Genomic DNA, 72,089 nt, shown 5'->3' on the forward strand with positions numbered 1-72,089 from the left:
TTAACCCGTTTATGGTTAGCTTCTCCATACTGCTCTGCTAAATGGAACCAGAAGTTACCAGCGTGGACAAACAACACTGAAACACTACTGTAAAAGCCAAAAGCTCTGCTCTGTGCTTTAAAAACGTTCCTCTCCCAGCACTCAGGTTACAGCATCGCCACAGCAAAGGCCGAGAGTATGAGCAGGACAACCTAAAAACCGCCTTGGACCGGGCTGCCGGCTGTGTCTGAGAGCACCCGGCGGCAGGGGATGGCTTCGGCTGTGCCTGGGGCCAGGCTTAGCCATGGCAGAGCTCCCGGGGTGAAATGAAAACACACTCCCTCAGGCTTTTTGTTTCGGTAAGGAGAGCACCTTAGAAAGCTGACACTGATTTTGTCGCCTGGAGTTCCCCTTTTGAGCTGCTAGCACTGGGAAAAATCCAGCTCAAGAAACACAGGTTGCTTTGCAGAAGGGGTTGCTGCCCGGCAGTGCATGCTGGAGGACGCCTTGGGGACAGGGGTGGCAGCAGGACCTTCTGCAGCAGTTACTGCCACAGCTCATATCCAACCCCTCATGAAATTAAAAGCAGGAAGATGCAAGAATGGGCTGCAATGTACACAACTGCAATTTTTGTAGCAAACGGGCGTTTTCCAAGCTCCCTGTGCTAATGGTGATTCTTGAACAAGGGAGTATCTTCTATCTAGAGGGCAGGCTTTGGCTGTGGTCTGGGTATAGCTGGGATTAAAGGAAAAAGCCTTGGCATTTTGGAGGCAGGTCAACTGCAATATGCAGTACCCGGGGCTCATAAGCAACAGGGCTTTGATCTAGAAAGGCATATTTTAGGGTAACATAACCTGACTCTATTTCCACATGAAAAACAAAATGAGGTCTCTTTAATGGAAGAAACTGTAGCTTGCCTCAGACTTCTTCATTTTCAGCTAAATGAGGGGCACACACAATTTGAAAGTCCAAAGTAAGTAAAAATTCATAGTTACTGAAAGCTTTGAAATCCTCCTCTCATGTCTTTGTAGAGGTAGGGAACATTTCCTGTCACCTACATGTAGACAGCCTTTCTGTAGGGGAAAAAATGAAAGAAGCAAGAAAAATAAATCCTCTGTTGGAGCCTGCGTACAAAAGAGTTTGTGCCGTCAGTTTAAATGTTTGTTTCTGTTTATGTAAGTAAAAGGAGAACAGTGACAAGCTCTTTAAAGTGTGAGTATTGTACACTCCTGGGATGCAGTAAAGACCTATCGAAGCTGTAAGGTTTTCTCAAAGTTCAGTCTTATTCCATAAAGACCAAGGATGGCATTCTGGTCCCTGAGGTGGGAGAACTGTGATAATCTATTACATTTTATGCTTTTGAAAAGAAAATAATGAATCAATTCCATCACACCTTTGGGTCAGTGTGGCAGCCAGTCAATGGTAATGGTTCAGTTCCCTTGCAGTTATGTGCCCTGGCACATTATAGTCACTGGATTTCAAAGTTGTTTTTCTAGATTTTGATCAGTATAAGAAATGAATCAGGATTATTAAATCTAATACCAATTTATCTGTAACTCCTCATTAAGTGTCATACGTATGTTCTGGTTTTATGCTTAAAGATCTTTATAGATAATTTGATCCTTGCCTTAGCAATTATGAGCTGTGAAAGTCTTCTTTTAAATTCAACACATGTAGACATTAAATGACCAGCATTCTCATCACATACATCTACCCATTACAGTCCCTGTTTATCAGATGAGGCAGTGGCAATCGACGTGGCCAGATGCACAGGTGAACTTCAGTAGCTCAGAGAGAGCCTGGTGGTTACTGAACTCACCAGGGCGACTTAGATTTCAGCCTTATTCCAAAAAACTACTTAGTACTCTGTGTTTAGAAGACTAGTGTCAAAAGGAGAAAATAAATATACTGCAGTTCTAATAGGAGAGCTGAGTTCAATCTCACCATGCCCAATTTAAAGGTTTGCAACAGCTAAGTATTGGCAGGATGAATGTAAGATGCCACTCATTTCTCACTCGTTTGTGTAGGAATAGCTTTACTCTGAGCACCTCTAGAAACTGGAAGCCAGATAGGGGTAATGCCTTATCTAAGGTATAGATTTACAGTTGTTATTATTAAGCTACTCAGCACTGCTGAGTGCTGGGCAATTTTGCCTCCAGCAGAAAAGGGGCAGCTAGGATTTTTTTCTGGAAGATATTTAGAATTAAGAAACTTAAACCAACTGTTAATATACAAAGAAGCAGAATGCTCATTTTTGCAAATGCTCGCTTCAGCTTCCCATCTTGCAGAAGTACGTGCAGCAATGTTAATGCACGTGGACCCAGAAGTGTTCCCTGCTCAGCCTCAAAAATGAGGCTACTCGTGTCTAAGCAATTAGCCGTATTCCTGCAGAACATACTGTGAGGCGCCCGGAGTCGCTGTGCCAGACTCTGTCCTGGGGGAAGGAGACAAAACGTAATGGGAGCGAGCTAGAAAGGGCCATGCTGCCACACGTTTCCTCTTTTTTTAGATGTCTCTTTTTGGGACCTTTATACCTAAAATCTTGCTGCTTTCACATCCCCCCTAATACACATCACAGTGCAAATCAATGGCCATGAGGCAGGCTGGATAGGGGAAACATGGAAATATGACACAATTCTTCTTCAGGTAGGGCCATTGACTGCCAGAAGAGATAGTCAAAGAGAAGATGGCTTTCTACTTTGTGACGTCACCCAGTCAAGCCTGGAGGTCTTTCTGGAAGACTCGCATTGGCTTTGGCATCACTCATGTGACTCTAGAGTGAGTCAGTTTAGAAACCTAAATTTGCAGAAAGCTGACCTACAAGGGAGAGCAAAGAGGTTGCGCTCTGCTTCAGTCCCTCAAGTGAGGGCTTCCTGCAGGGTCAGATGTATGCCAGAGCCGGTGCGTGGGAAGGAGCAGGACTACACCTCCAAGCGAGGCAGCAGAGGAGCGATATGCGTGTGACTACTGCCCGACCACAGCGACTGGACCAGCTCAGCTAGGCTGTGAAAGCATAGTTTCAGTGACCGTGACCACTTATTCCAACGTGAGAGTGATTATGGCATTTCAATCCAAGTTGTGAGTCGTATTTGCAATTTGGTTTTGAAATTTCAACCTCCGGGGACCTAAACTGAACATATGCCAAAGGAGTATCTTGAAACTCCTAACAGAGCAAGACTCCTAGCTCTTGAAGCACTATTCCAGTTAAATTTGCTGGAAATACTGACCTGAGTCCCACTTTTCACAAAGTTCAGACACACCCAGAGCCGACGTTTACCTTCATGATCATCTCAACTGCAAAGATTCTAAAAAAAGCAAGGAAGTTGTTCCATGCAACTTTCTCTCAGGCAATAGAGCAAATATAAGAAATTCCCAGATATAAGAACTCGCCAGCCCTAACTGCTGCTTTCTATTCTCCGTCTGCACTTTACTGCTCTTACTGTTCTGTTTATAGGGCTGTGCAATAAACCACATTAGTGAAATGATGCCATTTATAAAGGAGCAAACAAGCAACTGCTGTGTTGAAGGATAAGGGAAAGTGGGGCTCTCTTAAGGAAACAATTTGATCAACAAAGGAACAGAACAGAACAGAACAACCACGGCAACGAAACCAACTTCTGTGGATGCTTAAAAAAAAATCTAAGTCAGATTATTTCATAGGACATTCTGTCAGTGTAGCCCTGGAACATGCCACAGATGAAGGGACAGTAAAACGTTATTTGGGGATAGAAGTGAGTGTGGGAAGAAAGTGAGAACTGAAGGACAGCGGAAACACTTTTGCTACTCAAGAAACAGCAATGTGGAATGGGAACCTGATGTAAAAGATCAGAAATAGGTTAGAAACTCAGTAATCAGTAAAGTCCTGATTAAATCACTCCTTCAGACTCTAACATTACGGCACACATTCATATTTGATTTTAAGAGTCCTTGTCTCATAAATCCTAATCCAAGTGATGATCACGTAGACAAAGGTATCTCTGCAGTAGATTTAATCCAATGAAAGAGCAGAGGAAATAAATACATTCAGTGTTTTACCAAAATTCTGCACATGGTTGGTATAAGTCTCCTTTCCCAGGCATAGGTCAAGTTGAAAATAATGATGTTCTGTAAGAAATTTAATTTTTACTCTTCAGATTTTACCCATCTGATATGTTTGTAAAAGACTGTCACACTGTTATTTGATTTTTATTAGTTTATTGCTTTCTGTAATTTGTAGCATTTTTTAATTCATAGGATCATAGAACAGTTCAGGTTGGAAGGGATCTTAAAGATCATCTAGTTCCAGCCCCTCTGCCATGGGCAGGGACACCTTCCACTAGACCAGGTTGCTCAAAGCCCCATCCAGCCTGGCCTTGAACACTTCCAGGGATGGGGCATCCACAACTTCTCTGGGCAACCTGTTCCAGTGTCTCACCACCCTCCGTGAAGAATTTCTTCCTTATATCTAATCTAAATCTACCCTCTTTCAGTTTAAAGCCATTACCCCTTGTCCTATCACTAAATGCCCTTGTAAGAAGTCCCTTTCCAGCTCTCTTGTAGGCCCCCTTCAGGTACTGGGAGGCTGCTGTAAGGTCTTCCTGGAGCCTTCTTTTCCCCGGGCTGAACAACCCCACTCTCTCAGCCTGACTTCATAGAAGAGGTGCTGCAGCCCTCTGATCATCTTTGTGGCCCTCCTCTGCACTTGCTCCAACAGGTCAATGTCCTTTTTACGTTGGGGGCCCCAGAGCTGAATGTAGTACTCCAGGTGGGGTCTCATCAGAGTGGAGTACAAGGGCAGTCACCTACCTTGACCTGCTGGCTACACTTCTTCTGATGCAGCCCAGGGTACAGTTGACTTTCCGGGTTTCAAGCACACATTGCCGGGTCGTGTTGATCTTCTCAACAACCAACACCCCCAAGTCCTTCTCCTCAGGGCTGCTCTCAATGCATTCTCCGCCCAGCCTGTATTTGTGCTTGGGATTGCCCAGACCCATGTGCAGGACCTTGCACCTGACCTTGTTGAACTTCATGAGGTTTGCACAGGCCCGCCTCTCAAGCTTGTCAAGGTCCCTCTAGATGGTATCCCTTCCCTCCAGCACGTCAACTGCACCACACAGCTTGGTGATGCTGGCAAACTTGCTGTTGGTGCACTCAATCCCACTGTCTGTTGTCGCTGACAAAGATGTTAAATAGTGCTTGTCCCAATACCAACACCTGAGGAACACCACTCATCACGGGTCTCCACTTGAGCATTGAGCCATTGACCACAACTCTTTGAGTCTGACTATCCGTCCAATTCCTTATCCACCAGGTGGTCCATCTGTCAAATCCATGTCTCTCCAATTTAAAGATGAGGATGTTGTGTGGGACAATGTCAATGAACCTTGTTCATCCATGCAGGTCTTCTGGCATTTTTGCCTGTCTCTTTGTTGGGATGCATTGCTCCTGAGCTTGGAAGAGGTGATCCTTGAATATTTATCAGCTTTCTTGGGCCCCTCTTCCCTCCAGTGCTTTATCCCATGGCAGTCTACCAAGCAGATTCCTGAAGAGGGCAAAGGCTGCTCTCTTGAAGTCCAGGGTAGGGAGCTTGCTGTTTGCCCTCCTCGCTGCCCTGTGGATCTTGAACTCCACCATTTCATGGTCACTGCAGCCAAGGCTGCCCTTGAGCTTCACATTCCCCACCAGTCCCTCCTTGTTGCTGAGAACAAGGTCCAGCACGGCACCTCTTCTCATTGGCTCCTCTATCACTTGGAGAAGGACGTTATCATCAACGCATTCCAGGAATCTCCTGGATTGCTTATGCCCTGCAGTGTTGTCCCTCCAACAGATATCGGGGTGTTTGAAGTCCCTCATGAAGACCAGGGCTTGTGAATGTGAGGGTGCTCCTATCTGTCTATAGAGGGCCTCATCCACTCGGTCTTCCTGGTTGGGTGGCCTGTAGCAGATCCCCACTATAATGTCACCTGTCCCTTCCCTCCCTTTAATCCTGACCCGTAAGCTCTCGGTTGGCTCCTCATCCATCCCCAGGCAGAGCTCCATGCACTCCAGCTGTTATTGACATAGAGGGCAACACCACCTCCTCACCTCCCCTGCCTGTCCTTGCTAAAGAGGAAGGATCCTTCCATTCAAATGATCCAGTCATAGGAGCCATCCCACCACGTCTCCGTGATGCCAGTAAGATCAATTAATGAGAAACATGTCCCTGTGATTTTCCCATTTGTTCTCTTACATCAGTGTGTGAGAGAGAACCCAGGTACAATTATGTTATTATTTCAAGTGGCAGAAACGGATCAACCTCAGAAAGTTATTGTTTTTTCAAATAACAGTATGCCAGCAACTGGTACATAACACATGTATGGCTTTTCCAATAATAATGTTACTGATCTGCCTGCATTTCCAAGGGAAGGCAGTGATACAATCAGCATGCTTCGGATGGCTCTATACCAGGAAGGAGAGAACAAACCATTGATCATGTAGGAAATCACAGACCCAGCCACTGCACTTATTGGCATCCACAGGAGTCAGCTTGCAACAGAAAGATCCAGAACTACTTTCATCACATCTGATCTCAAAAAAGCAGGCACCAACCAGCGCCACGATGCTGGTTGGCACCACACTTCAACAACATCAAGCCTCATATCTGCCACTTGACCTGCTGCAGCGGCATGAAACATTTTGGGACTCAGTTAAGAGATGTGTGGCTTGCTGATGAAGGTCATCGCCAGTACCCTGACCTTCACAGCAGATGCCACGAAGATGACTGTGGCCACCATAGCTCCCTGAAATGACAGAGCTGCACCACTACACGTTCAGGGGTTAAATCCTCCTAACAGATTGCTAGAGCATGTTTTTCATTTGGCCTTAATTATGCCGGATGGCCACTGTAATCATAGTCGCTACTTACACATTTCCTGGCATCTGCTCAAATCCATCTTTCTGCTACCTTCCTAGAAGCATTTAAAGGTTTTTAATTTCTTGGTAGTGGGGTGCTCTGCTGGTATATTCAATAACAATGGCTGTATCAGATTGCTGCCCATACTATTTTTGATACTAGTATTCCTGAAGCATCTCTTACTCTCTGTATCTTTTACCCTCCCATCCCCAAAAGTCAGCATACTTCCAGAAGTACAACTCTACTGTAACACTCCTTTGAAAAGCATAATAATGAACAAAATACTCCTGTATTCGCTGTTTTCCAGACATGCTCTTTAGTGTTCAAGAGGAGGATGAGGTTTACATTCATCCTTGTCCCTTTTCTTTTGCTAGAAAAGCAATATAATCATTATAAAACCCAAGTCCCATTACACTTGGAAATATTAAATCCATCCAATAAATTATCATTAGGATAAATGAACACATTTTAATCAGATCTCAGAAGACTATTCAGGATTCTCCCAGGGAGGTAATTTCAAATGAGTTTTGCCCTTCCCCTGAGATTCATATCTTTTTTTTCAAGGTGGCTAATTACAAATGTAACTGTAAAAATATGTACCTATCCATAAAAACATTCCTTTCCCTCTTCAAGGAAAGATCCTATTACAGATATTCGCACAGATTTTCAGCTGTCAAATCAATGGATTATGTAACATGTAGAAACCATGTAATACTTATTCATGTCCCTGCCTTCCACAAGAGAGGCAGGCCAGCTTAACAGTATCTGGAGGGTTAGTATATTTGTACACAGTTAATAAAGACAGCAACCTGGAACCCAGGTGCAGCTGCACAGATATTCCCATATACTCACTAACCGTATGCTCACATCTTGAATATAATATTGCATTATATTTACTCTTATAAAGATCCTCATATTCCTAATGCGTTCAAATTTTGAACAAGAGAACAGAACCAGGAGTGACTCCAGCCCTGCAGGGAAAGGGGAGACAAGTCTACAGCCTCAGCACTGGAATTGGCAGCAAAGGCGAGCTGAAGATTCCTGAGTTTGCTTTTTCATTTGCTAATCAAAGTGCACATTTGCTGGAGTTTGTTGGGGTTTTTTTGTTGTTGGTTTTTTTTTTATTCTTTGGGTTTTGTTTTTTGGGGCTTTTTTTGCCAACCTTAAAAAAACATCCAAAGAAAACTGCTTTTTCTTGACAACAGGAAATTATAAAGGCAATACACATCACTAATTGTTTACTTCAAGATTCAAAATCTACTTAATGCTACTTAACTTGCTAGGAAAAAGTTTTAAAAAAAAAAAGGAAATATTTTTGAATGAAATATTTGACTATTCTGCATAGTTTTGGTTTTTGGAAGTGCTCAAAATGGTTTCAATCGATTCTAAGTGACATATTTTGGGAATAAGATCTGAAAAACTTAATCCTGTTCTAACTCTGCATGACCTACTTTACAGCTAGAACGAGGATGAAAAAAAAATAATCTGGAAACAGTTGACAAGTCTCAGAGCTTAAGTGAGGTTTGGGAGACTGGATAAGTCTAGCAGGTCATGGTATCTGCAATGAGAAAAGGGGAACAGCTTTGCTGTGTGCAGAGGTCTGAAATCTGTAACTCGTTGTATGTCTAACCAGTCCACTTGAAACAGCAAGCAGAAGGTTTGCTGAGATTGCAGAAAACCTGAAAAGAATTGGCTCCAAAGCAGGAAGGGACTGCAAAACATACCTGATTTTACGAAGAAAAATGAAAGAGAACAGAAAACTTTTTGCAACACAAAATTCTGGGCTCTGCTGCTTAACTGGAGATTATAAACATGGACATTGGAAAGCTGCAATTGCAGCATGTGATGTGCTTTGCAAATAAATCAAGTATCAAGCAGAAAGCATCCCATAGAGAACACACACAGAGGTCACGTGTTTTAATATGTCAGGCTGTTTCACAGCACCAATGGACTTCCTCTCAAGAACAGACAGAGTAACAACAGGAAGGAACAACGTCATAAAGATGTTCGGTTGGCTGAAAAAGCAAAGCCATAATTTTAAGGTCCTGACCTGAAATTTTCATAGAATCAAACGTACTCCTGCTAATACATAATAATTGATAGAGAACTGTGTAACTTCTCCAGAAACTCTTTAATTTCAAGCTCAATGAATGAACTTGATTGAGGCTGTGCTGTTTTAGTAATGCCACAGCATGATTATCAAGACTGATATATAGGTAGATATATAGAGATATATATGAATTTACTTCATATATGAAGTATATATATGAACTTGGGTCTTCCAAAAACATACAAACCCTCATTTCCCACGCAAGGGTGCAGAAGGTTATATACAGCATGTGCTAAGTCACCAGGCTATAAAGAAGGATATTGTGTTTTGTTTGGCAGAGAACAACAGAGAGCCTCAGACAGATTGGCAAAGCATGGAATGCCGACGATTTAAAGTATTACAACCTCCAGCCAAAGGAGAAAAAAACGGAGATGGGAAGTGATACTTTTCAGGATTGTGCCAGGACCTTAAGATTTACTAACGTGTATTGGTTTTGAAGAGGGACAACAACATTTTGCAAATGGTGGGGAAGGGAGGTAGGACTTTGGAATTTTCAGGGCCTGGAGTTATTTGCAAGGACTCCTAGAGTGAGAAGGGAACCCACCAGCAGCACCAGTGATGGAAAGAATGATGCTGTCCACAGATACGGTGATTTCCATAAGCATTAGCCTAAAACCATATAGATCATTCTTCCTTAAAACAGAGGGTATGCTTGTTTTATAGACTGCTGAGTATTTCTTCAGGACCTACCCAGCTCAAGCTTGTGTGTAAAACAGACTGAAGGTGATTGCGAAATACTCTTCATGACCAAGACACATGTGTGCGTCCTTCATGGCCTTATCTTGGAAATACAGGAAGATTTTATCTGTACATACAAGTCATTCCAGGCACTGAGTGTTTCTTGGAAAAAGCATCAGTCCCATGAGAGATAAAACATCCTGAGAGCATCTCAAAAGGTATTTGCATCCATATGCAGTCTTGTGTTAAGAAAAAACATTTTTTTCCATTCCACAAAAAATATTAATGGTCTGCTATGGCCTTACAAAGCAAAAAAAAAAAAAAAAAAAAAAAAAAGATGTCTCAACAATGCCAGAAAAAATTAAGCTTATTGTACATTCAGCTAAACCAAACCATTGGTGGATGGATTGATAAGATAATTAGAACTTTTATCCAGGCCTTTAAAAACCTGACCTACAGTAGTCTTTCAAAGAAACAGTGAGCACAAACATTCACACTGAATTCAAGATCAAGCAAGCTCAGACACCCACAGACTTTTCACATGGAAGAAAAAGCCTTAATAAAATAATCCTGAGCTAATACAGGGAGACCAGAACTGATACCTAGAATCAAATGCATCTGCTGACTAATGGAACAGAACTAGTGCACCACGCATCAGGGGAAAAAGACCCAAAAAACAACACATTCAATCCAACTTTGAAGCACGTATGTGGCAGAATCTTTTCTGCCTATTGACAACCTTGAACAATGCAGCTTTGCTGTCTTCTATTGAGAACAACGCCTACAAACTCTGCTATCAAAGTGACAAAGTCCTGTATATTTGAAGGTAGTAAATAACTATTTAGTGAGCAAATGTGTCAATACGCTTTCTTGTTTTGTGAATGCTATATAGTAACAAGCAAGGATTCAACAGGCCCAATGTCAGTATATCTGGGCTTATTTATGTCAGCTGGGAATTTTCCCCAATGTCTTTTGTTCAGTGTGCTTTTACCACTGCTTCCTGAATTGAGGCACTTCCTCATCATTTGTGGTTGACCTTTTAAAAATTTTTTTTCTGTATTTTATGTATGACCCAGCTACTTAACTTTGAATGATTTTTCCCTTTTTTATGGATGGTTACCTGGAAACAGTGTGATCAGTTAATGCAGAACATCCTGTATGCAAAAATAATACATGTGCCCTTCAGGTGGATTTAACCTGAGTGTCTAGATGGGCACAGATAATTTAATTAACTGGTTGCTCTGTCTTGACCCAACACAAGGTTTAGAATCCTGAAAAAAAAAAAAAAAAATTGTTTTCTTCAGCATGGCCATTCCTGGGATGAGAAGAGGGGATTATGGACTTCATCAACAGAACTACTACAATGGTTTTCAGAAACTGATTTTTAAAAGTGTCTGTTTAAGCATGTTAAGCAGTTAATCTTTCTTTCTGGTCTAAAACATGAACTGAAAGATCATATCAGCTGTGCAATGGAGTGCCAACAGGGATGTGCAGCTACAGCACTACATGGAGACAGCATTTTTTCAGCTAAATACAGATCAGCCTTGTCCATATGGTTCTGCACCAAACAAGTCCTGTCCTTCAGCAGAACTTAATTCAGGGGAACACCAACCGATGTGATCATGACGCATCTAGTTCTAAAGACAGCTCAGGAATGTTGTCATGGTTTAGCCCCAGCCAGCAACTAAGCCCCATGCAGCCACTTGCTCACTCCCCCACGGTGGGACGGGGGAGAGAATCGGAAGGGTAAAAGTGAGAAAACCCATGGGTTGAGATCAAGACAGTTTAATAAGTAAAGCAAAATCCGCACACACAAGGAAAGCAAAACAAGGAATTCATTCACCACTCCCCATGGGCAGGCAGGTGTTCAGCCATCTCCAGGGAAGCAGGGCTGCATCATGTTTAACGGTTTCTTGGGAAGACAGATGCCATCACTCCGAGTGTCACTCCACCCCTTCCTTCTTCGTCACAGCTTTATATACTGAGCATGATGTCGTATGGTAGGGAATATCCCTTTGGCCAGCCTGGGTCAGCTGTCCTGGCCGTGTCCCCTCCCAGCTCCCCGTTGCACCCCCAGCCTGCCCGCTGGCAGCCCAGCATAAGAAGCTGGACTGTCCTTGGCTGCTCAGCAGCAACTCAAAACAGCACGTTATCAACATTTTCTCATCCCAAATCCAAAACACAGCCTAACACCAGCTTCTGTGGAGATAATTAACTCTATCCTGGCTGAAATAAGACTCATTTTCACTCCAGGATGAGATGCTGACATACCCTAAATTTTTGCTTGAACTAAAGGCTCTTCAAGAATTTCTATGTTTCCAGTCCTATCTCTTCTTAACTTCCAGACAGACTACTTTTTTTCTGAAATGCAGCACAGCCAGCATGTTTGCTTTATACACAATGCCTGAATATGCTGGAGAACACCATGCGCACCTATCCATTCTCTGCATTGCCACTGCACCGCACTACCGTAGGAGCTTTGTCTAGGAACCCCTGGGATGAGATAGCATGTAGTGGGAGAGGGAGGGAGGTAGAGGCAGTAATATAGACACAAATATGTGGAATAAAGTGTTTTGTCATATACTCTCTTGCTATCCTATACACTGGAGAATGAAAATCATATCAATATTTCAACAGGACTTTTCCAGAAGACTAGCAAACTTAGAGGCTTGGGGAGAAGGGTTCAGATGTCCTAAACTAGGCCTTTTAAAATCTCCAAAATGCATTCCTAGCCATGTGTATAACAAAGGCTTTTTCTTCCATTTCAGGATGGTGACAGTGTGGTACAACTGCCTTTTCTTTTTTTTTTGTAAAAAACTTGAGGTTAACAAGAAGTGATTTATTTTTCAATATGCTGCTTTCAAGTAGCACAAGCATTCTGGCATTAAAGGACAAAGGTCAACATGAATGTATGAGTTGGTAATATTTTACCCTGTGCTATACATGCTCTTTCAATATCTGGCATGTCACATCCACAGCTATTTTCTCCAGGATCTTTATCTATTGCGTGCTTCAGACCATAAAAAGGAGACTCAGTGGTGGTATGAAAACTTAGAGATGTGAGAGGGGGAAAAAAAAAAATCAATAAAAGACTGTCTTTAATTTGCACTGGGTTAGGACTTACTAATTGTTGCCTCCCTCTTCCTATCAATAGAAGGAAGCAGTAGAACTCACTGAACTCACAAGGGCTCTCTCAGAAGTTCACGAGGAGCCAGGTCACCCCATCAAGTTTTATAAATCAACAACTTGTAAGAAGGGACTTTTAATTGGTAAGTAAGTAATTCGCAGTCTCCATGACTGTTAAATTTAGTTTTCATGATGAATCAGAAAAAAACTCAGCAGTGAAAGTAGCGATAGTAAAAAAAAAATCATAAAGCAGCTGCAAGAAGCCTAAGACAATAGAACATTTGAAGGATGTGTCCAAGTGTTTTTGGCAGAGAAATAACACACTGAACCCCCACCCCCTACAGGCCTCACCAAGCTGAGAAACTCCAAAGGAATTTACAAACAAACCCTCTGTCCATACCAAAACTTCAGGCAGAAGTGAAACAATAAATAGGACTACACAGAGTAGCAGGACCACAGCAGTGGTTTGTAACAGCTCTGCAGTGCTTCACAGGTAACATCCACTAGGATTTCCCTGGCCTCACCACCTGGAGAATGTGGACAGAAGGAAAAAGAGCTGAAACAGTGAAAAGGTCAAACAAGACAAAGTATTTTGCATATACTTTATTTTTTAACATAGCATGTAAGCTTTTACCCTGAAAAAGTAGTCAATTTTTTATCACTGACTTAACAAGATGTCCTTGCTAGAGCAGCAGCCAAGGAGCTCAACAGGAGTTACGCATCAAGCGCTCAAGGCTGCTTTAAATTGGGAACTGTTCTCCTTTTAAAACTCAGATAATATGTTTCAGTTGTCTTATTAAGCAAGGACTCGTTTCCTTACTACTTGGACATTAATACTGAAGACTGGGCAACTTCAATATGGAATGCTTCAATAATACTGCTTTTAAATTGAAGTAATTTGTACCCTGAAAAATGAGCCCTATAAGTAACAAGGGGAAAGAACACCAAAGTAAAACTGTCTGATAAGCCTTTCTCTCAGTACTGGTACCACATTAACTGACCTCTGCCTCTTCCCACCTACTGTCACCATGACACAAGCCTCGCAGCGGTGCCAGCCCATGAGAGAATGAGAGCGCAAAACCTTTTTGCTGGATTATTCCAAGTCCTAGATCAATTTCCCAACCCAGCCTGTTGACTGAGTTACTGGCACAGGCTGAGGAGGTGTGAGGGCAAGGAAAAAGGAGAAGTAAAGGAAGCGATGCTTGAACAGACACAAGGGAGAGCAAAGCTCATCCAGTGCTGGGACTGGTCTTATTCTGCCAAGGTGAGACGGTGGAACACGTTTTAGCCTTAAGAACCACACTTCAAATTCCTTACACAGGGTAACGGTGGTTTTAATGATCATTCAGGAGTTCAGGAAAAAGACTGCAGCAGTTCACTCGTTATTTTCTGAGCTTCTTTTCAAAGAGATCAGAAGCATGTTAGTTAAGTGCTTTCTAAAGAGGCTTTCGGCTCTGATGTTTTGCTGGATGGTTTCTCGAGGGCCTTGCACATCTTTTGTATTAGCTGTGTTTAGATTAACGAGAACTACCACGGGCAGGCAGCCCTTGTTTACGGCATTTCATTGCAGAGGAGCAGAGCTGAGTGAAGTCATACCTCCTCTGTTTGTCCTGGAGGCAGCGTCCCTGCGGGGGTGACAGCCTAACAAACTCCCACATAACTTCCTGCATGGGGACGAGGGAAGAGGTGGAGCCCCCGCTTCCTCTTTTGCTGTCTCCTGCTCCCTTGTGCTTCCCAGAAATGACTCCAGGTTCTGGGCGGGCACAGAAAACTGGTCGTGCCCACCAGCTCATACAGCACGTGGAGCGCATGCGGAGCTAAGCTGCGTGCTGCCCCACAAGCAGAAGCGATCCACCAAAAGAAAAGGAAGAGAGGAGTGCACCCTAGCTCACTTTGCAACATTTGGCATTCCATAAGTACCTTACCCAAAGGCCCTTCTTTCAGGGTTCAGTGCTCCTGGTAACTCCCGTATCCGGTCGCTGGAGAGATCAAGTAGGAAATGCCATGGTTGGGACTGCACAGGCAGGACCTGCTTGTTTTCAAACAAGCACAGATGAGACTGCTGTGGGGGAGAAGGAGGTTCTGGTGAAGCAAGGTCTCCGGGACTAACAGTGAGAGTCCTGTTGTTGCACCCTCTGATGTGACCAGCAAGCACAACAAATTTCCCATCTATCTTATTTCCTTTCCATCACGTATCTTAGTTTCAGTCTTAACATCAGAGTTCAACTCCCCGCTGCTGGGATACGTTCAGCCAGCATCTCAAAAGCATTGTTTCAGTTACACAGGAGCTCAGCCTACCCAAGACCTAATTTTAAATCAACCTGAACTGAACTCTGTCCTGGCAAGACTGCTACTGAAAGCTGAGCAAGGTCGTTTCAAGCCAGCGTGTTATGAGACACGCCTGTAGTTGCGGTCTGTCTCAACACTTGTCCCTGCAGGAGCTACCCCAACCGTTTGTCAAGGTTTGTATCACTCTGGGCTTCAAAGAGCCAAACCAGCCATGGTATCATGCACTGTTGCTCCTTTGTAGCGTGCCTACACATGCTTACCACACGCTAACAATGAACGCGATAGGGACGTGCAGAGACCTGCATTACAGTTCTAGCCTCCTTTCAGAGGACAGCTTAGCAACCTGAGGAAACAAAAGATAAACCCATACTGAATTGGATTTATAAAAGTACTGGAAATATTTTTAATATTAAAAATAGAAATTTGCAAAGACACTTTTCATGTCTTCACGCAACACAGAATCCAGAAGAGGCATGTGCGCAGTAACTAATCATTGTTGCTGTCACATAAAGTCACTTATGTTCCAAAATTTCATTTTATCAATTTAGAAACTACAAGACGTTCAGGCTCTCCATAGCAACTTTCGTTTGGAGGTGCTGATTTAAACTGCTGTTTATTTGCCTCTCAGCATCAAATCCCAAATGGCTCTTTCAGATTAGGCACCCAAAATAGCTCCTATCTTAAATTTAACCCATCATTTTAAGATTTAAGGCACAATTCATCTGGGAATAGGAAACATCTAGTAAGGTAAACAGAACAGAAAATGTTTTTTTCAAACTTTAGATACCAGGGTTTGGATTTTTTTCTTTCTCCAAGCTTGCTTCCCTCTGACACAGCAAACATGGCTTTAGGCATAGGCATGAAGAATGAAATGGGTTTCCAAACAGAATCAGTTTAGGAGCTTACAGGAGTCTTAGAGCCGTCCCCTGCATGCAAGTCCAGGCTGAGAAACACCAGCCTGTGAGGGGTAAGCAAGAGAAAGTTTAAATTAGGCTAAACAGGGACCCATATTGTCCCCCTCAGACTGCTGCTGAAAGCTGAGGAAGCTCCTTTAAAGGTACCACATACAAGAGACCTTCACTAGGGTTTGCAGAGCAGCTCAGCCTGGTGCTTCCTCCTCACCCCATACGTCAAACACGTTCGGCACAAGTCCTTACTTCTGCAGAACACAAAGCTGCGATCTCAGCACCAGTGACCAAGGCACTGTTTTTCTCATGCTCTGTGAGCACATGGAGTCATGGGCTCCTGCTGGTTGTGGGTGGAGGGAACGGGCATTTACGTTCCCTTCCTGTGCTGCCAATGGTTTAGACCAACCCCTGGCCTGATGAGAATGTGCCACCTTTACTGGTTTTAATGTTTCCCTTCAGATGGAAGAAGCATGTAAGATTCTGCAGGGCAGTTCTAGCAATATCTGGCATTTTTCTTTTCTTTAAAAAAAAAAAAAGGAAAGAGAAAAAAGGAGAGTGCCTAGGTTTGTGATGTTCCGGTGCATAGTGGAATTATCTAGAGTGGTAACCTGTGTCTCTGCAGTTACAGCAGCACTGTCTATTCCCGGATTCCTTTAGTGTGTTACCACTCACTGACCATGGAATGAAAAAACAAAAAAAAAAAAGGGGGGGGGGGGGGAAGGGAAACAACCAAAAAACCCTGCACAGCGGTGCAAGTAGGGAGGCATGCCCCCTTCATTCGCATAATGGAAAAGTTAACATGAAGACTGTTAGCACAGGAAAAGGTTCCGTTTAAAAACCCACGGTGTTTAAGTCTTTTTCTTCCAATCTGAGCTGTCAGAATTCTCCCTCATAATTTCAGTCTCCACAGAAAGGTACTATGTGGAAACTTTAAAAGAAGGTTGCTATTGTGTTTAAAAACCTTCCCAACCAAATGGGGTCTCTGTCAGCCACACAACAGTGTGGTTTTCTGACTCAACCCTTCTCGCTCACTCTGATCTTCCCTTCACTTCAAGCCCAAATGCTGATTTGTCTGTCTTCAATTGCTTGCTAGCCTAAAAAAGAAAAGAAAAGAGTAACTGCTTTTAAAATATTGAGTCAATTTTGTTCTAGGGTTAATACAGCAGCATGATACAATCTGCAATGATATAGAATTTTTTCCTCTACCAACTATGTCTCTGGGGCATTTTATGGAATCGAATATTGTTAAAAGCAGCATCACATAAAGAAAGTTTTTAAAATAGATTGAAAAAACAAAGAGCAATTCAGCATATGCATTATCCATGTGGAGCTGGTTTGGCAACTGCAACATGGAAATACTTAAAGATTGCCCACAGCTTTTTTCTTTTTTTTTTTTTTCCCCCCCTCCCTACTTCTGGCAGCATGATCACGGAAAACATTAGGCCTAGACTATTATTAATACAAGTTTCTAAGCTAGGAAGTTATTCTTTATTTCTGCCTGCTGCTATCCAGCTTCAAAGGCTAGTTTTGCCAGGTCATCTATTTACAACAAATGCCATTTCAAAATGATACAGTATTCTCTAAAGTAAGTCAAAATGCATTAAACACGTCACTAAGTTTACTGCTGACTGTGGTATGTAACTTCTTTTTAAAGAAGCTCATATCATTCCCTGTTCCATTTGCATGTACTATTACAGAGGTGATACGACTAAACAGAATGACACAAGTGAGCCAGTAAAAAAAGGTAAAGATTTTGAAGGATTCTTTTACTAGCAAAGAAGTAGCAAAACTGTCATTTTTTTGACAACATTTTCAAATGGCTGCATCCATTCATAGTTTTAGTGAGCTAAAGAACCATTTTCAGGTGCAAAACTAGCTTACTTTAAAAAAAATAAATTAAAAGATCTGGTTAAACCACAATACAGCCTTAGAGGGGGAAGAGATTGCAGCTGCTCTGTTCCTGGACATGGGGAACAAATAACATATTTAGTGGTGCTGGGGAAACAGCAGGAGAGGGAACAAGGGCGATGGCTGTAGTTTACCTAATCCCCTCCCTCTGCAAATACATCATTCTTGCCTGTGCTTCAACCATACCCAAGAGCAGATGTTTACATTTGCATTTACAGTTATATTTATTGAAATCAACTTTAAATTATTTGGAGTTAATTATAATATGACCAAATATGGTCACACATTAGTCTCCAGTTGAGTCTTCACCTCATAAATAGGTAATTATTACAAATTATTACATACTTTTAAAGAACACCCAGTGGTTGGTAACTATTGATAAAAGGTACAATTTCTGCTGCCATGTTTCAAAGCATATCTTACAGACTGTGTGTTTGCAACATCCATTAACCATATATAACAATCCTTTCTAATGTGGTTCAATCTACAGATTTATAAATCCCACTGAAAATTTGGCTAAAAAGAACCACATCACCCATCTTAAACCACTAGCATGTATGTTAACAGAAGTAGGCAATTCTAGGCTCTGGGCAAGAGAAATTCTGGACTCCGAATTTTCTTTCAGACTTTTTTTTTCTCCCCACACACAAACTCATGTTCCCAAAATGCTACTCACTGAAAAAATGAGAAGCTACGAGTACATGAAATGTATTTTCAGTGCAGCTTGCAAATACATAAATGCAAAACCATGTTACAAATGCAAGCTTATTAGCCACAATTTCAAGTCCATTTTGAAGTAGCTAGAAATAAAAGGGCTACTCCTCTCCGGTTACTTCTGTCCTCCCTGAAAGACCAGCCAAACATTGCAGAGTCACTTGGGGAACAGAACTGAAGAAGGAATCCAAATTAAAAGAAAAAAATCCTGACCCTACTCCCCAAGAAGTAGCTCATTCATATTTATATTCCTGTTGAACAGAGACATTAACAATACAAAAATCTGTTTCCATCGGTATGCAGCCCTACAGCAAGTGTTTCAAAGAATGTCTTGGTACCGGTACTACAGCTCGTGAAATAGGAAGACCTTGTATCTCTACCTGAGCAGAAAGTAGTTGTTTACACCAAAAACCAGCCTGCAAAATATCTGAAGACTGCATTTTGGAGATACTCTTGAGTATCCTGAGCTCTTCCTAAAACAAATCATTCACAAACTCCTCATGAAGTGACAACAATATCAAATGTTTTACAAGATCCTTAATAAAAGAATGGAGATGATAGTAATAAATGAAATACGAGAAAAAAATAAAAAACCTTTCAGCACGATAGTCAGCATGAACATTAAAAAAAAAAATGTATTCTTATTCCTAGCTTTCAAGTTTTTAAAAATTGGATGGTGACTGTCAGTGTTTGGAATAAGCAAAAATATTTTCTTGGATAGGTAAACCTAAAAGGAAATTATGCATGAAATATGGATCAGTTCTTTAAGGACAAAGGAAAGAAGCTTCCCTCCTCCAGGCATAAACACAAAGCATAAAGTAACTTTACATGAGGCACTAGAGATTGTCAAATCTTGCAGAGTAAGTCTGCACAAGCTGTACAAGTGGGAGCAACAGCTTTTCTTAAGGAGAAGGGCAGGGGGAATCAAATGCTTATGTCCAGAGAACTTGCATAGTTAATTCAAGGAAAGTTGCCTGAGTAGCGAGACTACATACAGACATAAAATTATGTATTTTAATATTATACCCTCCTTTAATAATAGAAGAGATATTCATCAATCCTCGGCAGGATATAAGTAGCACTGTCATTTTCAATAAATGATTGAGGATGGGGCAAAAATGTTAACCTTTTTGCTTATCTTGAGGAAGTTGAGGGTTAGTATCACGCATATTCCTGGATTTCATTCATATATTAAAGTCTCCTCATTTTGCTGCTTTGTGTTGAAGTGAGACAAAGTCATAAGCTTGGATCTTTTCAATACCTGCATCTGGGAAACCCAGCTAATGAAGAGCAGTTCTTGTCTACTTATAATGGTGGCGGAGATTACAGGCTACTTGAACAAGAACCTTGCAATAGACATGAACAAGGTACATAACTTAAAAAATACTAAGATGTATATACACTGCAAATATAGACATACATGTTCCTTCAGTTCTATAAAGTCAAAACATCTAACAAAATTTGGAGTATCAAATGCCTTAAAAATATCAATGGACACTTACAGTGTCATTGATTTCTTCCCACCCTCTTGGTACAATCCTACGGCCTTTCTACCAGTTCCCCACATCCAACTTTTATCCTCTTTGCCATCGAGAGCTGGCAGGTGTTAGATTCACCCTGCTCCCAGATGCTGTCTCCAAATCCAGGGCTCAATCAAGAACAGAAAAATGCAGCAAGTCCTCCCCAGGCCTCTTCAGGTCACAAAAAAACATGTCTGAAGTTCCAGATGCTCTAAGAGGTGTCCAGAAAGCATCGATGATCTACTGAAAGCTCAAGTAAGTTAATTTTCACAGCAAACCCCCTATACCCTTGCCCAAATACTCCTCCCCATCCTCACAGAAGTCAGCTGCAGACCAAGACCCTTTTGCAGCACACAGAGGCTGCAAAGGGGCTGCTTGATGTTGTTAGAAATATTAAGTGAAACAGCTTTACTTCTTGGGTTTGGTTTGGTTTTGTTTTTAGGAAGAAAGTGAGCTGATCCAATTCTGGGATTGGTAACATGAGACTAGAGAAAGGCAGAGACCATTTGGCCAGGGCATGGTCCTAGCTCCTAATTTGCACCTTAACTATCCTCACTCAAATAAAAGGAAAAAAAGCATTGCTTCACTGCATGGACAATACTGAAGAGGTTCTGTCTAGCAAAAACACACCAACATGTCAAAGAGTCTACTGACAGCAAGAATCTAATTCATATTAAAAAAAAAACCCCAAACCTGTTTTATCCCCTTCAATACTGTATTTCAGTCCACTAATTCTACACACATACTTAAATCTTCATTCTCAACAGAACCAGCAATTAATCCACAAACTATTTAAAATTAACGGCATCTTAAACTACAGAGAATTGCCATCTTGCTAAACTTCAGTCGATAAGGTAACAAAGACTTGAAGCAGGCAATGGAGTTCATACTACTCTTTGTAAAACTGAATTGTAAGGCTTTTCTGTAGCCATATATAGGTTAGCATAGTATTTAAATCACTGGGCAAATTTACCATTAAAATAGATTATTATGCAAATGCCCGTTAGGGAAGCACTGGTCAGCTTCACTGAACTGCAGAAAAAAATTATAACTGATTTTTCAATACAGAGTCATGCAAACCCTAAAGGGAGTCTTACAGGTACTTTACTGGAAGGAAGAACACAGCACTAGTACACGGGTGTTGAAAAATCCCACTATATTTCTCCCTGCACATTTAAGAATCTAAGTCTACCCAAGAGTCCAAAGGGAAGACAAGATGAAATGTTCAGGAAGATTAAAGTAAGATGTAAAAACAAAACAAACAAAAAAAAAACCCCTTATACTAAAAAGGTATTAAGAAAACAAAAAACTTTTCGCCTCCTACATATTCAAGTAGCCCTAGTTTTAATGAGTGTTATTCTCATTGGGGGGAGGGGGGGATAAAATCAAATTAGTCAACACATGACACAGTTTCAGAAGAGCCTTCAGTGAACATACCATTTGGACAGAACAAATGCAGAAATAATTCAAAGTACTGCATTGGAATTTTGAAACAAATTAACCCATTAGGCTATAGACCACAATCCCAGAATTGTATGGAGAGAAAGAATAGGTTAAAAAGAAAGATAATTTTTTTTTTAAAAAAATAAGATTGGCTGGCAATGCAGTTGTGCAAACTTCTGTGCTCACTGCTCTGAAATCTTGATACTGAAGACCATGCATTTCACTAAATGTCAACCTGTAAGACAACTGTTGCAGACTGAGAAAGAAAAAAATCAATGTGTGCACTCAGGTCTCTGTTTCAATTCAGGAACCAGAACTAACTAATGAATCAAAGAGGGTGGCAGGCAATAAAAATCTTTCTTTTTTAAGGGGGACAAAGTTTTATGTTGCTCATAGCTGTAAAAAATCAGAATGGGTTATAAGTTAGATCCAAACTTTTGCTTCCTATCTTGCAAGCTTTGGAAGATGACCCTATACAAATTTAATGAACAGCAAATGAATCAGTCTTTTGGGTAGCTTCTGATGGTGGGAAAGGTTCTTGGACAGTACAAGGCATGTGACTGGAGAGTTTTAAACCTTTAACATTAAAAAGCAGGTTCATACAACCACATTATTCCAACATCTCTTCACTTATTTATTCAGACTGTTCAAATTTCACGTACTCGTATTCCCATGCATTTCTTTGCACCCCATGCAGAAACTACTGAAATGTGTGGTGTCAATGAAAGCAACACAGTTCAACTTGTGTGTTTGCCCACTGTCCATTTAAACCCACTAGCCACTCATATATGAGGTGCACCTGCCTAATTCATATGGAGAATTTCCTCTTTGTAGTTCAATGATGGACAAAAGACAACCAAGTACAATTTTTTTTTTAATAAAGATAAAATTACAAAAAAGGTAAAATCAGCTCAGGAAAGGCAAATTACTTTAATAGATCAGTTTAGACATTTAACATAATAACTCACATCCATTTTTAAATACTATTACATAAAGCATGGTGAAGAAAGGAATTTCTGCCTCATAATTAGAAAACTCACAATACAACTTGCCAAAAACCAGAACAAAGCCGTTTGAAAATAAATACGGTCCATGCCAAATAGTACAAAATGAAATCAGCAGTCTCTCTCAATACGAAAACTTTTCTTCTTTTAGGTATTCTTCGACTCTAGTATTATGTTCTGCAACTGATGAGAGGCTATCTTTTGTTCAAGGATTGCTGAGCTGTTCTGATTTCGCTCTGTACAAAGGCAAAAATAAACTGTTAAATTGTTTCATTTTTGATTCACTGTTTTAGAAATGCAATTTTGAATTATTACAGTCATGAGTCTAAAATATTTAGTATTATGAGGAATTGAAAGTGATCTCTACAGAAATCAATACTTTATAATACTTTAAATTAATGAACACTCTTCAAAAAGGTGACATTCATTATTAACTAATTAGGATTTACCCTTTGGCATCTGTCTTTTCACCACTGCTGTCCTTGGATTTATCCTCCTCCTTAACATCTGAAGAATAACAAGATTTCAGATATATCAAAAGATGCAAGAAAACCTTAAGACTTCAGAAGAAAAAAGCATGATGAAGTTATATCTATTTTGTATATACTCCTAGCTAGGGGGAACTAGCTTTTAAAAGAAGTCACTAGTTACATATTAACATACACTGTTTGTTAAATGCATCCATCCAAAGGAGTAATCTGGGCACAATCCCAAGTGATTCAAAACACCTCAGGGCAGGTCTCTCCCAACTGGCCATAATGATGGAATGCAGTTATGAGACGAGGATTTCCCCTGAGCGCCATGTGGTAGTCTTGTAGCCCTAAAATGTAGCCTGTTCTTGGAAAAGTCAGAGAGTCCTTGGAATTACACTATATGCAGAACCCCATCCAGCTTCCTTTTCAGAGAAAACCAGTTGGCTCACCCCACAAAAACGAAGAGGAACGAACTCTTTGCCTAATGTATTTAAAGCAAGAAACTTTTTTATCCCTATTTTCATTAAGCTATACAAATCCCTGGCTCTCAGATTTCAAGCTTGTGGAGAAGCAACAATAACCCTTGGCTGAAAATACTATTCTAGTGTGAATAGCTGTATCTTGAAACTGATTAATTTAAAATAGATGTTTTAAATATGATGGAAAAAATAAATCATCTCAACAGCTAATTAACTGTTAACAGAAAATGCATCTTCCTCTTGGCAGAACTCACATTTGCAGCTCTAAAATACAGGATGAAATCACACCAGAGTCCTACCAGTTTTTTTGTCCTCCGTCTCTTTTTTGTCCTCCTCTATCCTGGCTTTCTTTGCTCCTTTCTTATGATCTGCAACATTTCGTCGTCCACCTTCCCCTTCATCTTCAGAATCTGAAAATTCTTCATCACAGGCTATGCGCTTATCAGATGCTCGAACTAGGATTCAGAGTTATGAAGTTAATTGAGCATAAAGTCCAACTATAATAGGCTTACTAAATAAGAACTATCATATTAGTACTCATTCTTAATTTACTATAATCATTTAATGCTGATGAACTAAATTGTGGATAAAAATATTATATTTCAGGATACTCTGGGCCTCTCACAATGACTTCCAAAAATAGCTTTAGAGACACAGGGGGAGGGTGGGAGTATTTTAACATGTATCAAATGAGTTTCAAAACCTGAAAACTAAATCACAGGAGAAAACATTATGGTTTCAACAGTTCAGAAAGTGGACAGTGCACCAACAATAAGAAGTTACAAGAATGACTTCAATCATCATCAAAAAATGTTAAATGTAGCAGGAATCTGTAGCTGAAGAATAATTCATCGTCCAGACAAAGGCTAACGCTAATAAAGTGAAGTAAAAGGGTAGTGTTGTAAGCATGGAAAACCTCTCCCTCACAAGAAAAAAAAAAAGCAAATGAAAGACTTTTTTGGAAAACACAGTATCTCACTTTACATCAGTGGGGAACATTACTTTTTTTTCTGTGAGTAGCACAAGGCAGAAGCTAAGTCCTGTATACCTTTAATTACAATTCAGCTGAGACTTCTGGAGTATCTATTTTAGATTTGCTATAGCCAGACTGTTTCATAAAATGCAAAAAAGAAAAAAAATTCTTTCAGCACTTCTTTAGACCCCTTTAACAGGTTCAGATTTGTGCACAGATGCCACCCACCTTAAGAACAGAAAAAACTAGCAGACCAGTGGCAAAATGTTTTACTTGGGAAACAAAACTGCCAATGTTCCAGTACTGCACTACTAGGACTAAGGTTCTGAACAATTTAACCTAGAATGACTCTATTTGGACAGGCTTTATCATCAAAGGATACTTCTTACTAGAAATGCGTTTGTCTGGATCTTCTCCATCCTCATCTCCACTATCTTCATGAACAGCATCTTCAGGAATGGCCTGCATCTGTACCCCAGGTGCATGAGGTAACATGCGTAAGTTTTCAAATAAGCGTTGCCTGCAAGTAACAGACAAGGAAAGTTATTACTACACAGAAATAGCATTTCTTTGGATTACGTATTTAATTCTGAAAACTCTGCATTCAAAGTTAACCTGCACTGCTTTACATTTCTTCATTAAAAAAAAAAAAAAAAGGCATGACAAGTTCAGAAAGTTTTCCACCCCTAACAGATCATTAGTATCCACAGTATACTTGAACGTAATTTTCTTTTAACTTTTTAAACACATATTTCCATCAACTGCAGTCTTCAATTCCCCACAGGGTCAGCACAAGTACTGCCCACTTGGGCTGAACCAAGTGACAGAATTGCTCTGTTTTAATAAGCTAGAGTATCAAGCAGCATAATAAACTATCCTCTAGTTTCTTAGAAAGCAAGCCAGATACTTAAAACATGAAGACTTCCACGCTGTGTGTGGCAATGACTTCAGGGTCAAAAGTGTTCCATCTGGATAAGATTCCTTATTGGCTGTTTGAGGGAGAACAGAGAGAAGTTGTCCCCTGTCTAAGCAACCTTATGTGATGGACCCCAACACTCCAAAGCACCATGTGCAGGAACAAGAAGGACACTAGGGTGCATACCTGGAAACATACAAGGTCAGGCTGGACGGGGCTCTAAGGAACCTGATTTAGTTGAAGATGTCCCTGCTCTTTGCAGGGGGGTTGGACTAGATGGCCTTTAAAGGTCCCTTCCAACCCAAACTATTCTATGATCCTCTTGGGACTTAAAACTATCTTCTTAAAAGAAGTCCAAGCAGAGAAAAAAAAGTGTGGGAAGCGTCAAATATTAACACTTGTAATAGCTATCTCAGTATCCTTCTGCCCAATCTGAAGAGATAAATGGCAACTGGTGCTTTTTTCGAATCCTTACGATCTCCACCTGTGTTCAAATCACATGACCTGGCAAAACATTTTTGCCAATCCAGGGAGTCTCCTAAAGTTAGGTGTCTGTGAAAGCGTGCAACTAACTGAAGGAGGATTCTCTGAAATGATGGGTCATTGCTCTTCTTGTGGGTGCTAGTAAAAGGATGTGAGATTTTTAGAACACACACAAACTGTGCCTAGGGATGTGTTAAAGAGCAAGCAAGTTTTGCGGCCTACTTGCACCACAAAAGCTCAACAGTACACAATATATAGCAAGCAGCTGGCAGATCACCAGCTGGAGCACAATTACTACAGAGGAATTTTGGAGAATTACATCAAGGAAAAATAATGTGCAAGGGAGAAAAAACCCACCTATTAAAAACTAAAAGCCTTTGATTGTGATTTATATATTTGTGCTATGAACACCAATCATAGTCTATATGCCAACCACTTAAAAAATTTGTATTTTAACTGCTTTGGTGAATTTTGTAATTTGACAGTTTTACGGGTTATAGCAGTACTGGCAAACTTATACAGCTAGTTTTGCATCTTTATTCAGCTTTTTTTAGTAACCAAAAGAATTCCTGTGCACTGTTAACAGCCTGTTAAAATCGGGGCAGGGGCGGGGGTTTACTCTTTTAAATCCAGAGCAGGGACAAGCCTCGGTAAGCAAAGAGTACTTCAGGCTAACCAATTATCTCTTATCAGTTGAGTACAAAATTGATTGTATGTATGCATTACTCCATCCCTGAAGTAAAATACTTGCTTCCAATGAAACCTTCAGGATGTAAGGAGGAATAAACTAAGTATCAGAAGTGGCACAGGCTAAAAACACATACCCACTATAGCTTAACAATGAGCACTTCTCAAACCTTGTAGATTTGTCAAACCACAGTCACTCAATTGCCTGCACACATATCATCTTTCCACAGTTTTGAATGTCCAAGCTTACACATGACTTTTTATTTTCACAGCTGACAGCTACAAAGAATGACAATCTCAGTTCATGTTTAGACACTGAGCCGAGAATTAGAAATCCTAATCATCACAGCATACCAGCTTCTTTCCTGACAGGATAAACTTTGTAGAAAGTTAGAATGGGAAGCCAAGTAAAACAGTCATTTCTCTAGTTGCTGGAAAAAGTAAAAATCCAAGCTGGGTCTTAAATTTCCATATTTATAGTCATAGGACTTCAGAATCATGCATGCTGCTGTAGGAAGAGACTTTTAAAAAGCACCTGTTCTGACAGAAATGAAAGGTATGTCAAATCTATTCAGTACTTATTTTTAGTGTGTAACAAAGAAAGGCGTACAGTTTTCTAAACTGCCTACCAATTAAACCTCTGGAGAAATGTGATCCATATGACCTACTTGATAGATAAGGTAACCACTACTTACTTGATCTTCTCCATATATTCTGGTGTATTCTGATTAGTCATATTCGAAGGACTAATATGAAGCTTGAAGTCTGGTCCGAAATACTCAAAGTAGTCATTGTATGGCAACTCTATAAACCAAAACACAAAAGACAACTTTGTGACCCAAAAAGGATTTTAAACATTTTAAATACAGCAGTAGTTTTGACAGGATTTTACTTGGAGAACTATCACACCTGAAGCATTCAGGTAAGCAACAATACTTAAGCACTGCCTGAACTGTTCAGTGTTTTTCCTCTAAATTATTCAACAAATTAACTTAAATCTGTTGGCAAAATACGAAGAGCAACAGAAAGTTCTACTGCAATCATGTTAGAACACATACTGGAACAACATCAGTAACAAGTTTGGTAAAATAATTAAAAATGCTACTTCTGCAGAAAAGAGATCAATTGACAATTTCTTTATAGCTGTTTTCCAAGTTAGTCCAGTTTGAAAGTGAGCCATTCAAAATATTCCTTCAATAAAACATGTAATATGTACTATTAGGCTGAAGATCACAGCTAGTTCAATATCCATGGTAAGTGCTGTACAGTGGTTCAGTGATGCCCATGTCTGCCTGTTCTGCCTCTTCCTTTCCCCTGCTTTTTATGTTGTCATAGATAATAGTCCCCTGACTGGAACAGCTAATCCCCAAAATGAAGTCAATCAAGACTTCATATCCAGGAAAAGGTAGTATTTTATATTGAATATGACTGTATCTTCCCTGATAAAGCAACAGAAATCTAAAAAACCTAGAACCTTTAAGAAATAAGACACTAAAATCCACTTCTAATTTTGTTTCTTCATTTATAATTATTACAGGATAAGTGATCTTATTAGGTGGATAGAAAGGAGACAGAAGATTAACTTGCTATTGCAACATTTATAAATGCACTGCTCTTTGTCAGAACAGATTAAAGATGACAGGGACCCACAAAGTTGAGACGAATGGAAAAGAAGTCCCAAGATAAGAAAATACTACTGTCTCTTCAAGAGCATTGGCTGACAAAGAATATACATTGACATGCAAGATGGAAAATATACATCTTGAAAGGTACCATCCAAGTATTCTTTTCTCAATGACAGCAGCATTCCACTGAAGTCAGACAGAAACACTATGAATACAGCAAGAGACACATGAATAGCAAAAGGTTATCAGCAAATGTTGTCGTCCATCATGAAAACTGCCAATGACTGATGTGCAACAAACCAGTCCAAATACCAATTTTATAAAAAGGCATTCCAAAAACACGTCCAGAAGTATATTTGGCCAGAAGTAGGAGGAGTGCAGGATCTTTGGGGATCTTCCTCAGAGAAATTACTTCACTATTCAACTATTTGAAAGAAGTCTACTATTGTGGGGTTTTTTGTTTGTTTGTTTTTTAAGATAGTTTGTATAGTCAAAATTGAATCAAATGGAAGAGAGGAAGTCAATATACTTTCACAGTTACTTTTAGGTCATAGATACAATGAAGAAGCAGTTATGTTTTACTATGTAAAATGGATACTTGCGTACTCAATTTCTTGTGAATACCAGGTTGTGGTGCCCCACTTACAGAGGTCTATGCTGTTACAATCGAAACACAGTATATATTCTACCATACTGATGACATTCATACTAAAAGTAGTTACAAGTAAGGTTCCATAAGTTTTACATGTTTTGAATTTTGCAAAAATGATCCAGTCATTTCAAGCTTTTGCTAAAGCATAAAAAAAAGCCCCAAATGCTTAAGCTTATTTAGTGCATAAGCTACTGAAAATTTATTGGCTAAATCCTAACAATAACTTTGTACATAGTTTAGAATAAACTGATGCATTACGGTTAGCTATAGAAATATTTGCTACCTGTTCACATAAACCCTCCCATGATTATTTCTTAATAAAATATTAATTTGGGTATTAATATTTACCATTAGGAATTTCACAATCTAAGGCAACAGCAGTTTCATATGTCCAGCATCGAGCAACATTACGAATAGTATATCCTCCTCCTCCTAACATCAGCAATGGCAAGTTAAAAGTCTTTACAACTTCCACACATTTAGCATGACCTGTCAAACACAAAAAGAATTGACAATATATGCGAAATATCTATTAAACAGAAAAATATATAATGAACTATTTAATCAGACATATGCAGTCACACTTATCAAGTGAGAACTGAATCGATTCAAGTAAAACAGAACTGTCTCCCCCAAAATGCTAAGCACAACCTCACAAGAAATCAAGATCTATACATAAGAAATGTACAAAATACACTGAACATTATCCACCCCAGTCTTCAGAAACTTTGCATGACGGCCTATTGTTGCTGTTCTGAAATGCTCTTAGAATGTTTTGTCTTTTCATATCTGATGTCAATAAACAGTGACAAACCTAGGGACAATTTCTCAGTCAAATGCAAAGGGGGAAGAAGGGAAAACAGCAAATCAGTACTCAGTCCTTTCTACTTCTAAATTTGAACCTGTATTAGAGGTTGCTAAGTCTTGCTTACAGAGTGAACTGGTGCCAAGACAGTACACACTCCAGGGAGATACAGCATACTGAAAGGCATCTGTAGGAGGCAGCAGCTCTCTTGGTTTCCAAGATATGTAAGATGGAAAAAAATCTGAGCTGTATAGGCAACTGAAGTAGCTTTGCCACCTGGTGCAAATCAAGAAAAGAACCCTGAAACACTGCAGACCCGACAGATACTATACTGCATTTTGTTGCCTACAAAACTCTAATTGCCTCATTCAGAAAACACAAAAACAAGAAAACCCAGAAAATGAATGATTCAAACAAGCTAGATTCAAGGCTTAGCAGAAGTTCAGCATACGTGTAACATTTTATCACTTAAATAAATAATAATAATAATAAAAAAGAAATAAAATAATAAGAACAACAACAACAACGTTTGCTAAATTAGCATCTCATCCCAATTTTGAGAATCACTCTTTTGGGTAGAAATGTAAGTAATACTAAAATAAATTCATTCTATAAAAGTCAATAAAAATTACTATTAACATAAGGCTCAGTATAACAAACACCTCTATAAATTTAACAATGCAGTGAGTATTCTCATTTCAGTAATACCTATTCTACACCCAACAAGGTGTTTGATTTTAGTGTCTGTAGTCCTACTAAGTGAACCACCAATTTTGTTATTTGCCTATCATCGTAAGTGTTGCAGTAGGACAACTGTTGTCATCCTGTCATTCCAGAACACTGCTTTAAAGCTACAGAAAGCCTGTGCATAGAAGAAAGGGAATCACTTGAATGGCTAGGAAGAACATGGAAAACCAAGCTTCTTAACCTTTTTAGATGTACAGAAAGAAAGAGGCAACTTCTGGGTTTCTTTTGGCCATCCCTGTATAGCAAAGAAAGAGGTGATTAATCATAGGAATGAACAAAAATCTTTGTGACTGCAGTCCTCATCATGCAAGTGTCTTGAAAAATAGTATGAAGGATAGAGGTTTCTATTAAATAAAAAGTTACAGACAACAAACACACACTTTTCTGTTTACCTTTAACAGTAAGATTAAAGCATCCCAGCCGGTCACCAGACAGTGAATCTGCTCCACATTGTAATACCACAGCACTGGGCTGGTACATCTCCATTACTTTGGATATAATCTATTAAGTGATATAAAACAGCAAGTTAAGTCACATGAAAATAAATGCACAAAATCAAACTAGTATCTTTCCAGGGACCTTAAAAAAAAAAAGTACTCACTGGTTTGAATATCTGTCCATAGGATTCATCATCTATACCATCCCTCATTGGAAAGTTGACAGCATAGTATTTGCCTTTTCCAGCACCAATGTCCTATACACAAAGATGACAAATGCTTTATTACAAACATAGAAGCACATGATGGTGTCACAGAAAAAAGTCTACACAAGTCTGCTGAGCTATTTTGTACCATTATTCATGTCTGCGAGAGGAAAAGAGGCCAAGTATCTTACTTTATTCCCATTCTCCCATAAAAGCATTTTGGAGTGTAGGAATCTTATACCAAGACTAAATTTGCAGTAAGTACACTTGATTTAAGACAAAAACACAGAACATAAGCAATCAGTTTAGCCCAGTAGAAGTAATTCAGCAAAAACAAGAAAGAAAACCATGAAGAACAGGGTTATAGGCATGTTTTTGGTGCTTTACAGAAGATTTGGATTTAAGAAGGTTTCTAAAACCATATTCTTTGTTCCAAACATAGGATGAAGAACTAGCTGTAGCAAAAGGGAGAGAAGAAAAATCAAACAGAGGCTACTTATAGGTGCCCTTGAAGAAATTGAGACATTAAACAAAAAAAATGAACTTGCAGATTTTTCTCAGTTCCATCAGGTGACAAGGCAGGAACTGTAGTAATCTATCTTACCAGCTTTCCTGGACAACATATGTATTAAAAGAAAAAACTTGTTACAAAAAAAACTTGAGTTAATAAACCCTGAATCCATCCACTTCCATTTTGATGAATAGCTCAAAACCTAAAGATTCCTGCTTGCCACACATTCCCATTTCTTCCCTTTAGCTCATCACCAAGACAGACAGAAACTGATCCAGTTTACAGAGCAGTTCTCTGCCACTAATAAAGGTACAGTGGGGAAGACAGTAAGATTTAACCTACTCAGTTTGGCTGTAAACTATTATCAAACAGCAGCTCTGCAGAAAGGGCACACTTCAGCTGCAACATCCTTGAAAAACTACAAGTCATCAGTAGGATGGCCCAGCAGTACAAACACTAAACTTCTCAACACCAGCTATTGAAATAGTCACTCTTTCCTCTACCTGAGCAAAGCCTCCTTAGCAGTGAATGCAACAGTAACGTGTCACTCCCACTAACTATCTTTAATTGGGGAGGAGAAGGAGGAACAGGGACAAATGGCCCAATGCAGCATAGGCACAATGTTAACAACTGACCACTTCTTTTTTTTTTTTCTTCCAGCACATTATTAACATTTCATAGTATTGCAAGATTAGTGACACTGAAGATCCCTGCTGAACTCGACTCTGGCTGATTTGGAGTGTGACAGTTACGCAGAATCTCCCAAAATGAATCATCAAGGCTTTCAGATGCTGATTTTTCTGAGGTGACAGTGTCTTGCTTTCCAGATTAAAAAAAAAAAAAAAAAATCAAGTCAATCTCATCTTAAAACATAGCAAAGCCAGATGTTCACACAATGTCCCACTAAACAGAATAATTGCTTTCCAGCCTGAACTACTCAAGAGATGTTCTCTGTAACCCATATTTCCATTGGTTATAAACACTAAAGAAGCAATATAGCATTCTGGTAGTTATGCATTCATCAACGGATCAAATGTCCTCACAGGACCTGGGCCTCCATGTAGCACTACAGTCTCAACTGACCTATCTATATATATGACAAGATTAGTGCTATCATCTCAGATGTGTAGAAAGCCAAATAACTTACTAAGGATGCTGGAAGTTCAGACTGCACAATACCTTCTGTAGAAAATGGATGAATGCAGCTGAACTAAGACAACCTCCATGAGATTCAGCTACATTGATGGAGCTGCAATCACAAAATCATCAGCTGATGCATGATTTGTTCCTGCATCAAATACGTGTAACCTGATCAGCAAACTAGACCAACTAACTAAAGAATTACAGAAGAAAGCTTGAATGAAGCCCACTGACAAAAACAAAGATAAGACTTGTCTGTTAAAGTTGATGTAAATAACCAGCAACGGCAGATCAAGTTGAGCAGAAGCAAGCAGCACAATACTGGTCTCCAGAAGGAACAACAGACTTTTCAGAGAATTAGTTCCCCCTTTAGTTCAATTAGGTCTGCAAGCTCTGGAGATAGGAAAAAGCTTTTTTTTTTTTTTTCTCCTATGGGGATGTAATAATTGCAAGAAAGACTGCTGAAGTCTGTATGCAGAGAATGCTCATTTCAAAATACTAGCTAGCAGCACAGAATAAAAGTTACTGTGTCTGAGGTACTGTTTGTCACTGACACTGTGCTAAAAAAATCCCAATAACATACAATATTCTTCTATTTGTTCCAACTGTGTATCTTTAAATTCTTTGTCCTGGGTGTGGTGAGGTGAAGAATCCATGAACTTCTCTGTCAACGGGAAGTGCCATTTCTAAAAAGCCAAGATATCTAACCCGTTAAAAGAAATTCTAGACAAATTCAGCAACAACAGCTTGTCATTATAAACATCCTGGTCTGAGCTGCTTTTTGTTTGAAGCACCACTACCACCTTGTGGCCAGTCAAGTTAAACCACATGCATAAAAACGCCTCATCTGATTTCTACCTAAATCAATCTAGAAAGCAGTTTAACAAAATCTAACAGCCGTAATAACATTCAGCTCCAACACACACACTAAAATGAATGCTTAGCACCCCCCTGATTTAGAGCACAACTTTCATTTATTCCTGTGTCCTCTGGCTATCATCAGCACACCGGGGAGCACACATTCCGGTAATATTAGCAGAAACACAAATATCTGCATCTCTTGTATCAATTTAAAGATAGTGGGAAAACAGTGAATTCTTTCCCAACACAGCATTTTTGTAGGTCAATTTTTTAGAAATGTTTACAATTTTTAAAAAAATTACTAACTGTAGGTGCAAACTAATGTACAAAGTTGCTAGTATCAGGAGTGACTTATCCTCTGACAGAAAGAGGGTTAATTTAAGAGTCTGAAGCTAGGAATATATTAATCCTAATACTTGAAATATTCTTTCAAGTTGTGAAGTGAAACAATTTCCTGTTCTAATGGACAAGAGTCTAACATGAGGAATGACTGACTTAAAATTAATACCAGGGCCAGGAAAATTGGTTTCCATTCTCAGTTTTGCCAGAGATTCTACAACAGCTCAAATGATAGTTCTTCACAGGTCAATGCTGCCTCCCTCAAGCTAGCTGTAAGGCTTAGTACACAATTTTCTGTGGGGCATGCTGAAGTTCTTCAGGAGTGAGCATCATGAGAACTCGAAACACACTTCATGACAAGAAATATTCCAAAAACGAGCCAGCTATATTACTAGGCAAATAGAACACTGTAAACTCAAGTTGCAACTGAAGCTTTGACACTATTAAAGCTCTGGCATAAAGTTATTCTAAGATTTGAAATAAGTAATTTTTGAAGCCATGTGATCTTCAAATAGCTACTTTTCACTGTATATACAGAACTGAAATGTACAGATAATCATTATAAATATACCACATTACCTTCCTAGAGACATTTCCAAAATCTGAATGAATTAAAATAATTATATAATTGAACTAAAATTTCAAACAATTTATCCAGAAATTAAGGTGTTGATCTCATGTAGAAGTGAATAATTTACTTCCCCACTACCCTGTTTTTTTTCCCCCTAAGGTTCTTCAACAAATCTATCACTCTAAACTAACATATTTTCTGAAAACTTACTGCTGTATATTATTATTGGACATAGTAATTGTAACCTCGTACTAAAACAGTATCTACAAGGAAGAAAATAAGAGGGAATTTATCACTTAAGGAAATTTCATGTTCAACCTTACCCTAAGGTCCCCTGTGCCCGGAAAATATTCACCATACTTATGGAATGATACTGTCATAACACGATCTGTGGTATAAAATGCTTCTTCAACACCATCACCATGATGGATATCGATATCAATATACAAGACTCTTTGGTGGTACCTAGAAAGAAAGTCATGTATGAGAAATCATCATTATCTGTTATGTTTATAATATACCGATATCTAACATGGAAAAACCTAACAAAAAAAACAACCAAACACTAAAATATAACATTATGATCATCTTGATGATTTTGGTTGAAGTGACCATATGCTCTGAGAACTCTCAGTGCAGTTTGGATAATAATGAAAATAAATTACTTATTTTGATGAATATAAACTTAAGTATTAATGTATTTATTTACCCCAAGTTGCCTCACTCCACAGAAGCTATACCTTGTGTTTCTGTTCATACTACTTTCTGTTTTTCACACCTGCTGAATTCACTCCTTTCACAGGGCATTTCTTTCTGCCTTCTCAATAACTACCAACACAGTCTTCACTAAAACATCTCTTAGTGCATGCTTCAAACAGCATAGTGCCAGGAGCAGGAATAACCCATGTTCCATAAGCCCTCAAAACCTAAATTTAAATACTTATTTTCCATTGACTTTTCTTTTTCACCTCTGCAACTTGTAAAGATAGGCACATTCTTATTTCCACGTGTATCACACTATTAGCAGGAAATTATTACCCCGCTGCTTAGTATTTCCTTAAATACTGCAAGTTTCAGATCAGTTTAAGAAATCAGTTGTCTGAAAACTCAGAGTATTGGAAACAGCAAAAAGCATCCCTTAAATTCTATGTAGTTCAGTAAAGAACAAAGTATATCAACATCAGAAGACGGGTTTTCATCATGCTTTGCACACTGCTATAGAAGGTGAGTCTGAGCAGCCATAATGTCAGGTAGGCGAGGATTTTTTTTTGCTTAACAAGGCACCTAACAGGAGTTTCCTATGGTTACGTAACCCATAACTGTTTGAAAGTTTCCTTCCTTCACATGCACATTAAGCTAAAAAACTAAAGACTGGACCACAGAAAATCATACCACTTTTCTTAGACTGATGAGACAGATTGTGAATACATACTGTACATTTAAATGAATGGCTTAATGTGATATTAACTATTTGTTAGTGTCCTTAGAAACTTTTTTCATCTTTAAAAAAAACACTTCCACATTACAGCTGCTTCCTCCATCCCTCACCAGCTGCTCCATTCACAAGACTGAAATACCTAGAATATTTTTTGTAAAAAATGAGATCTCTGTGTTATTAGAAGGGATATAGTCCCCTGAAGCAGTACAAGTAATACTCAGGATTTGAAATTTTAGTGAAGCATTACTGCTTGAAGTTAATTATATGATTACTTTTTCATTACTCATTTTTTTATTTTGCAGTCACAGCAGCACAGCTGTTATTTCATTATTTATTCATAACAGACACATCAATTCATGTTAACAATCCAAGAAAGCTCAGTGCATGATCTGCCATGAATATTCCTGTTTGGTTTAGTAATGACTCGATAGGAAACAAGCAGACATATTGAGAAACCAAATGGGTGTATGATGCGAGCATAATGACTGCCCTAAGGGGTCAGGGCAGTGATCCATCTAGTCCACTATTCTGTCCCCATGAGTAGCAACAGATTAACATTTACAGAAAGCATGTAAGCCTGGCCATTTTCTGAAGTCTGCTACCCTAGTACTTCCCCACCATCTAGAACTACAGCATACATCATTTTCCAGGGAGCATCGTTGCTTGGATCTTTAACTTCCATTTACAGACCTCTTGTCCACAATTGTGCCTAATCTCTTGAAGCACTTCTAAATATCTGTTTTAAACTTATCTATTAGTTTTCTTTTCAGCTTGCCTGTATTTTAAACTTCCTCTTGAAGCCAAATGGGCAGAGCTTGGAGTTTTCTTAATTGAAGCTGCAGAAGTTCAACATGGGCTATGAAAGCTCGCTGAAATAATAATTACAATTCGTATCTTCAATTGACACTTTATAATTTTATCTTGTTCCCATCTGTCGTGGTTTAGCCCCAGCTGGCAACTAAGCCCCATGCAGCTGCTCACTCACTCCCCCATGGTGGGACGGGGGAGAGAATCGGAAGGGTAAAAGTGAGGAAACTCATGGTTTGAGATAAAGACAGTTTAATAAGTAAAGCAAAAGCCACGCACGCAAGCAAAGCAAGACAAAGAATTAATTCACCACTCCCCATGGGCAGGCAGGTGTTCAGCCATCTCCAGGGAAGCAGGGCTCCGTCACTCGTAATGATTTCTTGGGAAGACAGACGCCATAACTCTGAACGTCCCTCCACCCCTTCCTTCTTCTTTGTCCCAGTTTTATATACTGAGCATGATGTTATATGGTAGGGAATATCTCTTTGGCCAGCCTGGGTCAGCTGTCCCAGCTGTGTCCCCTCCCACCTTCCCGTGCACCCCCAGCCTGCTCGCTGGCAGGCCAGCACAAGAAGCTGGACTGTCCTTGACTACTTAGCAACAACTCAAAACATCAGCACCTTATCAACATTTTCTCACCCCAAATCCAAAACATAGCCTCACACCAGCTTCTACGAAGAAAATTCACTCTACCCTGGCTGAAACCAGGACACCATCATAAACTTACTTCAGTAACTCAAGGATGGCAAGCACGATATCATTGACATAACAGAAACCAGATGCCTCTGATTTCTTGGCATGGTGAAGTCCTCCAGCCCAATTAACAGCCATGTCTGTCTGTTGTCTGTTCAATTTTACTGCCCCAGCTGTAAAAAGACACACACAAAAATGAAATGAAATACAGTCAGAAACTTCTGAAGGCCTTAATATCTTATTTTTAAAATAACAGATTTAATTTCATGTAAGTTGATCCTAGTTCTGACCTCTTACCAATACTGAGATACAGAATGTCAAATACGAGATACATCAAGTAACTGATACATTATTATTACTTCTTTATTTAACAAAAACAATTTATATTTGCTTCAGTTTTAAATATCTATCAAAACATCTATCAAAGCTATCAACGTTTTATGTTGCTGACATAAAAGTAATAACGCTACAAAATAGCTGGCAAACAACCTATACTTACCAACAGAGCCTCCAGTTGACAGCTGACAAAACTCAAACAGGCCATCAAATACAGGACAGTCTTCTCCAACATTAACTGTGTAAGAAATGTATTACTTTTCAAAAACACCATTCCAACAGCATTGCTATATGCATGGATAACACTTACAGATGCAATGCATAGTTCATTCAGCAATTTAACTACTGCCCCCACCCCGCCTCATTTTTGTCACGCTAAATTTGAAGCACTGAAAACAATGTAAAATCTTTATAATCTGACTCTAAGCCAGCTTTTTTTTTCTTTTTTGTTTCCACAGAAAGCCTTGTCTCCTCGTTAACAAAAGGATGGTTAGACCATTTTTAAATTTTTGAAGAAGCGCTGATTAACATAGGTCATGTTAAGAAATGCAGTTACTTGGAAAAATAATTTGCTGAGAATAAGGCATCATAAAGAGGTTCCAATATTGCCTTTTAAATTGATGTAATAGCTGTCAAACTGCATTCCTAACAGTACTTTGAGCCTATTCCTATAATTAAAGAAATAAATTAACAGAAAGGGTGAGCAGTGAATAATGTACAATTTTTACTCTCTCTCTCTCTCCAACGGAGAGAAACTCCATTTCTTGATTTAAACATTTTCACACATTGATTTTATTTCTCTGCTCTTCTAAAAACCGTTCTTTTTCAGAAAGATTTTGCATTAGAACAGGTTTTAAGACAGTTTTGCAAAAAGCTCACAACTAAAGTTTGATCTGTGCATTAAGTCTATAGAAGGTATTATTTCACATCTAGCATACACCCCGTGAAAGGGGAGGCAAAAATCCTTCCACAAGCCTATGGAACATTTCTGCCAATATGTCTGCTTTTAATAGAAAAGTCCCAAAATTAGTGTAGCTAAAGGCAAGCACGTATTACTCTCTTTACATTCTCTCTCTAACCCACCCACACCATTAAGCCATGTTCATACTCCTGTACTGGTGAATTTTTAGCTTTAAACAATGCTAACCACCAAAGCATGTACGCATAGATTTAGCCTAATGTTGACACTTACATCTCTGCATTTGCTTGCTGTACTCAGACATATTGTCAGGCCTTATTGATCGGAGAAATTTGATATATTCATCACTATGGTACTTGGTCATTTCCTCAGCAGTAGCTTTGTGGGGTCGCTGATAACAAGAACAAGTTATAGAAATAATCAGTGCTCTGCAAAATCAGCTAACAATTGGCTAAAACAGTTAACTGGAAATAAATCTAAGCTACTTTTAAGGGAGAACAGTGAAACTGATGATAGTAGTGCTGTTTTACATAAAGCAAGGACTATTTGGTTGTTAGTATACAGCTGGATTCATTCTTTGTGCAGTAACCCCAATGTGCCCCCAACACCCCAGCCCCCCAATCATAAAAACACTGGTGAAAAGTCTCTACTGAGGCTCCACCTCACTTATTCGAGACATTGACAACAATCTGCAATCCTCACCAGTTATAAAATACTGCTTCATCTCTAAGTAAGAGAGCTCTGAATACACCATTTTAGTATTTTCAATTTCCATTTCTCTCCATTTATTTGTGTGAGAATACTTGAAGCCCTTTAAAAATAACCTAAAATGCTTCAGTGGACATTTGACTGCTTATACTCACGTAAATTTCCATTTTTCTGTACAAGCCATAATTTAGCAGCAAGTTGTGGGTCATGCGGATCCTATGAGGTTTCATTGGATGCCCTTGTCCATAGTAATAGTTCCCGATATCACCTGTCAATATTACACAAATGAGTAGCTATTGATATTACAAAACTTTTCATTGCTACTTAAAAGAATCACCTCCAGAAGAAAACAGGTATGATTATAAAAAAACCCCAGACCCCCACAGAACCCACCCCCCCCAGACAAAACAAACACACACACACCCCCCCCCCAAACCAACCAATAAAGGGACTAGTGTTTATTTCAAAAAGGCCATGAGGAAAACAAACTGCCCATAAAAGGTTGTATGTCAAAAGCAGGGGGCAAAAATGAGGCCAAATCTAACACCTTTACTACAAGCAGACAGTAGTGGAGGAGCAAAGATGCCTACAAGAAGTGATTTCAAATCAAGAGTGAAGAAAACACTGGGCAGGAACTGTAGAATAAATAGTGGGAAACTAAACTGGAATTAAGAGGGGACCAGAAACTACTGATGACATAGCTGCATTATGCCACAACAGCGGCTGTAGTAAAACCTACCATTCCACAGGAGCTGATTTTAAGATACCATCCTCAGGCTGCCCTTAACTACCAACCCTAGCAGTTACATTCCAGAGGTTAGCTTCAGATCCATTGTTGCAACCACATGCGCAAATATTCCCCAGCCACCTGCTGCTACAGATCGACAGTAGTTTAAGAGAACCTTGTAATCTCGATTAGCATGGCTCTGTCAAATTGGAGAGCGACTAGACACACAATTAAGATAATAAATTTGACACTCACTTCCAGAAAAAGAATGGCTGCTATCATGGGCTAGTTAAGTTTTCTTATGTATGTATGTGCCTTCACTTTGAACAATGACATTACCAAGACAGCTTTAGTTTCACCTCTTCAACATGAGCACCAGCTCAGGAGGAAGGGAAAATGTCAGCTTGCAGTAGCATCACCAACTACCAAGAAAAGCAAGCATAACAGTAAGATTATAAGTCTCAAAGCATCTAAAATCCAACTTTCAAAGTGACAAGGAAAATAAGGACACTTAGGAAAACAGGTAAAACAACGTAATGGAAAATGAAGTTATATAGAAAAACAACTGCTCAACACCTAGCTCTTAAGCCATCCCACAACAATGGAATTACCAATTTTTAGCGTTAAGAACTTTGAAGAACCTGGACCTACTCCTAACTTTGATATTTAAGTGAAAGATTAGCAATTCTTGCCAGTTACTAAGTCCCGGAGTCTTGCAAATACTTACTGCATCCCTGCACTTTTGGTCACATGCACGTGAAGAGCAAAAGGTATTGAGAGTATAACCACACCCCTTCCCGCCAGCAAAAACATTTCCAAGCGTTTTACGAAACAATACCTTACAAATTTGGTGTTTAGGAAAAACCTATCACAGCTCTCTGAAACTAATGACTGGAAAATTGAAATGAACCATTTGCTAGCCCTACTTTGTTTTATGAAGGTACTGTTAAGTCACAGACTTACAAAGCTTCAAGCTAGTAAGAGCTTAAAATTTTGAATTTAAGACAATAGTGACTTTCAATAACACGATGCTTTTGAGGAAGCCTCATTCCAAATGCATTTGTGGCTTAAGGAATGTATATGTATTTCATACCTTTCTTTAAAAACAGGTCATTTCAATTTTAACTAGTTCAGCTTGTATAGACATTATCACCGATATTTTACTTAGAATGCTGATGGATAAGGAAGCAGACAATTAAGAATGATTTCTCTCTTAAATAAAATGTAAGATCTGTTATTTTTCCTATGAAAAAGGAAAAAAACCTATTAACAAGCTTCCCAAATACACTTGCAACATACCCTTTGATACATTGCAATTCATCAGATTCAAAATTAAGCATATTCTACATACCATACACTGCAGTGTACACTTAATAATAAAAAAAAAACCCCACAACATCAAGCATATCTTTTAACTTTCACTTTATTTTTTTTTCCAGAAAGGAGAACTTTTAAAAGAATTGGCAAGTTGGTAAGTTTTATGGGAGCTTATTTAATCAAATAGAAGATATGTGGGCGAGCATCTGGCAGAAGCATATTAATCCTTCCATATTACAGGTCAGCAGTAATGACTAACAATAGATACCAATATAACAGACTTTAGCAACAGGCAATACCATTTACATCTTATGACCATCAAAAAAGGGTATGATGGAATCAACATCATAAAAAAATTTCAAACATAGGGACAAAAAGCCCATTAAGTTTCAAGGGACTGTTGCATGTTGGCAGGGGCGGGGAAGGAAAAGGTACGAAACAGGTTTCTCTTTCTTCGTTAGCACCTTGATTTCCAGACAACATCAAATCACAAAGGGGATCCATCTTGAAGACATCATCTATGGTGAAAGCAAACTGTGTCAAAAGTCTCTCCTCCTTCACCCAGTGAAGTAGAAGGTGCTCTTCCTGGAACAAACACTTCATCCACTAATCCTGAAACCTATATATCTTTTCTTCATATATCACAGCCTTACTGGAGTACTTTGGGAAGAAAAGCAAGGTGTACCAAGAGCTAGCGTGTGCAGGGATGGGACACCTCCCCCAGTGACAGAGCTAAAAAGCTCTATGCTTAGTGCCAGACTAACTCTGACTTTAGTATGCATATATAGGAGAAACAGGTACAGTGAGGCCAAGTGCACAAAACTAGTATTGCAGATAGGATGAGTACTTGATCCCAAACTTGTGAATAAAAAGGTAAAAATCATACAGAAGTGTTATGAGCATATTTTATATCACTCACCAGTGTGGGTGCACATGGAAAGTGCAAAAGAAAAGAACATAACTGAAAGAGGAAGCAGAGGGAAAAAAATGCAAAGTATATGCAGTGGCTCCCATTAAGTAGTAACAACATAATCTCTGAAAAGTTGAGTCTTTAACTAAAATAAGACAAATCAAGTGCCAATTTAATGCTAGCACGAGTTTACTGTCCTGCACTGTTCACCACGTGATGCAAAATGTGATACCAACAGATGACCTGAAGATCTACCTGAAAATTATTACATACACTGTCAGGTTCTAGGTTCAAATATATTACAAAAAAAATTTACTTCTCAACTCATACAAGTTACTTGCCTAAATTCTGAAGAGCGCTATCAAATAAAAATAAATCTACATGATTCTTTTGATGAATGTAAGTTTCAGACACTCACTTCTCTATCCAAGACTTCAGAAAGGTCTAGAGATGTTAAATATTCTAATGCATAGAAAAATGCAAGAGGCTACATGCCCTAAAGGAACTTCAAGTATGTCTGACAACACACAAGTGACTAACAAAAGCTGCTATGTCCCCAAAAAAACATATTAGTCTCTCTAGTTACTAAGATATATAGAAAAATAACACCTTTAAATTAACCCATTACAAAACAGTCTTAACAGCCTGAACAAAGAGGCAAGACATGAAATTTACTTATCTTTTTTGATACTTTGTAACTTGTAAGTTACATTACTTTGTAATTTTGATACAGATAAATTGTTCTGTATACTGACCATATCTCTGCTTATTTTAAGTACGGTTACCATGAAATCATGAGGTATTTCAGAACTGCAGAAACCTAACCACTACAATGGAAAACACATGGAAAAAAAAAAAAATCTTAACAGCGGTAGTTAACATTTGGATTGACTTCTGCAATACTAACGGGTGAACTCATGTAAAAAAAGATCATTAATGCCTGATCAGTCCAATAAACAGCTATTCAAACAGGCATAAAATTACTGCACTAGCATCTGAAGGGTTGAGAGTTTTGTTCTAGTTTTTAAAATTAAGTAGACAGCAGACTAGCTAAGTTCTCACTTTTGAGCCCTGAGCAGAGGTTGGACACCACTGCCGTGTTTGGAAGTCACTGAGAAAAGCATTGACGAATTTCTGTGAAACAATCTTCAGTTAAAGCTTGCATCTGCATATAAGATGAACCTAAACTAGAAGTGCTAATGTACTTAAACACTGTCTGAATATAGCAGCATACTGCCCTATTAAAACAGGTTTAGTCTTGTCTTTATGGGTGGAACCAACCACATTCAGATGCACATCTCAAATTTTTCACAAAGCCTTTTGAACATGCACTTTAAATAATGGACAACAAGCAACCTATACAACATTGCTAGTGCACTGGCATGGAATAAACACACTTATTAACTGTAACCATGCTAGCTGCTGCCTGAGTCTCTAGAACTGTGTGCTCCTATATAGCAAAGCAGAGTTGGAAAGACCATCTGGGTACTGTCCTCATTGCTATGGGCAACTGTATAACACATACCGATTTTGGAAGAGGCCACTGAAATACCTGAGCCACATGCTGCAAGACTGTGGCAACAACCTGAAGACACATGGTAAGAGGCTAAAATAAAAACTACAATATCCTTCCACATCTAGCATGGTTCTAAGCAGTGTAAGCAACAGACTTTGCTAAGCTATGGCTATATATAAAAATACACACACATAAGGATTAGAAGCGTTTATTAAAAATATTTCGGATAAGACAACTAAAGTATCTCAATTTGTACATTTTTTTGTTCTTCTCACAGTATACTAGCTCAAATTTAAATAAAATTTCTGACCTGAGCACGATCACAAACAATGCAAATTCCGCAAACTGGATGTGGCTGACAGTCTATTACAAACTGCAGAAAACTAAATCAAGCTTCTTCTTCTACCCAAAGTTTATTGGTTCCGGGTAGAGCGTGAAGCTTATTAAAACCATGAATTATGAGAAAACATTAACAGCAATACACACCAGGAAAACTTGGTAAGTGACAGGCTAATTTAAAAAAGCAACTTTAGATTACAATCACACAGAGTTTCACAAAAAGAGTGTAGGAATTTATTGCACTTCAAAAGATACGCAGATATGCTTCTAGTACTTTTCAGTACTTCTTAGTGTATACTTTTAAAGAAACAGAGTGAAAGTATGTGTGGAGGGACAATTACGACCAAAAAAATGGTCACTTCAGTTATGACGTCCTTGGGTATATGCCACTACCTCAGTTGCGTGCTTGAGGTATCTTCGTATTTTTTGGTTTTGAGTTATTTAAGGCTTTGAACATTCCCTGTGCTTTGATTAAAGAGTTTGCTGGTACAACGCAGTTACAAAACACTCAAGAATTGCCAGATGAACCACAAATTAGTATTAGAAATATTTGCTGCAGCTATTAACGCAAGAATCTCTTCTAATAACTCTATTTCCAAAAGAAGTGCAAAATAACTTGGCTTTGGCAATAAAGAATAAGATACTAAAAACATTCCAAAGTTGTTCGTTTCTGTCACAGACAAAGCATTTTTTTAATCACTTTTACAACAGATACTCCTTTCTCTACATTATTGTTAGCTACATTTATCCTAGTGTATGTATTCAAGCAAGATACACGTTACAACGGCTTTTAAGTCGCCATTATCCAGCCACTTCAAAACTTCTTCCTTCTCCAGTTTCTCCCCCCTCTTCACTAGTATAGCTTTCTGGCTGTTAAGAGAGCTTGACACTAGCACCAAGTACCAAAATCCAGGGGTCACAGAAAGACTGAAGATACTGGCACCTAGAAAACTATAATAACCTGACTTTATTTAAAAAAAAAGAAAAAAGCATATTGATTAAAACAAACAAACAGACAAACATTTGCAGAGCAAAAGCTTCTAAACTATCACTGCAGTGTTCCTTTCAACAAGGCAAAAAGTGATTCCTCTTCCAAAGGAAAAGTAAGATCCCAGCCTCACCAAAATTATCCCTAACAGGGGCCTCCTTTCCCCTTTAGGCTGAACAAAGAACCAGAGCTAGCAACAAAGAGAAGGGGGCGGCAACCATCACTCTGCCTCCTTTAGTGTGGTAAAAAACCAAGACAGGCCCCACAAGATCTGCCATTTCTAAAGAATGGCAGATTTGCTACAGCAGCAGACACCTTTGATATCTTAGTGGGTTTCGCCATTCATCTTCATTTCCAAAATGGTCAAAACACCAAAGTGCTACGGCAAAACGGCCTCAACCTCCATTTCCTGGCTGCTACCAATACCAGTCTCAGACGCCAGCTTAAAGGACTGTTACAGTAGGAGGCAATTTAAAAAAAAAATCAAATCTCTTAACTAATCTGACCAAAGAGTTTACCCTCTCAGTACAAAAAAGGAAAATCAAATGCAAAGTCAAATAGAAAATGAAAAGTTCTCACTGCTGTGGCCAGAGAGAACCACAAACAAGTTGCTGCAAATATGTGGAACTAAGCACAAGCTTTACGTACTTTTTTGACGTGACTGACAATGCAGATCACAAGTCCCTGTGTCCTCACAAGACTAGTGTGCAAACTTAGCAGGCCTGCAAGCAACTCAAATATCACTATTATTAAACACCTACGCATACAATTTTCTTGTTTCGCTAGAAGAGAGGCTCGTGGAAGCCAAACCTCCACTTCAATGCACGTTCGGTTGGGGGGCGGCAGAGTCCCCCGCCCCTCCGCAGACCAGATGTCCCTACGACAGCCAGAGGACGGGGAAGGCCTCAGTCGCAAGAATCACCAGGTGCCGAAGCTACACATGGCCTAGACTTTTTTTCTGCAGGGGAGGAGCCAGGCACGGCAGCGACTCCAACGCCTCCATGCTTAGCGGATGAAGGGGAGTGTCTCAACTTTTTTTTTTTTGGGGGGGTGGGGGGGGCGCGGTGCGGGACACACACACACACAATAGACACAGCATTCACCGCCGGGCCCGGCTGCCGCTCCGCGGAGGCCAGGCAGTTCCCCGGCCCGCACCTTGCCCGGCTCCAACGCCACCACCCCCCGCCCCCTCCACACACACACCCCTCGCCCCTGCCCCCTCTCCCGGAGGCCCCCGGGGCTCACCCCGCGGCGAGGCGCAGAGCCGATGGCGGGAACGGTGCGCGGCGGCGCAGGGGGAGGCGGCGGGGACCCCCGGCCGGGGCCGCCATGGAGCTGGGAGGGGGTCTCGTTCCGCGGAGGAGGGGGCGCCTATAATGGCAGGGGACGGGGACAGGCCGCCCCAGGCGGCCGTTAGAGGGGCTCCCCCCCCCCCACTCTCACACACATATACAGACGCGCGTGCACTCCCGCGCCGGCCCCGCTCACCGTCATAATAGTAGCAGACTTTCTTCTTGCCGCCGCCCTGACTGTACGCCATAGGGCCGCCGCGCCGGGGCCGAGCCGGGGCCGGGGGGAGGGAATGGGAGGCCGAGGCGAACGCCGAGCCGGGACGGAGGGAGGGAGGGGGCGGGAGAAGGCGGACGCGGGAGAGCGCGAACTCGCGACGCCGGGCCACGGGCAGCGCGAGCGGGCCCGACCATCGGCAGCGGGAGGGGGAAGCAAGCGGGACGCGCCCAATCCGCCGCTGCCGGGGGAGGCGAGGGAGAGAAGGAGGCCGTGAGGACGCGTGCGAGCGAGCGCGGTCTCTCGCCTGCTTGTCCCTTCCCTTGTGACTAAGTCACACACAGAGTCAGGGAAGGAGCCAGCGGGAAGTCCTCATAAGCGAATTCTTGGAAGAAGATCTTTCCTCCTTCACCCCCACGCCGCTCAGTGGTACGATCCACCGGCGGGCGTCGGGCTCTGTCCCCGCCCCTCAGCGGAGCCTTCTGGCGCATGCGCGAAAGCACCGGCCCCCCCCTCTACGCCGGCGCGGGCCTGGGGGCATATGGCGGCTGGGAGGCATGGGCTGCGACTGGGTAGGGGCTGTGGCGGGGCGGCCGGCGGCAAGCAGGGCACCCCTGCTTCACCGATCGACCCCTGTGGCCGGACAACAGCGGGCTTTTCCCCTGCTCAGCGAGGGGGTGAGTCACGGCGACTCCTCTCAGCCGCCCCCTCCCTCCCGTGACCGCGGAGCGCTTCCCGCCACCTTGGGGCCGGTACATCACCCTCCGCCCGTCTACTCGGGACGGGAGTACGAGGCGGCTGCAGATGCTCGACATGCTGCTACTGTGGTGGGTTGTCGTGTGCCACCCCCCCCCCCCCCGTGAGAAGTTACGCAGTCTGCTGTTTTCCACAACAAAACCGGTTTCTGTTGGGTTTTTTTACTCTGTTTGTTTGTTTGTTTGTTTCACTACTGGAGTTATGCACGACTTATGTTAACTAATAAAGTCCTGAGGTTTTACAGAAGAGCTGCCATTTTAAGAAGCGCTCAGCGTCAGTTCCCCCCCCCCGCCCCGCTCGCCTCTCCGCCGGGCACCTGAGGCAAGCGGAGGCTGGAGCCGGGCTTCGGGCGCCCTGACGGTGCGTGGGCCCTGCTGACACCGTTGCTGCTCAGCACCTCTCTTCTGGAAGAAGTCCGAATCGTACCGCACACCATGCATAGCAATCGCTTCTTCCAAAGTGAAGGCATACATGCAAGATGAAAGTAGTTGGGCTTGACGTCTGAATCGAGTTCCCGTTTAAGATCTACCAGCAGTTTTCTCTGCCTGCCTCAGCACAGCTACAAACACAGGAGGAGGAAATACAGAAAGTTAACATGATCACATTTGTACTTGCCCAGTAACTACAGCTTTCTTGTATTTGCATTTATATAGGGGTTCACACTTGGTAGAACGTGAGGACCAATATATCTGAGTCTGGGGATGTGTATGAGTTACATAAAAGGTTACTGTTTCTTCTGCTGACATGAAAATCCAGCACTTAGGGACTTACACTCATTGTAGAAGTCTTGACCAAGGTTTCTTTATTTGTTGGAGACTCTAAAAGTACCTAGAAACCCTGATTGTGGCCACGTGACCTTTATATGAGATTATATAAATGCCTATTTATCAAATTTCACTCATCAAAACCAAACCTGTTAAATCTAATAGTGTCCTTACTGTAGTACTGGATTATTGCAAATTCAGTGAACAAATTCCTGCCCAAACATATGTTAGATCTTTCTTCCCAGAGTTAGGTTATTTTCACTCCTAGAGATAAACAAAAGGAAGCTGCATCCTTGTAGCTGATAAAAATTGTCTTTATATTGTTAGAGAGAACCAACTGTAAAAGACATTTATGTTTACCACATGTATACACACAACACCCTGAGGATAAACCTAGGACATACTGAAATAAACATGGGTTCAGGATTTTTTCCCCTCTTCATGTTGTAACAAAAGGATACCATTTTGTCATGTAGCCAGGTGGTGTAGCATATTTAAGAAGCATTTACCATATTCCATTTGGAAATTTCTCTCTTAGAAACAACATACAAAATTGATTTCTACAGCTTATCATACAGCTGTTAGTGTGCTTCTTGCTGCATACTGCAACAAAATACCTGCATGACATTATAAGCTATAACAGGCATGATATTATTCACTTACCACTAACTTCCTTTCAGTCTCAGCCTGCTTAATGCTATCACTGCTTAAAAAGAGTTAGTGTGGACTCCAGAAGCTCCATACATTGGTTACCTAATACAAAATAAAGTATTTTACACTACTTTGACCATTGAAATTCAATGCATTTGTGAAGTTAGTTGGTGTTCTGTAGTTGCCTGATAAACATTTGTATCCAAACAATATAATAGCACAAGTCAGCTGGCTCAATATGAGGAATACTTGCACTGTGAAGGGAATTCAATACAAGCAGTGATGTATTGTCAAAGTAGTTCTTAGGGACTTTAGATAAAGAAAAATGTTCATAATTACATTAATAAGTTATACAATTAGTTTCAGATGGGTATTCAACCTCATATAGAAATAGCTTATTATGGTTTAAATGAAACTGAAGTGACATTACCTAAATCAAGAGAATTTGCTTTACTTTGAGGGTAAAAATGACTATACATGTTCTTCTAACACCTGAATTTAGGTAAGTGTAGTTCTCAGTTAAGAGAGGTTCCTAGAATAGTAACTCATACCTGAATCAAGCAATTGCAAGCAAGCATACAAAGTTATCCTTTAGTCCACAAGAGAGAGGAATTTGTTCACTGAATTTGCAATAATCCAGTACTACGGTAAGGACACTATTAGATTTAACAGGTGTCCTGGTTTTAGTCAGGATAGAGTTAATTTTCTTCACAGAAGCTGGTGTGAGGCTGTGTTTTGGATTTGGGATGAGAAACTGTTGATAACGTGCTGATGTTTTGAGTTGTTGCTGAGCAGTCAAGGACTACTCAGCTTCTCGTGCTGGCCTGCCAGCGAGCAGGCTGGGGGTGCACGGGGAGCTGGGAGGGGGCACGGCCAGGACAGCTGACCCAGACTGGCCAAAGGGATATTCCATACCATATAATGTCATGCCCAGTATATAAAGCTGGGATGAAGAAGGAGGAAGGTGGAGGAATGTTTGGAGTGATGGTGTCTGTCTTCCCAAGTCACCATTACGCGTGATGGAGCCCTGCTTCCCTGGAGATGGCTGAACACCTGCCTGCCCATGGGGAGTGGAGAATGAATTCCTTGTTTTGCTTTGCTTGCATGTGCGGAATTTGCTTTTCCTGTTAAACTGTCTTGATCTCAACCCACGAGTTTTCTCACTTTTACCCTTCTGATTCTCTCCCTCGTCCCACCGTGGGGGAGTGAGCGAGCAGCTGCCTGGGGCTTAGTTGATGGCTGGGGCTTAACAATGACAACAGGTCAGTAAAGCTTAAATATCAAGTTTCAGAGGTATGTGTACCAGGCTGATTTCCTAGCCCAGTCTCACTTCTAGACATGCAAATTCTGCAGATACATTCAAACTTACTTGCTAAGGGAACAGCATGGCAGCCGTGCCACACAAAAGCTAATGATATGGAAGAAACTCTGGAGCAGTCAGTCCCCACAGTAAGTGCACATGAACATCATCAGCTGTTTGAGTCCTGGGCCAATTCTGAGACAGAAAAGAGTATATAACAAAGCATTAGTGGAAAAGGTGACTTACATTTTAATATGTAGCTACATACAGACATGATTTTACAACATAATGGCGATATTTTTATACCTTCCTGTAATTGCTCATTGCTGTTACTGGATGACTTTTAGCTTTATTTCACGCTTTCTCCACATCATTATACTAGCATTAGCCTGTTTTTTCATACAGTATTTATGATGTACCTTAGACAGTGTTTATTTAGTAAGTGACATGAAAAAAGGAGCAATAAGGAGCTTTTAAACAGAAGAATAACTTTCAGCTTTAGCATTTGCAGCCAGCATTGCAATTGAAAGTATTATTATTTCTTACATACTTCTCCTAGAGCACATCTACCGTGAAAGCTCAGTGAATGCTTATGCAAACAGTGAATGAGAAATCTCCATAGGTAAAAGTTTAAACCTTTATTTTTCTTATCAAAAAGTGATCAAGACATCATTCTCAAATCCAGAGTATCACCCCAGTAAAAGCAGAGCAGCTCTTTTAAAAACAGAGCGCTTAACGAGAGATGTATAGCACCTATTTTTTTTCGTCCTAACAGCTGCTGTAGAAAAGTGGCATTACTCATATACCACAAAAATCATGACCAGATCACCTTCCCTCTCTCTCCTTGCATAATCGAATAGAACAATACAGCCAAAAAACTTGCCATCACAGCGCATTACTTACCCAAACTGTGCAACCCCATGTATACTCATCTACATACCGCCACCTCAGTTCGTTTTAGCAGAACTCGATAACTAATCAAGTTAACGCAAAAAACCACAACAAAAAAAAACCTTTAAAGAGCAAAGGAAATTGTTCACCTAACTATTAATGAGCATCCTCATTATCAAAGGCCAAAGAGAGCCTTTTAAACTACCTCACTCTAGACCATACACTCAGAAAAAAATTAACTAATTATTTAACCTAGAGATATGCACAAAAACTTATTAGTTTGCCTCTTTATAGAATAGTTATCCTTTATACCACAAAGTACAGTACAACCCAAACCCCCATATCCTTCTTTAACCACAGTCACTCATTCTCTTCCTTCCCCCTGCACTTTTTTATCTGTGAAAAGTAAGTATTTTCAGGGGCTACCTATTAGCAGCATTCACAGCCACAAATCACACATACACAAAGGTAAAGAGAAAGTCACAGACAATATTATTGACTTGCCCCATTGTTCAGTAATGCTAACAATCTCTTGACAGCACAGAAAAGAGCTAACATGGACAAAGTAGTTTTCTCAAGACATTCATAGACTTTACAAGGGTTCTAGAAAGCGTAAGAGTAAATAGGGCTTTGGGGTTGCTTTCCTGAGAAGGAAACACAGGTTTCATCATGCAAATACCTTGCTAAGGAAATGACTTTATGCAGTATGTCAAAGTCATTAAAGAACAAATAAAGAGAACTAAATAGAAAACTAACCGTGAGATTCAGGTTTTCTCCCTTGGTCATTCGTGCAATAAGCACTGGCAATATTGCTATCTACTGATTGCTTTTGAATTTCAAGAGGGTAGACTGCTGAATATTCTTCCTTAATCATTGCTAGAAAATGCTAAGTTTCAGTGGTTTTGTATTAATGATGTGAAACAGTCATTACTGTCAGTCTAGGACCTAAGGGAACTTGCCCTGCTCCTGGATATTCATGTCAACAGTAAAACATGGCAGTGATTTCAGTTTAAGTGGAAGGCCAGTATATTCTCTTAGATGCCTATCATTTCTCTGTGTAGTGTCTTCATCCCTATGTGATGTGTGTAAACATAAAACATCAGTAGTATTTTCTGCCTGGGGAAGCTATATCCACCCATTGAATCCCTTCTGTAATCGCCTGAAACTGTTTCCCTGCTGAGTTGTGTGTCTGGCAGCCTGATAGCCAGGGAAAGTCTGTCTTCAGTGTGCAGCACGCAAACACAGATGTTTATGCACAGCAGCATGATATAATGCAATAGCTCCAATGCTTGTCTTTCTCTTTAAAAAAGAGTCTTTTTTTAAAGCACATAATCATCAATATTCAAGCATTTGCTTTTAAAAACTTACTTTTTATAAAGTTGTTAGGAGTAGGAAAGTGGATCAGAAGAAATACTCAATGCTAAGTATAGTATAATGAGAGCAATGTAATTCACCTTTCCTATTTGTATTGGAAACCTTGACAGACCAAGAGAAAAAAAAACACTTGCTTTTGCTGTTAAAATACTGTTTCTTGGTGACTGCTAGAGTGTCTGGTATATGCAATCTTCCAATGTTCTTTGTCTGCAAAGAGAGATCACTTTAAATTATGCTATCTTTCAGTGAGATGACTGAATTATATTCTCTCTATCTATCCCAAAGAAAGATAGACATATTTAAAAAGAAAATCTGACAGATAGTTATGACAGTAAAAAAATTTAGATTAAAAAAGTAACCATCCTTCACAATATATTTCTCAGAGCCACAGGCCTCCATATCAAGCACAGTATTTGTGACTTACTGATATATGCTTTACTTTACTTTATCCTGTCTACTTCTGAGCTAAATACCAAAGCTGGGTGGAAGGTAAGCTTGTGTAAAGTAGCAGACAGATCTTCTCCACCTCTGAATGACGTTTTCATAGCTCTGTATGCTTACAAATTGCTGGGGTTAAATGTTCTTACCAGGAGTCTAATTTACAGAAATTAGTACGGAAAAACACAGGTAAGTTTTTGTTTTAAGTAAATAGTGGGAAACTTGTACCCTGGAAGTGGGAAAAAGTCTGCTGGTATAAAGTCCCCAGATGAGGAGCGTATCGGGACGCTGGTGAGCAGTGTGCAGAGTACCACCGTTCTCCAGCCGCTCCTGAAGAGCGAGTCCTGAGCTGCTGTAATTTCTTCTCTGTCTCAGGGTCTGAACAGGTCACAGCTGATTCTGGTCCCTGCATGATTCACTCTCCTTCCTGATTTCTTGATTAACCCTTGATATCTCAAGCAAACAAAACCCATTGAGCCACGGGCCATCTATGCAAGCACCCTGCCAGTGCTAGTTTTTGCATATCAGGTGTATCTTGTGATGTGTTATTAAAATAAAGCTGTATCTGCATAAGGAAAATGCACCAATTTAACTTAAATCAAATTTAAAACCAATTTAAACTATAGTGAGGCATTTTATGAACACTATTTCAATTTGACAGTGGCAGGTTAGCTTCAATTTAAACTGATTCTAATCTTCGGAGACTAATCTGATATAAGGCAGCATCCACATAGTCATTTGTATCAATTAGAGAACAATTTAAGGTAAACAGGGGCAAACTTCTCATATAACTGGTGCCTATCAGTTTAAATTTCCTATCTGATTGAGTCTTGGCAATGAATAAATTGCCAATGAATAAAACCAGACAAAATAAATGGAATTCTGGAGTCTGTAGGCAGTTTGCTGCTTGGAGGACAAGACTGCTCACTACTCAGCCATACCAGTACAAGGTTAAAAAACAAAAAGGGTGGCCTGAGGATGGATGTGTCTGAGGAGACGTGCGGTTGTCAGCACGCAGATGAGGACCTTGGCAATTCTCTTTGGCTTTATTTCCACTGTGCAGGAATTACCAGCAGGCTGTGGATCAGCAATCTCATTATTGCAAAGTCATGAATGTTCCTTCTCTCCTCATCTGTTCTTAGCGTGGATATATCGCAGGTGCAATGTACCACAACATTTCTTTGCAGCACAGCAATCTGAGTGTCAAAGAACAGAAGCAAAGGTGAACAAAAGCATTTTTACAAAATGGGTCCTGAAGAAATATTTTCTTGTTACTTCTCTAGTGAAAAAAGGTCATTATTTAGAAGTTTTTAAGCAACTATGATTTTTTCAGGAAGCCCATTGAAAAAAAAAAAATCATTATCTCTCCCAAATGCCAACATACCCATTCTGCCCCACTGATCCAGCTTAATATTACATTCTAGAAACCATATTAATTTCACATTTTAGGACCTGTGATTTATTGGTAGCTGTCTGTAAAAATGTATCATATTGTACCCAGATGAAAATACTGCATTGTATATACTGTGCATATTTTGTCTTTTTACTAGCAACACTGCCTTTAGGAAAGGTAGCAAGTTCTTCTCTACCCCTTTCTGCCATCACTTTTCCTGGAGCCACTGATGTTGATGTGCTGCTGTACACTCGCTTCTCTGCCAAGATTCCTGTTTCCTCACCTCACTCCACTTGATAAGCAGATTTCTTCAGGAATATCACATTCATGCAGGTGGTGGCTGGGAGATCAAAGCATTTGAAAGGCAAGCTGAAGCACGTTTCTTGGCACTGAAGTAATCAAGAAGGAAACTAAAGCAGAGTCTTTGGGTTCTTTCAGAAGGGGAAAAAAAAGAGAAAGTCCCTGTTACATTTTTATTCCCCGTTAAATTGCCTATGCCATTTTATTTGCTTTTTAATTACTTTTAACCCATGATATGTTCAATATGAGGGCCAAATAACAGACAACTTAGCAAGCTGTCTGAGGACTGGCATGACGACATCTGTCTTACTGGCCTCTACAGCACTTTCCTGTTTCCAGATTTGGCTGTGCACGCTAACAGCAGGCCAACGGGACCAAGAGAAGTGTCTCCATGCACCAGCTTTACCTCCTCAGTCCCTTCCTTGGTTTCTGTGCAGGTCAGTGTGTCCCTTAGCACATCCATCAGAATGCCATTCTGGGCAAAGGTCAGACAGACAGGGGTGTGGGAAGTGCCGCAGGGTCCTTCACCAGTGAGAAGAGTGTGGGGACCAGTGTTCTCCAAAGGGAGGAGCAATATGGTGAGTCAGATCTGCTGTGTACTCATATGATATTACAATAATATGTAGTTTCCATTAGGCTGAAAGCTAAGAAAAAGAGAAATATGAAATGTAATGGCATAAGACAGCATAATAGACGGGTTGCCCTCTCAAATGACCAGAAGGAATGACAAGGAAGCAATCTGCTTTAGCAAGATCATAGCTGAGAGGCTGTGACTAGTTGTGTTTTAGATATACCCTGACTCTAAATTTAGCCTGATTCTTTCATCTCTCCAACCGCAAGTGGGGTTTCTCACTCTTCCCAGCATCACAAATTGCAAAGCCTCCTGGTAGGCAGTCAATTCTACATTTTAGGTTTTCTGTAGTGCTTCCTACCTGAAAAGATAAGGCAAGTCAAAAAGATGCATTGATCTGATGAGAGATGCAGAGGGAGAAAGCTGGTTCAGGGCCTGAGAATGAACTCTTAAATTCTAAGCTTTAGCTAGCTTCTATCAAGCATTTTTTTTTCTCCTTTTCTTCAAATGTGATTCACTTAAGCCTAAATATCTATGCAAACAGCTGGTTTAGCACCTAAGCTCATTATACCAGTTGAGGATCTGGACAAGTTACATTCCAAGTGATTCCCAAACTACCTACTTTCACTGCCGTTTACTTAAATAGCCAAACCTATTTTGAGAGCACTGAGTACTTATTTCTGCTACTGTATTTATGTCAAAAGTTTTAACAGTTCTAAATATATCTTCAGTCTCCCAAGAGACCTAGGTTTTAAAAGCAAAATATAGCAGAAACCAAAGGCTTTAGTTCTGACATGAAAAGCAAATAACAGAACTAAATCTCGTATCTTTTGTCAGTTCAGGTATTTAATACTCTGTCATGGTCAATAGAAAGCTTGAGGCTGCTCGACGGAATACGTAACCTGATGGCCTAATTCTCCACTATTTTACTCTTTATGGAGTCCTGAATTAAAGTAGAGTTTAATACTGTCCATGAAGTGTCCCTTGATTCAGATTTTCAGGTGTCAATGACTAAACATCCTGAGGTATTGATATGCAGCCTTCACAATGTTATGAACCATATTTTTGAACCATAGGATAAACATATATGAAGCTGCATCTGCCAACTTTCTAGTCCAGGGGTGGGAAAGAAGTACCTACAGATCTGTTTAGCAAAAAGCTAAGGAAACAAGTGTTTTCAGATTCACCACTTAAAAAGAGGAGATAGAGAATTTACCAGTTAGGAGAATCCACCCAATGCAGTTGCTGCATTTTGGACAGCTGGAAGATTCTTCACATTGTTGAATGTTCAAGGAGTTTCCAAAGACTGATACATGCCAAAACCTGACATTTTTCAAGAGAAGAAAAACAAATCAAGTCACATTTCTTGGTGCTTTTGAGAAGAAAAATATTGACTTTGCATCTGAAGACAAGTCGAGTCTCATTTTAAGCTGTTACTCTGAGCTTTGAAGTTACTTTCTCAGGGGGCTGTATTTCACAGCAAGTGGATATATATAAAACTGAAGTTTTATTGGTGGGAAGTGTTTTTTTTTTTAATTATTGTGCTGGTTTTAGCAATGGTGAAGTCTGTTTCAGTGTTCAGTGTGCATTCTGGAGTACAGGAAGAACTCACTGTACTTCTGTCCCTGACAACTCTTGAAGCAGTACAGACAACTAGCTGAGTCATCTTACAAAGAGGAGAAAATGCAGTCACCAATTGGATGCTACTAACCAAATTCGATAGATGTGTCCCCCCAAGTCTGCACGTGAAAAAGCAGAGAGAAGGAAAACACTGGTAGAGACTCTCAGGGTCAGAAGATAGGATGAAAGGCCAACAGGTTTCCTGAAGGTTATCCACTCCACTAACCTTCTTCTTTCTGTTTAGGGAGATTTGGAAAATTGTATTTTGTGTTATAATTTGCCCAAGGCGCCGTGTGAACTAATTCATTCATTTTCTCAAATGCTTAATGCTCTGGTGAGTAAAAAGCGGTGGTTGTGATATGTTCTCTACAAATTATGTTTCCTTTTACTTAATGCCATAGCACCATGAGCAGATAAAATGCTGACACACCTGGACTGCTTTGCTCCTGGTGTGTGTCCAAATGAGGGGGCTTGCTTGTGTCCCTGCTCTAGCCCCAAGGGATGATACAAAAAAACTTCATTTACGAGTAGGTAACAGCATACAGGGTATCCTGAGAGAGGAGCTCTATTAGTGTGTCTGGAAAGACTTTCCTCAGCCCTTTTTTTCTTTTACCATTCATGCTCTGTGACCCCTCATGCAGCTCCTCAGCACCTACTCTAATCTCAGTGCATCAATATCTTCTAGCAAGCACACTGATATGTTGTATGTGGTAGCACATGATGGTGGGAAAGATGAGAAAGGAAAAAAGATTTCAAAAACCTCAGAGGGAGCAGCATACTCACACCCAAACTACTTAAGCTCATTTCAAGGTCCATGTCACCCTGTCAGGTCCTGGTCATAATCTCAGGTCAACTGCTCTGACATGAAAAGAGCATAATCAAGTCCTTGCTGTCAAGACTTTGTTCACCATCTTTGACATTTCTGGAAGTGTGTATTGTGAGATGACCAACAAGAGTTAATTCCCAGATGGTCATGACTCTGATAAGTGAAGGAGCCTGGCTGGTAAGTGGGCTAGAGGAGATGGTGGAGGACAGCTGGTGGCAGTAGGGAGTGTTGCCTGATGACTCTCATGGAGAAAAGTGTGAAGTATTGGACTCTCTGGGGAAAGGGATCTCACTGCTTGCTCTCCCTGTTGTCATCTTTAGGGTTTCTGTGGTCAAGGCCATGGCTAGGGAAGGTCCCTGCTGCACAGGTGTAGTACCCCATCCACTGCTTTGTGGATACTCTAAATGATTTTCTCTGCCACCCAGCCCAGAGTGTATCACTCACATTTTTTTTTCTTTTTCTCTGCTCGCATGCTCACTCAGAGGCTGCACAAATTGCCCTCTGCTTTGGATCTCCTGAAACGCTTCATCTGAAGGAGGAAAGCTCCCTTGCCCTGAGCAGTTACTTTTGTCCTTAGTCTCATTACAACTTTTTTTCTCCTTCCTTAAGCACTACCTCCATGTTTGTGTATACCTGACTGGGACATCTGCACACCAGTAAACTCGGGAATGAACCAATGCAGGTTTACCTTGGCAAAGCTTGGGCCTCGCAAAAATCCCCTCTAGAAGGAGGCTCTTGTTAGAGCATTTTAGACTGAGTAGCAGGCTGAAGACTTCCCGCACATGTGGCTCAATACCAAGTGAGCTGTGGGGTTTTTTAAGAACAATGTCTCATGCTCACAGTGGAGCTTGGTGTGAACATGCAGTGACCATATTACAGTGCCTTGTGAAATGTATAATGGTGAACTTGAGCCCTTTATGGAGAAGGAGACTACACTTTCAGAATATATCTAGGGGTTTCTGGAAGCACTGTGAGGACTAGGTGACGATCAAGTTTGCCCTGCAGATAATAAACAGATAGAAAGATAATAAAAGATAATAAAAAACCACTCTATGTTGTTCCCAAATAGTTTTCCAAAAGTTAGGTATTTAGTATTGAAGCTGTCATAAGGGAACTTTTACAGAGCTGTATTAATCATTAGGTTAACCACCATAACTTGACTGTCTAATATAGTTTTGTTATTTAGATAATGTCCTTGGCGTAGGAAAGAAAAGCTCTGAAAGAAGCTGTTCCAAGAGAGTCTTTGAAGTACACTTCTGGCAGTGCTTTTTCTGTTAACAGACATGTAGAATAGAAACAAAGGACTTCTGTTTGTGTTTCATACTAAATCCAGAGATTGCAAACTTATTGGATTCCTAGTTCTTCTGAGAGAGAAAGAAAGAAGGAAGAAAAAAGGAAGGAAAGTAGAAAATACACCCAAATTAAAAAATAATTAAAAAACCCCCCAAAACTGTTGTTTTTTGTGGTTCTGGGTACTTTTTCTTCTCCCTATAACAATAGTTGCTAAATATTTGCCTCCACAGCTCTGCTTGAGAGAATTTGTCCTTAACTGAGAAGTAGCTATGTTAATAATTGATAGCATTTGTGATTAATAGCATAAAACCCCTTTCATTAGAAATATTTCCCCAGACACAGTAGTGTCATATGGTCAGATGACCAGGCATGTGAACGACTCATACATGGTCTCATGAGTATGCCCCCCACCCTCCAAATTAATGTTGGGGTTCCTGAGCCCAGTTTTGCTGTCTGAGCTTCATGTGTTCTTGGCTCAACCTCAGCTTGCGAAGGGAGAATATCACTGGTAAGTGTTTTAAGGTTCTTTTGGGTTTGGAGGTTGGGGAAATTTGATGGTACATTGCAGTCATTCCTCTTCTGTCTCTGGTAAGCAGTGATCGAAGGCTGTTGACATTTAAAGCATTATCAATGGGTAGCTAAGTTGGTGCTCACTGAGAAGGATGCGGGAAAACATTCCTCAGAACATTTTTAGTTAAGGTTCTGAAAATACAAGCAGATGCCACTACATCTGTTGCATCCTCTTCCTGTGTTTGAGTACATCTCTCTGACCACGTTAGCTGGAGATTTCAGTCAGAGGAAAGCAGCAATAAACAGATATTTCCCCTCACCTCACCTCCCAAGCCCTTAGGATCTGGAAAACAAAGAAATAGTATTTAAAAGATGCCAATATATCTTACAGCTTACTTACCAAATCCAAATCTAAACAGTGCATATGTTAACTATTAGTATTTACACATGTGATGCAGGAGAAACTTATTTTAATACATTTTGGGTAAATGGCTAAAAATGTATATGCTAACAACAATGCGGCTGAGAGACCTCGGAATCTAAGGAAATAGCTGTTCTCCTGTGTGAGAAACATAAGGGACAAAATCCATTACGTGGTTTATATGGCCAGTTTCACAAAGAGAATAGCAAAGGAAAGAAGCAGTAAGTGACTAAGTAGGAAGCAGCATTTCTTCATAATACTGCTTGCAATTACAGAACAGTTGTAGGTCATTCATAACAAGAAATGTTATGTCTGCTTTGTTACTTCTTTTGTAGAAGTAATTCAACCATTTTTTGTATATATTTGTTTAGCATGTTGAATTCGTTTTCCTGGCTTTGAAATATATCTATATACCTATTAGTAGCATTATTCTCATCATCACACGCTTAGAACATAGAGAATTATAGAACTAGCGCCTAAGAGCTGTGAATCTTAATTTAAAATAATGTTTAAATTCTGTTGCTGATGTTGATTTATCAAGGCAATAATTTTCAATATCTGCACAAGTTCTGTTTTTTCCTTTTGTAACATTGATACTACAGTAAATCCCAATGGAATAAATTCTCTGTTGCAGCCAATGGAATAAAACCAGCACAGTGTTTACAGACAGTTTTTTAAGTGCCAAGTATCAGGGAATCTGTTATAAAAGTCCCCAAGAAGCTCTGTTAGGAGTCAGGAGAATAGATACATGATAAAGGAGAGCCTGGGGAAGAGAACACATTTCATAGTTACACATTGAGCAATACTTCCCTGTTTAATTCCTTTAAAACAAGGTATGCGTACCAAGAAAACAAGCAATTAAATCTAAAAAAGGGAGATTGGATTACAGAGACAAGAATAGGCACAGCATAGGACTCCTCCTTATAATTGCTCTTTCAGGTTCAGGAAATCCTGAGTCCCTTTCTGCAGAGCTGCAACAAAAGACTTGAACAACGTTGCTTTTCTCTCCTCCAGACCCTTCCTGTGTCTCTAATTTAGGTGGCTTCGGGTGGCTGGGAAGATGTGGGAGAGTGTCTGAGGAAGAGGAAGGAAGCCTCTGCTTCCTACAGGTGTGGTTCCAAAGACAGGTCACCTCTACCAAAGGCTGCAGCCGCCACCGCCTCCCCATGGCCTCAGGACGTGCTGGATGTCTTGAGCTGCCACTGGACTTGCCACAAGCTGATTCAGATTGCTTAGCAGAAAAGTAAGCTTGCAGAGGCAGCAGGTAATTTTGTGTCGGATTTGTGAATTGAATTTGCTCATAGGATAATCCTGTGTGTAGGAGAACTGACACAAAAGACAGGGTCATGCCACGTGCATGGGAACAAAGAGGGGAGCATGGTCAGGTAGTGCGGGGAGAAGAGAGTAATGGAGAAGATCAGGGGATAGAGGTGGAGGGAAGAGGAGGGGAGAGGACAGGTCATGAGACCTAGTGACAAGCAGCTTGTTAGTGCTAACTACTAAGCAGGTTACCACAGGTGAGAAGACCATCGGGATCCCCAGAAATGTGAGTTCACTGCCTTCACTTATCAGTGTCTCCAGTACCCCAAGTGCTCCCTCACCTTTACTCATTTCAGGACTGGTCACACACCTATATAACTGTCTTGCATAGGAAAAGTTTTGTGTTTCAGGATTTGAGCCAGGAACCCTCTTCAGTGATTTTTGGTGGCCTATCCACATGCAGTGAATTACAGCTTCCCAGCAAGGAGATTAATACGCTGCGGCACAGCTCACCACCAGCTGTGACTGGCTGCTGCAGAATCTGTTTTTAATTTCACAACTTCTAGGATGAAAGAAGAAATCACAAAGCTGAACTCTGGCAGGGAGCATTGTAGGGCAAACAGTCCGGGACAAGAGCTGCTTACATTACCATTGCCATCAAAAATTTACTCCCCTGTAAGCATTCTACTTGCTAAGCTATCATACAGGTGGGGAAAGGCAGCTCCAGACATGCCTCAGAGACAGCCCCCGTTCACCATACAACGCAATATTAATCCTGGTCCCAGCTAACTCATTCCCCTGACATGGCGAAGGAAACCTTACTCAAAGTTTTGGTTTTCCGAACTTTTTCTGAGCTTTTGAGCTGTGTCATAGGCACACCAAGACTGCATGCCAAGCCTTTTGTGTTTGCTGTAGGATCGAAGTCTGCAAAGCCTGTGTCTATAACAGCAAACCAAACCGTTCCAGGGTGTGTTCCTATACACTGGAACTCATGTCTCTGTGCTGTACAATTGCCAGTGGTTGCTGGTTTAGACCTAGACTGGTCATCGGTCTTCCAAACATAGGCCTTGGGCATGGGTCAGAAGTTAATATGTTTATGGACCATTTCCACCAGGCAGTTTGGATGAAGCCATCCGGTTTTGAAAGCTAAGGTGATTGTATGTTATGAAGGTGGGCTGTGCTGTTCCAGTTGATTTCAATGTCACAGAGCTGTCCTGGGCTTGTTTAACTTACTAGCAGAGATGCAGGAAAAGAATTTATTGTATTTTGGGCTTCCTGCGTTAATGTGCAGTGTTTAGTACTAGGGATTAATTTGGACAGAACCAAGCCTAAATAAAGGTCCCTCATGCATAAAGTCTACCTATTTGCAGTTTTTTTTTCAGAAGAGTTACAACGAGAGTTTCTGATGTTGCTGCCTCATGCATTACAAGGGACATTTTTTAACCGAATTGACAACACAATTAAGCAAAAAGTTTCATGCCAATGGAGGACAAATTGTGTATTTTGGGGGCTTTTTTTGGAAAGCCATTCAAAAGAGAAAATGCTAAAGCTCTCCTTTCTTTTTCATTAGGAGGAAGAAACATTATTTCACTATTTTTTATTCTCTTTGTTGTCCTTAGTGTCAATTCTGACTTTAAAGTCAATGTCTACCATAAGACTGCTAATGATTTTTTTTTCCCTAGACCATGCAACCACTTCTTTAGACTGTACTTCTTTTGAATTGACTTGCTAAGCTTTCTTCCAGAAGCTTATTTTCTTTTCTTCTCCCTTTCTTTTGGAATTCAGAGAAGGCCATTTGGACTGATTTCAGTGATTTTTGAAAGATTTCAGAGGCAAAGATAGGACTAAAACTAACTGGCAAAATCGATTATGTTAAAGTTTTAGCTTCTAGTTTAGGCAATTTTGACAATAATGCTGAAAGGATGTTGGAAAATGTCACAGTCCAGTCAGGAGACTGCAGTATAATGTGTGGTGAATAAATAACACACCAAGTGACACTGATAAAGGAGTTCTGGGGAAAACGATACCCCTTTACAATGCTGTCAAATTATTATACCCCAGTTTCTGCTACCACTTACATCGAACTAAGTCTGCAGCAACTTCACTGACTTAATGTCAAGACTGGATTCTTTATTCCCATATACAATTTTTTGACAAAAGGTGAGCCTCACTGGGGTTATTTCAGTGAGAAACAGAGACCGCTCAAGCTGTTGGTGAAGGAAGGGACGCCAGAAGCTGAGGGATCGCTGTGACTGTGTTCAAAAAACATGTGGATGTGGCACTTCAGGACATGGTTTAGGGGACATGGTGGCGCTGGATTAATGGTTGGACTTGATGATCTTGAAGGTCCTTTCCAACCTAGTGATTCTGTGATTCTGTGACTGCGTTTTGCCTAAGCGGTGGGTGCATGGCACAGAGCGCTGGCACATCTACCCCCACAGCAGCCAGCAGTGTCATACCAGGTACTGGAGGTCTGGGCGTCTGGGCTTATTGCCCGTGAGAACTGTAGGGAGGGGAGAAAGTGAGCTGAGGCATTTTGACATCCCCTGATAACAATATACGTGCTAGTAAATATATTTACTCGTGTTTTACAAGATATAAGTAGTTCATCAGCTCAGACTGGGCACTTTATCTACATCTTGCATGAAAAGAAAAGGCTTCAAGTATGACCCTTAATCCTGAGGATTTGACTGTAGTCCTGAGGTTACCACTTTTTCTGCAACCTACGTCATCGTAGTTCTCTGCCAGTATAATACCTTTCAGCTTCACGAGCTGATGTAGCGCAACTGTGAATCAGGTGCGATGTTCTCCCATCACCCAGCTGTTCCTTGGGACAACTGATACGTACAGACAGTCCCACGTCAGTCCTCCTCCTCGGAGGGAGGCTGAATTAATACCCTTCAAAAGATGATGATGCTCAAAGGCCATCCTATCCAGTAGTACTTGGGATAATGACAAAAAATAAAATTACATTTTAACAGACTTTCTATGAAGGAGGCTGGGTTAGCGTTTCAGTTTACCTGCGTGCTTCCCAAGAGACGTGTCATTTCTTCTTACCTGTGATTTTGCTGTGAATTTCTTCAAGCACCACCTCCCAATCCCATAAACAAAGAAAACTCCAGGCCTCCTAGGAATTTTCTGTTCCTTAATGCATGAATATGCTGGAATACATAGTTGGACATTTGTAAAGCCAGGAAAATAGAAATAAAATGGCTTGCGTTAATCCCAGGTGAAATGTTGTTGGCTGTCATGAAAACTGAGTTTTGTCAAAGGCACACCTTGAACCAATGGGAGAAATTACTGAATATCTGACCAATTCTGTAGCAGAAATATGTTATTACTTTGTAATAAACCTAATTTGATCACATTTGAGTCCTTTTCTTTCCATGCAAGGTGTACATAAAGTGCTCAGTCTGAGCTGATGAATTACTTCTATATCTTCCGCAGCACTAGTAAATGCAGCAGGTCTTTTTTTAGAGGCAGTTTGGCCTCTAAAGGGTTCCCTATCGCTACACACTTTCCTTTATTCTCAGAAGATGAAACAAGTATTTGATTCACACTGGCTGAGGCAGCAATCCTAGCCTAACATTTTTCCCCACATAGGCTAACCCTGCATTTATGTTGCCAAGTAACAAACAACTCAGAGAGCATAAAGTGCAGATAGCAAAAAACGGTAAAGGCAACACTTCCTCCCCGGCTTTTGAGGAGGGCGGTGGGTGCTGTTTTCTTGCCTTCGCCTCCTCATTGTTCACAAGCTCCCAGTTTGTCACCTGCCGTCTTTCACAGGGCACGAGCTTGGCAGAGTCCAAATGCCACACGCTGCTATTTTTGCCAGCAGGAGAACCCCTGGGTCTCTGAATGGATGTCCAGAAAAATTGCTTTTTATGATCTTTTGGTTCAGCTGGCTCTGCGGTGGAGGCCTGCTGCAATTGTTTGAACAGTTTGCAACGAGGAGGCCATAAGGAATAAATGTTCAGTGCCTCCCTTGGGAATGTAAGGAATGCATCTGCCTGTTAAATGTCTCAGAGTTTAATTCAAAGAGTGAAGCGAACCGCCCGTATGCACCTTATCCTCAGAATTTAAAATACATAGTCCCTTAGGTTGTTCAGGTTATGCATTTACTTTTGCTTGTTGTTCTCTCTCAACTCTCCAAGGGTTGTTCACCATCCAAATGAACTCCTGAAACAGATATAATAGAATATCTCCTTCTTTCTTCCAGGTAAGTGGTTTGGACAGCTTATGCATAGATTAAGCCTTCCAGCACCATGGCGATTCTGCTTGAGATGGCTGAGTACAGCTACACTCACTCCCCCACGGTGGGATGGGGGAGAGAATCGGAAGGGTAAATGTGAGAAAACTCATGGGTTAAGTTAAAGGCAGTTTAATAGGAAAAGCAAAAGCCGCTCACACAAGCCAAGCAAAACAAGGAATTCATTCGCCACTCCCCATGGGCAGGCAGGGGTTCAGCCATCTCCAGGGAAGCAGGGCTCCATCACGCGTAATGGTTTCTTGGGAAGACAGACGCCATCACTCTGAACGTCCTCTCCTTCCTTCTTCTTCCCCCAGCTTTATATACTGAGCATGAGGCCATATGGTATGGAATATCCCTTTGGCCAGTTTGGGTCAGCTGTCCCGGCTGTGTCCCCTCCCAGCTTGCCATGCACCCCCAGCCTTCTTGCTGGTGGGGTTGTGAGAGGAGCAGAAAAGGCCAGCACATTCTCCACCTGTTATTCCATCCCATTTAGTCACGCTCAGGTACCACACTATCCAATACAACTTCATTTACCACCACCTCTCTTCCCATCCTTTGATATGATATAATACACGGATATCATTCACTTAGTCTATGAACATCCCTATAAAACATCTTTAAAATTTCCACAAATGTCCACAAAATGTCCATTGAGTTAATTTAGTCCATGACTTTGGGCTCCATCTCTTATGGTGGTCACGCAGGACAGGAGAGGTGGTGTGTTGCATGGAGGTACTGGGCACCAAAGCCAAGTCAGGTCAGGTCACTGCTGCACTTGCACTGCTTCTTGTAAGGCTTCTCCTGCATTGGTTCAGGTGGTTCCTGTTACAGTAATTCCCATAACATGCAACTCAAATCATGGGTTATGACAATTTAAAGGTATTTCTACTACAATCTCCACCCCTGTCCCCTTTGGACCAGACCATCGGGTTTAATATTGCAATGAACTCCTCTCCTTGCCCCTGCTCTGGCTTGGACTTCTCCACAGACTGCAGTCCCTTAGGGTTGTAGCTGCTCCTAAGTGGAGCCTTATCTGTGAGCCAGTCTCTCCGAGGGTATACCTGTTGTGGCATAGACTTATCCACAGCCACAATTGCTTTGAGGTGCACCTGTTCCAAAATGGCCTTATCCATTGGCCCCAACGCCTTCAGAAATATACCTGCTCCAGCGTGGCCTTACCCACAGCTACAGTCCCTTCAGAAGTAAACCTGTTCCAACATGGCTTTACCCATGGCTGCAGTCCCTGCAGGGATATACCTGCTCTGTCGTGGGCCTATCAATGGCTGTACACTTTGAGGTGCTCCAGCATGACCCTGTGCAAAGACACTGATGCTTCAAGGTGTAGCTGCTGCTGCATGGACTTATCCATAGCCACAGGCGCTTCGAGGTGTACCTTCTCCAGCATGGGCTTACCCTTGGGCCACAATCCCTTCAGAGGTATACCTGCTGAGGCACAGACATAACCACGGCCACAGACACTCTGCTGTGTGCTTATTCACGGCCCGATGCTTCAGGGTGTCCTGCTGCCGCATGGCCTCATCCACACACAGGTCACAGTCCCTTCGCCTCGAGTTCACACTGGACTTCCAGCCTGTCCAGTACAGCAGCACAGAAACAGCAGCGATGCCCCGGCCATCTGCCAGCCCAGGGGCATGGCCACGCTGTTATCAAACTGTTCCCAGGCCCAGCAGAGCCAGACGATGAGCAGTACAGCAGCACGGCAGCAGTGAAAGCAAAAAGCAGCCAGTAACGAGCACTAGACCCTAATATACATAAGGAAAGCAAACCCATGGCAAGCACAGGAGCCTGGCAATTAATAGCTAAAGAGCAATAACAGCTACAAATTTGATCTAGCACATTCCAATCAAATTTGTCGTTATCTTGAACACTTCAAGACCCACATTGGGTGCCAAAAAGGACTGTCATGGATTGACCCCAGTTGGCAGCTAAGCACCATGCATCTGCTTGCTCACTCCCTCCAGGTGGTTTGGGGGAGAGAATCAGAAGAGTAAAAGTGAGGAAACTCACAGGTTGACAGAGTTTAATAAAGACAGTTTAACAGGTAAAGCAAAAGCCATGCACACAAGCAAAGCAAAACAAGGAATTCGTTCACCACTCCCCATGGGCAGGCAGGTGTTCAGCCATCTCCGGGAAAGCAGGGCTCCATCACGTGTAACGGTTACTAGGTTACTTACTCCAAACGTTCCCTGCTTCCTTCTTCCCCCAGCTTTCTATGCTCAGCATGACGTCATATGGTATGGAATATCCCTTTGGCCAGCCTGGGTCAGCTGTCCCAGCTGTGTCCCCTCCCAGCTTCCCGTGCACCCCCAGCCTTCTCACTGGTGGGGTGGGAAGCAGAAAAGGCCTTGACTCTGTGTAAGCACTGCTCAGCAGTAACTGAAACATCCCCATCTTACCAACATTGTTTTCAGCACAATTCCAAAACGCAGCCCCATGCTAGCTACTGTGAAGAAGATTAACTCTATTGCAGCCAAAACCAGCACAGCAGACAGACCAGGTGCTGTGGGAGCAGGGAGAGCAAAGCGCTCTCTCAACATGGGAGCGGACTCTTCTTTGTTAGGACAAAGTAAGAAGGATGCTCAAGCTCTACTTGCTTTGTGTAAATTTGTGGAGCCACAGCTTCTAATGTGGGTTATTCTATAGTAAATTACTTTTAGAGCAAGCCAGAAATAATCAGAACAAAGCAGGCTATAGCTGCTGTTACCTGCTTTTACATGTCCAGTGGGAACTAAATTCACTAAAGTGGACTGTAAGAAATAGCAGGGGTGGCTCTTTTCCTTTTCATTTGTGTCTGAATAACTGGCTTCATTCTTCAGCTGGGTTCAGGCAAATTAACCTGTTGAGGGCAACAGCCATCTTCTTTTCAGGCTACTGGGAAAAACTTTAAATCCATTTTGTTTAGAAGCAGTGAAAACTGCAGCGGCCATTCACTGCCAAAGCAGTTCTGTTGGGACTAAAGGACTGGGAAATAGGTTGACAAATGATGAGGAACGCATTGTCCAGTGGAGCTCTTTTTGTCCCCAAAATGCCTCTGGCCTGAATTCAGAAGATGGAAATGCAGGATATCCTGAGTGCAGCCCTCTGGATTCACCTGGATGCTGGCACGGGAGGCAAAGCACACTGGATGGAGCTGCATGTGTTCATCTCATGTACACTAGCGCGGCTAATCCACACACACAACAGCCAGACTGCGAGCTGAGGCGTCCAAAGGAAAGGGCCACAGCACCAGGCTGGAGGTCTGCAGGTCCAGCAGGACCCTCTGAACTGGCCAGTAGCCAACACTAGAGCAGGAGGCTTTAGGTGTCAGGTACTGAGCATTGCCTGAAAGCAATGGAGAAGATAGGCACTGCAGCTACAGGAGGGATCATGGGAGCGAAAGCAAAAATACCATGGCAATGAGCTCTGAGAAGTCGGTGTGTCACCACAGCCGTTGCACGTCCGCCCAGCCCTCTCGGGGATGGGCTTGGACTTTGCTGCCAGCACAGGCTGCAGTGAGGAGTTGTGCTGGTGCCCAAGAGACCAATGGCTACTGGAGAGCTGCAATTGCTGCAGCTGCTCTTCCCTTAATACACCCCTTCACCCACCACAGATGCAGTAATTCTGAGTAGCCCCCGACCTTCAGGCACCTGCTCATGCTACATGCACCCAGGCAGAATTTCTTGGCCATTACTGCCATTACTCTTTCCACCCTTGTCCACCTCTGGTCTGACATGTGAGCCAAAATCTAAGCACGCTTCCTGCAGCACATCATTCCATATCTTTTCTTTTTCTTTTGTTCTTTGGTCTTGCCACTGGAAAGAATGGCAAATTTCTCTTCAACAGCATTTTGCATTATTGCTGCACTCTACACTACCTACAGTTGTCTATATTTATTGTCTGTATTTCATCTTTTCTCTGCTGTGTCTCAGAAATGCATGCCTGAGAGGTCATCATTTACTCAAGACAATGATAAAATATTTTATCGTGTTTTGCTTTAAAATTATAATGAAGAAATGGTGCCTCAGTCCAGAGGTGCTAGAAGCTCATAAACCATCAATTATTTAGTGCAGTAGTTGATGCAGGAAATTATTTACCTCCGAAGATTCCAGAATGGATGAGGAATCGTGTTCTGGGTTTATAGTAGGATGGCATCAATCAATGGGAAAAAGCCATTTCACTGACAAGCAATTTCTTAGCAGGTCTTTCAGTAAAAGACAAAAAGTTACAGGGTGAGTAAGAAAAGATAACAGGAGATTTCTTCCCCCCACCCCACCTAGGGCTTGAGGAAGCCTATTCATATGAAAACATTTCAAGCAAAATAAAGCAGTTGGGACTGGCATAGGTAGGATGCTGAGCTAGACGGACCTGTCATGGGCATAGCCACCCTTGTCCGAGGCAACTGACTATCAGTAGTGAACCACATACCAACTAGACCCAAAGTCTTTTTTAAGTGTTCTGTACTTACTACAACCACAGGTTGTTCAGAAATTATACAAAAGAAGGGCATTCATACAAAGTGGTTGCTAATGTTACATATTCCTGTACCTGCAGACATTGCTCAATCAGCAAACTTGATTTTGAATAAGTTATTTAGCAGCAATCAGTCACATTCAATCAAGAATAAATCACTGGTCACATATTTAATTTTCTGTCATAGTTCATCTTGGATTATAGATAATCCAAAGGCTGAGATACAGTCACACTTCCACCTCAACGGAAGCAAAGACCACTTCGCTACATTTAATATTCATAAGGGAGGAAAATCCTCTCACTTTTGTGGAAATTTCACTCACAATGTAAAAAAAGACTAATGGCAGCTCTCACCACATGACAATACTATAACTAGGGGGCAATTCCTAAAATTAGGAGATTGTTTTTAAACAAATAAAAGAAGTAGTTTTTACACAATGGATAGAAAAAATATGAGAGGAAGGTTGACAAATGGGAGTGAGGAAAGGGAAACAAGAGAAATTCAAATTAGGAAAATATTTTTCACAATGAGCGTGGTTAAATCTAGGAACATGTTGCCCAGAGAGGCTGCAGAATCTCCATCCTTGCAGATTTCCAAAGCTTAGATGGACAAGGGCCTGAGCAACCTGATCTAACATTGAAGTTAACCCTACAGTGAGCAGAATGTTAGACTAGGTGACCTCCAGAGATCCTGACCAATCTGCAGTAATCTATGATTCTGCATACTTCTGGAATTTGTTGCTGAAGGGGGTTGGGGGATGCAGACCATATAAGCAAATTCAATAGGGGATTAGACAAACCCATTGACAATGTGTCCATAAACAGATAGTAAGGAAACAGGCAGGGATGTGCCCTGTAACATCTCTGCTGATTATGGATGCTGGGGCTGAACAAAGGGAATAGTGGATAACACTATGCTCATGATGTCTCCTTAAGTAGTACCTCCTATTGACATAGCCAAGGGGCAAATACTTGGCAAATGAACAGTTAGTCTGATCCTCAGGACATATCTTTTTATCATTAATTCTTCTTTTAACTCTTTTTTTTTGGCTGCAACATTACTGCTGCTGTGTCTCTGATACATTTCCTGGATCCTTCACTGTAGTCTTTCTGTTCATGCGACCTGTCTTAAGTCCTTCGATCCGTTTCCTAAGTCTCTTCTGGTTTTCCTAAAAAATTCTAATGAAAACTCGGTCCAAGTGTCTTAAAAAGCCTGTCAAATCTGTCTATATTGAAAATTCATGACAGAAAAAGGAGAGCTGATGGATTCATCTGTGCTGTCTTTGGCCTTATGGTAATCAAGGTGCATTTTGTTTTTAAACCCAGACTCTCCTTGCACGAATAACTACCACTTACTGCCCTCTGCTAGTGCCTTGGAAATATTATCGTATTAGTTGTGACTCTGAGGATGATTTTGAGTCATGGACTCATCTGACATCACATCAAAGTGTCCAAGGTACTTCGTTACGGGACTCTGCTGGTTATCAGTGTACTCAGATGTGGAGCTGCCTGTATGTGCTGTTCGAATGCAGAAATGGAGGAGGCCCTATGCAATGAAGAGCTACAATATGAACTCATCACTTGCAGATTACAAATGAAGTTCAGTGCAGAAGATGTGAGCATGGAGATAGAGGCTCTGGCAGACTGGAACTTACTGGAGGACATTGAAGCTCTGTATTTTGTGATTGATCCTGTGTCCATCTTAATAAAAGAATAGTGTGCTGTCTTGGTTAAGAAGAAAGAATAATTGTTACCCTGACCCAGAAAACAGGATAAAATTCAATGTATATTTAAAATTTTGCAAAAGGTTTTTCATGCTTTGATGGGTTGAGCTAAAATAGAATGAAAACCTTAGGCAGCAAAGAAATATCTATAAGCATATCTCAGCATACATTTATTAAGAAAAGCCTATAAAAAATGCTTATATTTAAACGTGTGTTAGGCAAGCTGACTTAACTATTCAGCAGGCCTGAAGTGCCCTCCCTAAGAGGCATTCTTTCTTGAGCTGGGATCTAAAGCCTGCACTCTTTAAGGGAGTTTGGCCATACCCAGATTGCTCCTGCCCTGCCGGAGACATTGTGGTTATCCAAGCTATGAATGCCTCCTGGAACTTCTGCTAGACTAGCATGCAATCACAGCCTCTCTGGAGTAGTCCCATCTGTCTATAGCGTAATGATTCACGCATTATTCCTCAGTAAAAGGGTAAGGAAAGTCATCACTCTGGGAATTTACAATCCCCTTTGGTCGTCCACTATGCCAGAACCATAACAACAGCTTTCATTATTGTGCTCTAGTTTTAATGGATTATCCTTTTTATTGCTGGCTGCAGTTGCAGTTCTC

The 72,089-nt window shown here is 40.8% G+C and overlaps 1 protein-coding gene across 1 annotated transcript; it reads right to left on the reverse strand.

Annotated features, from left to right (window-relative positions):
• Positions 1 to 22,462: 22,462 nt before the first annotated feature.
• HDAC2 (histone deacetylase 2) lies at positions 22,463 to 46,714 on the reverse strand. Its single transcript, XM_081998453.1, has 14 exons — positions 46,642 to 46,714; positions 39,512 to 39,624; positions 38,922 to 39,039; positions 37,893 to 37,967; positions 37,428 to 37,566; positions 34,779 to 34,920; positions 30,992 to 31,084; positions 30,783 to 30,891; positions 29,187 to 29,327; positions 27,257 to 27,365; positions 24,865 to 24,995; positions 23,802 to 23,957; positions 23,000 to 23,057; positions 22,463 to 22,786 (listed from the first exon to the last, which is right to left on the reverse strand). Exons 1-14 carry the CDS (start codon positions 46,691 to 46,693, stop codon positions 22,756 to 22,758), a joined length of 1,467 nt encoding a protein of 488 aa, XP_081854579.1. The 5' UTR covers positions 46,694 to 46,714; the 3' UTR covers positions 22,463 to 22,755.
• Between the last annotated feature and the right edge of the window lie 25,375 nt (positions 46,715 to 72,089).

Source organism: Phaethon aethereus (assembly GCF_964289735.1).
Source record: "Phaethon aethereus genome assembly, chromosome: 3".
NCBI classification, from domain to species: domain Eukaryota; kingdom Metazoa; phylum Chordata; class Aves; order Phaethontiformes; family Phaethontidae; genus Phaethon; species Phaethon aethereus.

Coding starts and splice junctions, on each gene's coding strand:
- HDAC2 (XM_081998453.1), bottom strand. CDS start 46,693: ATGGCGTACAGTCAGGGCGGCGGCAAGAAGAAAGTCTGCTACTATTAT. Junction 34,921..37,427: donor GCCATCCTTGAGTTACTGAA/GTAAGTTTATGA, acceptor CTTTCTTTCTAG/GTACCACCAAAGAGTCTTGT. Junction 27,366..29,186: donor AGATTGTGAAATTCCTAATG/GTAAATATTAAT, acceptor TTTGGTTTATAG/AGTTGCCATACAATGACTAC.